General features: G+C 42.5%; 1 protein-coding gene across 9 annotated transcripts; it reads right to left on the bottom strand.

Moving 5' to 3' along the window:
• Positions 1-34,824: 34,824 nt before the first annotated feature.
• On the bottom strand, positions 34,825-40,202 carry LOC110605264 (two-component response regulator-like APRR2). Of its 9 annotated transcripts, none has more exons than XM_043952667.1 (12): positions 39,971-40,192; positions 39,019-39,218; positions 38,318-38,397; positions 38,078-38,144; positions 37,828-37,874; positions 37,326-37,403; positions 36,699-37,244; positions 36,488-36,628; positions 36,098-36,355; positions 35,928-35,996; positions 35,757-35,834; positions 34,825-35,399 (listed from the first exon to the last, which is right to left on the bottom strand). In XM_043952667.1, the coding sequence occupies exons 2-12, from the start codon at positions 39,146-39,148 to the stop codon at positions 35,214-35,216; spliced, it is 1,680 nt and encodes a 559-aa protein (XP_043808602.1). In that variant the 5' UTR covers positions 39,149-39,218; positions 39,971-40,192; the 3' UTR covers positions 34,825-35,213. The 9 variants fall into 9 exon arrangements, with proteins under 9 accessions (XP_043808602.1, XP_043808606.1, XP_043808607.1 ...); XM_043952671.1 differs by having other exon boundaries at positions 36,488-36,589; XM_043952672.1 differs by having other exon boundaries at positions 36,488-36,589; positions 36,705-37,244; positions 39,971-40,191.
• Positions 40,203-72,089: the final 31,887 nt, after the last annotated feature.

Below are 72,089 nucleotides of genomic sequence, written 5' to 3'. Positions count from 1 at the left end.
GTTTTATCACATGTTTTATATGTGCTACTCACTGGGCTAGTATAGCTCATCCCTCTCCCTAACCCCAGTTTTGCAGATTCAGAGTCCAGAGAGGTCAGCAGGGTACAGATAAAGAGAGGAGTTATGTAATAGCTAGTGTGGACATGTAATGTAAAAGATAGTTTATGTTGTATAGATGATGCTTGACCATATGAGTTGTAATCCTTTTTGTATATACCTGGTCTGTTATGAAAATGATTTTATTGTATATGTATGAAAAACCAGGCTTAACATTATATGAGTTGACCCGCCTAGAGCAAAGATGAGAGCTCTAGCAGGGGTTTTACAGTACAGAGATAGAGTATGCACAGGTGGAGCCTTGGTACAGGGAAAGTTTTAATTTTTACAGAAAATGTTTGATCATGTATGGGATTTCACAGGTACACAGACAGTATAGCAGGCTTACTAGGGGTCTCGGCGACCTTAAGTCGATCTGGATCCTAGTGCCGGTAGCAGTTCGAGTTCCGGGCTGTTACAGTTTTCATTGACAATATCTTGGTGTATTTCAGAATGCAAAAGAGCATGCCCATCATCTGAGGAGATTGTTGTTGACCTTGAAAGAACACGGTTTGTATGCCAAGTTCTCTAAATGTGAGTTCTGGTTGAGAAGTATCTCTTTCTTGGGGCATATAGTGTCAGAAAATGAAATTGAGGTGGACCCTAAGAAAGTAAAATTGTCTAAACCTACTACAGTAACAAAGATCAAAAGCTTTTTGGGTTTGGCAGGTTACTACAGGAGATTCATTTAGGATTTCTCCAAAATAGCTGCTCCTATGATCAGGTTGACCCAAAAAAATTAAAAAATTTTCAAGTCAAATCAGTGTGAGGAAAGTTTCTAAGAGTTGAAGAGAAGATTGACGTCAGCACCAGCGTTAGCTATGCCTACAAGTAATGAGGATTTCACGGCGTTTTGTGATGCATCCCGAGTGGGACTAGGTTGTGTGTTGATGCAAAATGATTGGGTAATTGCTTATACTTCTAGACAATTGAAGAAGCACGAGTTAAATTGTCCGACACACGATCTAGAGACGTCAGTTGTAATCTTTGCACTCAAGATGTAGAGGCATTACCTGTATGGGCTGAAGTGTGAGGTCTTTACATATCATAAGAGTTTGCAATATATCTTGAGTCAGAGAGAGTTAAACTTGAGGCAGAGGAGATGGGTAGAACTGCTTAGTAATTATGATTGCAAAATCCAGTACCATCAGGGTAAAGCAAATATGGTGACAGATGCTCTTAGCCGGAAATCACTTGGCAGTTTATCCCACATCTCAGTGGAAAGAAGACTAGTGGTAAGAGTTTTATAGGCTTGTTAACGAAGGCTTGCAGCTAGAGTTGTCTGGTATAGGTGCATTAGTAGCACAAATGAAAGTGACAACCGTGTTTCTAGTACAAGTGGCACAGAAACAACACGAGGATCTCAAGTTGGTAAAAATAGCAGGAGCTATTTAGAAAGGTAAGAATGGTGATTTTAGGTTTGAGAACAGAGGGATTCTCTATTATGGGAACAGATTGTGTGTACCAGATGACATAGGCTTGAAACGAGATATTATGAGAGAGACTTATAATGCCAGGTACAATGTTCACTCTAGGGCCACCAAGATGTATCGGGATCTGAAGAAAGTGTATTGGTGGCCATCTATGAAGAGGGAAGTGACTCATTTTGTGTCTGCTTGTGAGGTGTGTCAGAGGGTAAAGTTGGAACATCAAAAGTCAACTGGAATGCTCAACCCACTAGTGATTCTAGAATGGAAATGGAAAAGCATGGCAATAGATTTTGTAGTGGGATTACTAGCAACGTCCAACAGACATGACTCTATATCGCTAATAGTGGACAAATTGCCAAATCTGATCATTTTATTCTTGTCAGGAGCGGTTACTTTGTGGACAAGTTGGTGCAGATCTACGTGGAAGAAATCATTAGGCTGCATAGGGCTCCAATTTCTATAGTCTCAGATAGGGGACCCCAGTTTACCTCCAGATTTTGGTAAAGTCTGCAAAATGCTATAGGCATGAGGCTAGACTTTAGCACTGCTTTTCACCCACAGACTGATGGACAATCAGAAAGGACCATCTAAACTATAGAGGACACGTTAAGCATGTGTGTGCTAGACTTTGGTGGCTCTTGGAGGCAACATCAACCATTGGTGGAGTTTGCCTACAATAACAGTTAGCATGCAAGCATTGGGATGGCTCCTTATGAAGCTTTATATGGGAGGAAGTGCAGGACACCTGTCTATCGGGAAAAAGTAGGAGAAACGGTTTTAGTAGGGCTAGAATTGATAGACATCACCAGTAGTGTAACGATCCGGAAATCGGACCGCTACCGGCGCTAGGATCCAGATCGACTTAAGGTCGCCGGGACCCATAGCAAGCCTAACATACATCATGTCACACCTGATAAATCCCATACATGATCATACATTTACATAAAAATTTTAAACTTTTCATCTACCAAGCGTGACCTGTGCATGCACCATTACTATGAACATAAAACCCCATACTAGAACCCTCATCAAATGCTCTAGTGGGTCAACATATTATGCCTCAAGCTTGGTTCAACATAAAACATTATTAAAAACATTTATTAAAAAAGATCATGTACCAAAAGGGTTTAACCATACATTAGGGTCAAGCACAATACTAAACCTCAATATCATTCTTACATTACAATACATCATTATACATTTCATGTCCACTACTAACTATTACATATACCATGCCTTTACTCTTGCTGACCTCCTGGTCTATCCCGAGCCTGCAAACCTGGGGGTTAGGGGAAAAGGGTGAGCTACTAGAGCCCAGTGAGCAGAATAGTAAAACAATATATTAAAACATATGCTTTCATGGAATGCATCACATCACAAACAATTCACATCAAGGATGGACTTGTCACCAATAGCCCTCTACATAATCCAACAGTGCCAGGACGTAGAATGGGTCTCTGGTCTTTCTCTTAAGCATAACATATCATAACATTCCAATGTGCCAGGACGTAGAATGGGTCTCTGGACTTCCATACCGTATCGTCGTCATCATGCCATATCAAGGGCTAATGGGTCATCTAATATCCATCCACAACAACATCGTATTCTGTAATGCAACATATTCGTGAATTCTAATGCAAGCAACCTAATATATCTCATGGCATTCGTGATGCATGAATATGCTCAAAATTTAATTACTTTGAAACATAAAGATCCATTCTACTCACCTCAGGCTGACTCTGAAAAGATTATGAAGCAGCTATCTCACTGCAGGGTTCCTCGGTTCCTTGGGTCCGAACCTACACAGGTGGACTCAAATGAGGGACCAAACAAAATCTAACATAACTCTAAACATTTCCCCAAAAACCCCCTAAAACATCATAAAACATTCATTGGAGACATGCAAAGGAAGGCTGGACAGGGCACTTTCGGCGGCAGGTTCGGTGGTCGAAAGTCCCTCCAGAGCCGGAACTCAGGCACTTTCGGTGGCAGGTTCGGCGGCCGAAAGTGCTTCTAGAGCCGAAACTCACCAACCTTCGGGGGCAGGTTCGGCGGCCGAAACTCCCCTCCAAAGCCGAAAGTCCAAACTTTCGGGGGTAGGGTTCGGCAGCCAAAAGTCCAAACTTTCGGGGGTAGGGTTCGGCAGCCAAAACTACCTCCCCAGGCAGGTTCGGCGGCCGAACATGGCTTCGGCACCCGAACCTGAGTTCTTCCAGAATGGGAGAACTCAAGCCTCTCATGCACATTTTGCCTCCCAAACCCTCCAAACTCATTCACAACACTCCCAAGCATGCATAAACATGCATTCATGCATATAGGGGCTTAAAACTAGCCTATACCCTAACAACCGCCACATTTATCAACACATTTATCATGCATTTATCCTTAAACTACCACAAACCCTATCATCAAGGATCTACTCTATTCATGCATTAAACACACTTTACCCTTCTTAAAACTTACTTAACACATCAAAGAAGGTGAGGATCCGCGCTTACCTCTTGAAGATCGAGAGAAGGCGTGACCCAACTTGGAGATTTGAGGAAAATGAGTTCCGAAGGTCTCCAAGCTTCATAACTTCGATTATGAGCTTAAAAACTTCAAAACAAGATGAAAGCTTGTCAAAAGCTTGAAAGATTTGAAGGAAAACATCAAAACTAACCATGGAAGGGTATGGACTCACCTTGCCCGAAAATGGAGAAGAAAACTCGCCCATTTTCAGACATGGGGCCTTTTATAGGTGGCTGGCCAGACCATCTTCAGGGGCCAAAGGTGCTCCCTAAACTTCACCATGTTCGGCGGCTGAACCTGGATTTCCTTCCAAGATAGTTTTCTTTCAAAACTCAATTTCTTTCTTACTCAAAACCATAAAAACATGCTAAAATATTTATAAAAACGTCTTTTTACCCTTCTAGAGGGATCCGACATTCGAGATTCCACCGGAAAAATAGGAATACCGATGCCGAAGTCTAGCCGAGTATTATATTCTCCCCCCTTAAGAACATTCGTCCTCGAATGTTCAACAAACAACAAACATAGCATGGCATAACACACATAAACACATAGAAACACATAGATACTAACCTTAAAAGAGATAAGGGTATTGCTGGAGCATAGACTCCTGTGTATCCCAGGTACATTCTTCTATGTTGTGGTGATTCCAAATGACTTTCACCATCGGGATTTCCTTGTTCCTCAACTTTCTGATCTGCGTGTCTAGGATCCGCACCGGTTGCTCAACATATGTGAGATCTCCTAGGATCTCCACATCAAACTCATTTAGAACCTTGCCTGGATCTGACACGAACTTCCGTAATATGGAAACGTGGAAAACCGGATGGATTCTCTCCATTGAAGAAGGCAAATCCAGCTTAAAAATACATTCCCAATCTTCTGCATGATTTCAAAGGGTCCGATGTACCGTGGAGCTAGTTTATCTTTCTTTCCGAAACGGATCACCCCTTTCATAGGAGACACTTTAAGCAACACCATATCTCCCTCCTGAAACTCTATGTGCTTCCTGCGGACATCTGCATAACTCTTCTGCCGACTCACAGCAGTTCTGATCCTTTCTCTAATAATGGGCACTACTCTACTAGTAATCTCTACTAGCTCAGGCTCTGCCAAGGCCCTTTCCCCAACTTCTTCCCAACAGACAGGTGACCTGCACTTCCTTCCATACAAAGCTTCATAAGGAGCCATCCCTATGCTAGCATGATAGCTGTTATTGTAAGCAAACTCCAAAATCTAGCACACACATTCTGAGCATATCTTCAATTGTCTGGATGGTCCTCTCTGACTGTCCATCAGTCTGAGGATGGAAAGCAGTGCTAAAATCCAACCTGGTACCCATAGTATTCTGCAGACTCCGCCAAAACCTGGAGGTGAATTAGGATCCCCTATCAGACACTATTGAAACAGGAGCCCCATGCAGCCTAACCAGTTCATCAACAAACACTTGCACCAATTTATCCACAGAGTAGCCACTCTTGACCGGGATGAAGTGAGCAGATTTAGTCAGTCTGTCCACAATCACCCATATGGAGTCCAATCTGTTGGACATTGCCGGTAACCCACCACAAAATCCATAGCTATATTCTCCCATTTCCACTCTGGAATTGGCAATGGGTTAAGCATTCCAGCCGGCTTCTGATGTTCCAGCTTCACCCTTTGACATACTTGGCAGGCGGACACGAACTGTGCCACTTCTCTTTTCGTAGCTGGCCACCAATAAACTTTCTTCAGATCTTGATATATTTTGATGGCTCCAGGGTGAACACTGTATCTAGCATTATTAGCTTCCCTCATAATGTCTCGCTTCAGGGTCACGTCATATGGTACACATAATCTACTCCCATAGCGGAGGATCCCCTTATTGTCAAATCTGAACTCTTCATTCTTGCCTGACTGAACAGTCCTGGCAATCTTCACTAACTCTAGGTCCTCATACTGTTTTTGAGCCACCTGCTCCAGAAACACGGGTGTCACTCTCATCTGGGCTATCAAAGCACCTGTACCAGACAACTCCAACTGCAGCCCTTCATCAATGAGCTTATAGAATTCCCTCACCACCGGTCTCCTCTCTGCTGTAATATAGGATAGACTGCCGAGTGATTTCCGGCTTAGGGCATCTGCCACAACATTTGCCTTACCCGGATGGTACTGAATTTTACAATCATAGTCACTAAGCAGTTCTACCCATCTTCTCAGCCTCAGGTTCAACTCTCTCTGACTCAAGATGTACTGCAAGCTTTTATGATCTGTTAAGATCTCACATTTAACCCCATAAAGGTAATGCCTCCACATCTTGAGTGCAAAGATCACAGCTGCCATCTCTAGATCGTGTGTAGGATAATTCAACTCATGCTTCTTCAACTGCCTAGAAGCATAAGCAATTACCCTCTCATTTTGCATTAACACACAACCCAGTCCCACACGGGACGCATCACAAAACACTGTGAAGTCTTCATTACTGGTAGGCAGAGCTAACACCGGTGCTGACGTCAACTTTTTCTTCAGCTCTTCAAAGCTTTCCTCGCACTGATCAGACCACACAAACCTCTGGTTCTTCTTGGTCAATCTGGTCATAGGAGCAGCAATTTTTGAGAAGTCCTGAACGAACCTCCTGTAGTAACCTGCCAAACCCAAAATGCTTTTTATCTCTGTAACTGTAGTGGGTCTGGGCCAGTTAGCTACAGCTTCTATCTTCTTGGGGTCCACTTCAATCCCGTTTGCTGATACAACATGCCCCAAGAATGAGATGCTCCTCAACCAGAATTCACACTTGGAGAACTTAGCATACAAGCTGTGCTCCCTCAGGGTCTGCAAAACTGTCCTCAGATGATGGGCATGCTCCTCTGCATTTCTGGAATACACTAAGATATCGTCAATGAAAACGATAACAAAGTGATCCAAATACTGATTGAAAACTCTATTCATGAGATCCATGAATGCTGCAGGGGCATTGGTTATCCCAAATGGCATTACTAGGAACTCATAATGCCCATATCTGGTCCTGAACGCCGTCTTCGGCACATCTTCTTCTCTGATTCTCAACTGATGGTACCCGGATCTCAGATCTATCTTTGAGAAACAACCTGCTCCAGCTAGCTGGTCAAATAGATCATCGATCCTAGGTAACGGATACTTATTCTTGGTAGTGACTTCGTTCAACTGCCTGTAGTCGATACAAAGTCTCAAGGATCCATCCTTCTTCTTTACAAACAGCACTAGAGCACCCCAAGGTGAGGTACTCGGTCGGATGAAACCCTTGTCTACCAACTCTTGCAACTGCTCCTTCAGCTCCTTCAACTCTGCTAGTGTCATCCTATAGGGAGGGATAGAGATTGGTCTGGTTCCAGGCATGTAACGACCCGAAAATCGGACCGCTACCGGCGCTAGGATCCAGATCGGCTTAAGGCCGCCGGGACCCGTAGCAAGCCTGACATGTAATCCTGTAAACCTGTTTAATCCCATACATGATCAACAATATACATAGAAATTAAAACTTTTCTTACATACATTCTATCATTCACCAAACTCAACCTGTGCATGCACTGAACATAGTCATAATCATAACCTTGACCCTTCTATGGGATCTCATCAATGCCCCCAATGGGTGGCATAACATGTGTTGAGTTGGTTTACATCTACATCATAAAACATCTAAGATCATGTATTAAAAAGGATAACAACATCCATAGGGTCAAGCACAACTTCTAATCCTCAATATCATTATACATAACATGACTATTCAACTTTACATCATCTTACAATTTATCATGTCCACTTTCTATCTATTACAAACACATGACTTTACTCTTCTTGACTTCTCTGTCTAGCCCGTACCTGCAATCCTGGGGGATTAGGGAAAAGGGGTGAGCTACTAGAGCCCAGTGAGCAGAATAATGGAAAACAACATTTAAAATCTCATGCCATCATGTAATGCAACACATCACAACAAATCACATCTCGGATGGTATTGTCACCAAGAGTCCTCTACATTCCAAAGTGCCGGGACGTAGAATGGGTACAACCGGTCTTTCTCTTAACATAACATATCATAACATTCCAATGTGCCAGGGACGTAGAATGGGTACAACCTGGACTTTCTCTTACATAGTGCCAGGGACGTAGAATGGGTACAACCTGGACTTCCATACCATATCATGCCGTAACATCATCATACCATATGAGGACTAAAGGATCATTCAATAACCAATCCACATCAACATCATAAATGCAATGCAACATATTCGTGAATTCTAATGCAAACAACCTAATTCATCACATGGCATTCATGATGCATGAACATGCTAAAAACTTTATAATTTATTCGCTTTAAAATGTAAAGGTTTATTCTACTCACCTCTGGCTAGCTCTGACAATGACTGAAGTAGCTGACTCACTACTGGGGTCCTCGGTTCCTCAGGTCCGAACCTACACAGGTGGACTCAAATGAGGGACCAAACAACTAGAACATAACTCTAAAAATATCCCCCAAAAACCCCCTAAAACACCTCAAAACAATCATGCAAAAACATGCAAAGGAAGGCTGAACAGGGCACTTTCGGCGGCAGGTTCGGCGGTCGAAAGTCCCTCCAGAGCCGAAAGTCAGGCAGGTTCAGCGGCACCTTCGGCGGCCGAAACTCCCAGACAGAGGCGAAACTCATGCATGTTCTGCGGCACTTTCGGCGGCCGAAACTCCCAGACAGAGACGAAAGTCTCCTTTCGGGGGTAGGCTTCGGCAGCCGAAGGCTGCTTCCACAAGCATGTTTGGCGGCTGAAAGTTCCTTCGGCTGCCGAACCTGGTTTCTCCCTTAGTGGCAGAAACTCAGCTCTTCTATGCATATACGCCTCCCATTCATCCAAACATGCATAAACCCATTCTACAACACACATACACAAGCATACAAGCTCCTAGGGCTCCAAACTATCTAAAACCCCATCTACAACACATCAAACATGCATTTGCAAGCCACATTGCTCAAAAACACAACAAAAACTCAAAAACCTAACTATAAGCTAAACATGCATTCTACCCCATAGATCTTCATAAAACTTACTTAAAACATGCAATGAGCTTAAGATCGGCTCTTACCTCTTGAAGATCGAGAGAGAGACGACCTAAACTCGGAGGTGGGAGATTTACAACTTCCTTGGGTCTCCAAGCTCAAAACTTGAAAATCTTCAAAACAAGATGAAAACTTATGAAAATCGTGAAAGATTTGAAGGAAAAGAACTCAAGATCGGTGAGGGGCGGCGGAGAGCTCACCTTGGCCGAAAATGGGGAAAAAGCTCGCCCGTTTTCGGCTAAGGAACCCTTTTATAGTGGCTGGCCAGGCCACGTTCGGGGGCCGAACGTGCCTCCGCATGCATGCCATGTTCGGCGGCCAAACTTGAGGTTCGGCGGCCGAACCTGAGTTTTCCTCCAAGGTTGTTTTCATGCAAAAACTCATTTCCTTTTTAATTAAAATCATGAAATACATTAAAACATTTTATGAAAACATGTTTCTACCCTACTAGAGGCTTCCGACATCCGAGATTCCACCGGACGGTAGGGATTCCGATACCGGAGTCTAGCCGGGTATTACAAGGCATCACTTCGATTTCGAACTCTATTTCCCTAGCAGGTGGTAATCCTGAAAGCTCGTCTGGGAAGATATCAGGAAACTCTCTGACCACGGGCACTGAGGCGAGCTCCCTAACCTGACTATCCAGCTCTCTCACATGAGCTAGAAACCCCTAACAACCCCTCCTGAGCAACCTACGAGCCTGTAGGGCTGATATCAGCCCTCTAGGCATGCCCCTCTTGTCTCCTCTAAAGACAACCTTTGACCCATCCAGATCTCTGAACCTGACTACCTTGTCTCTGCAGTCCAAGGTAGCACCATGAGTAGATAGCCAATCCATCCCTAGAATGACATCGAAATCCGTCAAGTCTAGAACCACAAGGTCAGCTGGAAGGCATCTACCCTCAACAAAAACTGGACTGAACCGGCAGACTGACTCTGCCACTAACGGGTCACACTTGGGTCCACTGACTCAGAGGGGACACTCTAACCCAGAGACCATCAAACCCAACCTTTCCACGGCTCTCGGAGCAACAAAAGAATGAGATGCACCTGGGTCCATCAAAGCATACACATCTGAACAACCTATGATGAGATTACCTGACACCACGGTGTTGGATGCATTCGCCTCCTACTGTGTCATAGTGAAGATCCGAGCTAGAGCTGATGGACCTTCACCTCAGGAACCTGCCGAAGAAGAGGCTGTCCCTCTCCCTCGGCCTCTGCCACTGCCCTGTGTCATGGCTAGAGCTACTGGTTGAGCCACACTACTGGAGGCTGTCTGCTGGGACTGTGCCATAAAAGGTGCCCTAAGACACTCCCGTGCCATGTGTCCCTTTGTAACGCCCCGAAAATCGGACCGTTACCGGCGCTAGGATCCAGATCGGCATAAGGCCGCCGGGACCCGTAGCAAGCCTAACAAGTACCTGTAAACCTGCTTAATCCCATACATGATCAACATATAGATCAGAATTAAAACTTTTTCCTGCATACATACTATCAATCACCAACTCAACCTGTGCATACTCTGAACATACTCTGAACATACTCTGAACATATACATAAATAAAGTCCCTCTGTGGGATCTCATCAAAGCCTCAAAGGGCTATACAACATAAGGTGAGTTGGTTTACATAAACATCATAATATAAAGATCATGTAAAGATACGAATGGGATTAATAACATACTATGGTCAAGCACAACTCTATCCTCAATAACATTAATACATAAAGAGACTATTCAATTGTACATCATTTTACAAATTTGTCATGTCCACAAACTCTAACTAACTATTACATCATCCTGACTTTATTCTTCTTGCCTTCTCTATCTATCCCGTACCTGCAAGCCTGTGGGTTAGGGGAGGGGGGTGAGCTAGATGCCCAGTGAGTAGAACTAAAAAAAAAAGAATATTTAAAACATGCCGTAATGGAATGCATCATTACACAAACATTTCACATCATGGACGGACTGACTCAAAAATCCCTAAGCTCCATGCCCGGCCCTATTATGGGCACCACAGGACTTCGTATTGCCCGGCCCTATTATGGGCACCACAGGACTTCGTAAATCGGAGCTATTGCCCGGCCCTATTATGGGCACCACAGGACTTCGTACATAGGGCTAGTGAGTCGTGCAATGTCCATCCCCATCATCAACAAATAATAATAATGCAATGCAACATATTCGTGATTCTAATGCAGTCACCCTAATACATAACATGGTATTCATGATGCATGAACATGCTTTAAACATTTGTTTCCTTTATTTAAAAGGTTAAGTTTGGTTCCACTCACCTCTGGCTGACTCTGACAACTCTGGAGCAGCTGACTCACTGCTGGGGTCCTTGGTTCCTCGGGTCCGAACCTACACAGGTGGACTCCAATGAGGGACCAAACATATATAAACATAGCTCTAATATATCCCCCAAAAACCCCCTAAAACATCATGAAAACACCACAGAAAATATGCATGAAATGGCTGAACAGGGCACCTTCGGCGGCACCTTCGGCGGCCGAAAGTCCCAGACAGAGACGAAACTCAGCTAGGTTCGGCGGCACCTTCGGCGGCCGAAAGTGCCAGACAGAGACGAAAGTCTCTTTTCGGGGGCAACTTCGGCAGCCGAAAGGTCTGCCTCCCCAGCCATGTTCGGCGGCCGAAAGTACCTTCGGCTGCCGAACCTGGTTTCTGCCAAAGGGCAGAAACTTGGCTCCCTTTGCATATTTCGCCTCCCAACCTATCCAAACATGTATATAGTTCAACCAAAGCATGCATACTAGTTCCTAGGGGTCTCAAACAAGCATATACCCCATCTACAACACTCCAAACACAAACAATCAAGCTACATTGTTCATCAAAGCATCCAAAAACCCATAAGCTCAACATATACCCTAACATGCATTCTACCCCTTAAAACTTCATAAAACTTGTTTAAAACACATAATGAGGGTGGATCCGAGCTTACCTCTTGAAGAAACGAGAGGGAAGACGATCCTAGCTTGGGGATGAAGAGATTGAGATCCTTGAACCTCCAAGCACCCAAAACTTGCTCTTTGTTCACAAATCTTCAAAATAGAAGTTAAAACTCGTAAAAACCATGAAAGATCTAAAGAAAACACTCAAGATTGAGGGAGGAGCGGCGGAGACTCACCTTGGCCGATAATGGGAGAGAAAAGAGCTCGCCCGTGCGGACCAAGGGGACCCTTTTATAGTGGCTGGCCAGGCCACGTTCGGGGGCCGAATGTGCCTCCGCATCCATGCAATGTTCGGCGGCCGAACATGAGGTTCGGCGGCCGAACCTGCACTTCCCTCACTCATGCTTTCGGGGGCCTAACGTGCCTCCTAATCACATGCATGTTCGGCGGCCGAACTTAACTTTCGGCGGCCGAACCTGAGTTTTCCCCCAAAGACTTTTTCATGCAAAACTCATTTAATTTCATACTTAAAACATTAAAATGCATGAAAACATTTTGTAAAAACATGCTTTTACCCTTCTAGAGGCTTCCGACATCCGAGATTCCACCGGACGGTAGGAATTCCGATACCGGAGTCTAGCCGGGTATTACATTCTCCCCCCCTTAAGAACATTCGTCCCCGAATGTTCCTCAACTATTACATGCATATCACAACAAACATAACATACATATAAAACACATAAAGACTAACCTTTAAAAGAGGTGGGGATATTGCTGGAGCATGGACTCCCGTGTCTCCCAGGTGCATTCTTCCATATTGTGGTGGTTCCAAAGGACTTTCACCATCGGGATTTCCTTGTTCCTCAACTTTCTGATCTGAGTGTCTAGGATCCGTACTGGCTGTTCAACATAAGTGAGATCCTCCTGGATCTCCACATCAGGCTCACTAAGAACCTTGCCCGGATCTGACACGAATTTTCTCAACATAGAAACATGGAAAACCGGATGGATTCTCTCCATTGAAGCAGGTAAATCCAGCTTGTACGATACATTCCCAATCTTTTGCAAGACTTCAAAGGGTCCGATGTACCGCGGAGCCAGCTTACCTTTCTTCCCGAACCTAACCACTCCTTTCATTGGAGACACCTTAAGCAATACCAGATCCCCCTCCTGAAACTCCACTTGCCGTCTGCGGATGTCTGCATAACTCTTCTGTCTGCTTGCAGCTGTCTTGATTCTTTCTCTGATCATGGGCACCACCCTGCTGGTGATCTCTATTAGTTCAGGCCCTGCCAAGGCCTTTTCTCCAACTTCCTCCCAGCAAACAGGTGACCTGCACTTCCTTCCATATAAAGCTTCATATGGGGCCATCCCAATGCTAGCATGATGGCTGTTATTGTAGGCAAACTCCACCAAAGGTAGATGTTGCCTCCAAGAACCGCCAAAGTCCAGCACACACATTCTCAGCATATCTTCTATGGTCTGGATGGTCCTCTCTGACTGTCCGTCTGTCTGTGGATGGAAGGCAGTGCTGAAATCCAATCTAGTACCCATGGCATCCTGCAGACTCCGCCAAAACCTGGAGGTGAACTGGGGTCCTCTATCTGACACAATAGAAACAGGAACCCCATGCAGTCTGACTATCTCATCAATGTACACCTGCGCCAACTTGTCCACAGAATAGCCACTCCTGACAGGGATGAAGTGAGCAGATTTGGTGAGTCTGTCCACAATCACCCATATGGAGTCCAATCTGTTGGACGTCGCCGGTAACCCCACTACGAAGTCCATAGCTATATTCTCCCATTTCCACTCTGGAATAGGTAGCGGGTTAAGCATTCCAGCCGGCTTCTGATGTTCCAGCTTCACCCTCTGACAAACTTCGCAGGCTGACACAAACTGTGCCACTTCTCTCTTCATAGCTGGCCACCAATAAACTTTCTTCAGATCCTGATACATTTTGGTGGCTCCGGGGTGAATGCTGTATCTTGCATTATGAGCCTCTCTCATAATGTCTCCTTTTAGCCCTATGTCATCTGGTACACACAATCGACTCCCATAGCGGAGGATCCCCTTATTGTCGAATCTGAACTCACTGTCTTTGCCTGACTGAACAGTCCTGGCAATCTTCACTAACTCTGGGTCCTCATGCTGTTTCTGAGCCACCTGCTCCAGAAACACGGGTGTCACTTTCATCTGAGCAACCAAGGCACCTGTACCAGACAACTCCAACTGTAGACCTTCCTCAATGAGCTTGTAAAACTCCTTCACCACTGGTCTCCTATCTGCCGTGATGTGGGATAGACTGCCTAGTGACTTTCGGCTTAGGGCGTCTGCCACAACATTCGCCTTACCCGGATGATACTGAATCTTGCAATCATAGTCACTCAGCAACTCTACCCATCTCCTCTGTCTCAAGTTCAAATCTCTTTGACTCAAGATGTATTGCAGGCTTTTATGATCGCTGAAGATCTCGCATTTAACCCCATAGAGGTAGTGCCTCCACATCTTGAGTGCAAAGATTACTGCTGCCATCTCAAGGTCATGTGTGGGGTAATTCAACTCATGCTTCTTTAGCTGCCTAGAAGCATAAGCAATCACCCTCTCATTCTGCATAAGCACACAACCCAGTCCCACACGGGACGCATCACAAAAGACTGTAAAGTCCTCTCCACTAGATGGCAGAGCTAAAACTGGTGCTGAAGTCAACCTCTTCTTAAGCTCTTCGAAACTCTCTTCGCACTGGTCGGTCCACACAAACTTCTGATTCTTTCTGGTTAATCTGGTCAAAGGAGCTGCAATTTTGGAGAAGTCCTGAACGAACCTCCTGTAGTAACCAGCCAAACCCAAGAAACTTCTGATCTCTGTCACTGAGGTGGGTCTTGGCCAGTTAGTCACAGCTTCAACCTTCTTGGGGTCCACCTCTATCCCATTTTCTGACACTATATGCCCCAAGAACGAGATGCTCCTCAACCAGAACTCACACTTGGAGAATTTGGCATACAAGCCATGTTCCCTCAAGGTCTGTAATACAATCCTCAGATGATGGGCATGCTCCTCTGCATTCCTGGAATACACTAGGATATCATCTATGAAGACAATAACGAAGTGATCCAGGTACTGGCTAAACACTCTATTCATGAGGTCCATGAATGCTGCAGGGGCGTTAGTTAACCCGAACGGCATCACAAGGAACTCAAAATGCCCATATCTGGTCCTGAAGGCTGTCTTCGGCACATCTTCTTCTCTTATTCTCAACTGGTGGTACCCTGATCTCAGATCTATTTTGGATAAGCATCCAGCTCCTGCTAGCTGATCGAATAGATCGTCGCTCCTAGGCAACGGGTACTTGTTCTTAATGGTGGCTTTGTTCAACTGTCTGTAGTCGATACAAAGCCTAAGGGATCCATCCTTCTTTCTCACAAACAGCACTGGAGCACCCCAAGGTGAGGTACTCGGTCGGATGAAACCCTTGTCCACCAGTTCTTGCAACTGTTCCTTAAGCTCCTTCAACTCTGCTGGTGCCATCCTGTAGGGAGGGATAGAGATAGGCCTAGCTCCAGGCATCAGCTCTATTTCAAACTCTATCTCCCTTGCAGGTGGTAGTCCTGGAAGCTCGTCTGGGAAAACGTCTAGAAACTCTCTGACCACTGGCACTGAGGCGGGCTCTCTAACCTGACTGTCTAGCTCTCTCACATGAGCCAAATACCCCTGACATCCCCTCCTAAGCAACCTACGAGCCTGAAGAGCTGATATCAGACCTCTGGGTGTACCCCTTTGGTCTCCTCTGAAGACGACCTCTGACCCATCCTGACATCTGAACTTAACTACCTTGTCTCTGCAGTCCAAGGTAGCACCATGGGTAGATAGCCAATCCATCCCTAGAATGACATCAAAGTCTGTCAAATCTAGAACCACAAGGTCGGCGGATAAGTATCTTCCCTCTATAAAAACTGGACTACACTGGCAGACTGACTCTGCAACTGTCGGGTCACACTTGGGTCCACTGACCCATAGGGGACACTCTAACCCAGAGACCATCAACCCTAACCTCTGAACGGCTCTCGGTGCAATAAAAGAATGAGATGCACCAGGGTCCATCAATGCATACACATCTGAACACCCAATGATGAGATTACCTGACACCACGGTGTTGGATGTGTTAGCCTCCTGCTGTGTCATAGTGAAGATCCGTGCTGGTGCTGACGGACCCTCACCTCTGAACCCTGTTGAAGAAGAGGCTGACCCTCTCCCTCTGCCTCTGCCACTGGCCTGTGTCATGGCTGGAGCTGCTGGCTGTGCTACACTGCCTGAAGCTGTCTGCTGGGACTGAGCCATCGGGACTGCTCTTGGACAATCTCGAGCTATATGCCCCTCCTGACCACATCTAAAACAGGTTGTAGTCCCTAACCGACAAACTCCCTTGTGTGGTCTACCACACCTTGCACAAACTGCATTATCCGCACCAGAGCTTGAGCCACTCCCAAATCCCAGACTAGACTTGACTTTATTCCAGAACTTGTTCTTTTTACCCTTGGGCTTACTCCATCTCTTACTGCCTGAAGCTGCTGCGCTCAAGGTAGAGGGATCTAACCTTCCCCCACCCGGAGTTTTAGAACCAGAAGACTGTGCCACTGACTGCTTGACTGTCCCCTGAACAATGGCACTGGCCTCCATTCTTCTAGCCATGTCTACTATGGCATGAAAACTCTCTCTATCTGCTGACTGTACCAAGGAGGAATACCTGGGATGGAGCTTCATGATATACCTCCTCGACTACTTCTGGTCTGTGCTAAGGTCTTGCCCTGCAAATGGCAGCAACTCCATAAACCTGTCAGTATATTCGTCTACGCTCATGTCATCAGTTTGCCTCAACTGCTCGAATTCTATCATCTTCAATTCCCTTGAACTATCAGGGAAAGCCCATCCTGCAAATTCATTAGCAAACTCCTCCCAAGTCATGCTGTCCACTCTCGGGTTCACATAATTTTTGAACCAATCCCGTGCCTTCTTGCACTTGAGCGTGAACCCGGCCATTTGAATGGCTCTACTGTCATCAGCCCCAATCTCATCTGTAATTGCCTTGACCCGCTCCAAGTACACGAACGGATCATCACCGGTTTCGAACTGGGGAGCACCCAGCTTCATATAGTCTGTCATCTTGACCTTGCTCCCACTGGCTGAGCTAGATCTAGGAGGTTGAGCAACTGGGGCTACTGGTTCTGCAGGTGGTGGAGGTGGTGCAATATTTTCTGAGGTAGGATTTTCTGGATTTGGATAGTAGGGTGGAGGTGGATACATTGGGTACTGAGGGTATGGTGGGTAGTATGGTGGGTATGGCATCTGTGTGGGATAAGGGGTGAAACTAGGGTAATCCGATGTACCTCCCATCGAATACCCGGGATGTTGTGAGAAATGTGGGTGGTGAGGTGGCTGTACAAATCCCGAGGCCTGAGTGCCTCCTTGGGACTCTCCCATCCCTTCTTCTGACATATTGACTCCCAAACTGCCATCCCTCCTTTGTTCTACGTCCATATCATCCCCCATATCCTCTGACGCTCCTCCCTGAACTGTTCCTCTGACTGATCTGCTTCTACCCAGATCCAGAGACCTTCTAGGGTCTCTTGCTACTCTGTCCCTGTTGGACCTGCTAGACATTGCCCTAGGCAATGTTGGAGGACGGGCGCTCATGCCCTCCTCCTCAGGTGGTACTCCAGTCAATCGTGCAGATCGACGAGTTCCTCTCATCCTATTTTCTGAAAAACAGTACACATAGCACAAACATTAGCATCATATGGTTCATGTGGGCACACATGAACCCTCATCACATACATCACATAGCATATCATATCATTAATGCACATGCATAAAGTCATGGCATTTCACATCATCATGCAAGACAGGACTCAACATCCTATCCTAGTGGACATGACCTTCCTATTGTGCTTGACCTTCTATAACATCTATGAGCCCGACACTCTAGGTCCGACCATATGAACCTAGGGCTCTGATACCACTCTGTAACGCCCCGAAAATCGGACCGTTACCGGCGCTAGGATCCAGATCGGCATAAGGCCGCCGGGACCCGTAGCAAGCCTAACAAGTACCTGTAAACCTGCTTAATCCCATACATGATCAACATATAGATCAGAATTAAAACTTTTTCCTGCATACATACTATCAATCACCAACTCAACCTGTGCATACTCTGAACATACTCTGAACATACTCTGAACATATACATAAATAAAGTCCCTCTGTGGGATCTCATCAAAGCCTCAAAGGGCTATACAACATAAGGTGAGTTGGTTTACATAAACATCATAATATAAAGATCATGTAAAGATACGAATGGGATTAATAACATACTATGGTCAAGCACAACTCTATCCTCAATAACATTAATACATAAAGAGACTATTCAATTGTACATCATTTTACAAATTTGTCATGTCCACAAACTCTAACTAACTATTACATCATCCTGACTTTATTCTTCTTGCCTTCTCTATCTATCCCGTACCTGCAAGCCTGTGGGTTAGGGGAGGGGGGTGAGCTAGATGCCCAGTGAGTAGAACTCAAAAAAAAAGAATATTTAAAACATGCCGTAATGGAATGCATCATTACACAAACATTTCACATCATGGACGGACTGACCCAAAAATCCCTAAGCTCCATGCCCGGCCCTATTATGGGCACCACAGGACTTCGTATTGCCCGGCCCTATTATGGGCACCACAGGACTTCGTAAATCGGAGCTATTGCCCGGCCCTATTATGGGCACCACAGGACTTCGTACATAGGGCTAGTGAGTCGTGCAATGTCCATCCCCATCATCAACAAATAATAATAATGCAATGCAACATATTCGTGATTCTAATGCAGTCACCCTAATACATAACATGGTATTCATGATGCATGAACATGCTTTAAACATTTGTTTCCTTTATTTAAAAGGTTAAGTTTGGTTCCACTCACCTCTGGCTGACTCTGACAACTCTGGAGCAGCTGACTCACTGCTGGGGTCCTTGGTTCCTCGGGTCCGAACCTACACAGGTGGACTCCAATGAGGGACCAAACATATATAAACATAGCTCTAATATATCCCCCAAAAACCCCCTAAAACATCATGAAAACACCACAGAAAATATGCATGAAATGGCTGAACAGGGCACCTTCGGCGGCACCTTCGGCGGCCGAAAGTCCCAGACAGAGACGAAACTCAGCTAGGTTCGGCGGCACCTTCGGCGGCCGAAAGTGCCAGACAGAGACGAAAGTCTCTTTTCGGGGGCAACTTCGGCAGCCGAAAGGCCTGCCTCCCCAGCCATGTTCGGCGGCCGAAAGTACCTTCGGCTGCCGAACCTGGTTTCTGCCAAAGGGCAGAAACTTGGCTCCCTTTGCATATTTCGCCTCCCAACCTATCCAAACATGTATATAGTTCAACCAAAGCATGCATACTAGTTCCTAGGGGTCTCAAACAAGCATATACCCCATCTACAACACTCCAAACACAAACAATCAAGCTACATTGTTCATCAAAGCATCCAAAAACCCATAAGCTCAACATATACCCTAACATGCATTCTACCCCTTAAAACTTCATAAAACTTGTTTAAAACACATAATGAGGGTGGATCCGAGCTTACCTCTTGAAGAAACGAGAGGGAAGACGATCCTAGCTTGGGGATGAAGAGATTGAGATCCTTGAACCTCCAAGCACCCAAAACTTGCTCTTTGTTCACAAATCTTCAAAATAGAAGTTAAAACTCGTAAAAACCATGAAAGATCTAAAGAAAACACTCAAGATTGAGGGAGGAGCGGCGGAGACTCACCTTGGCCGACAATGGGAGAGAAAAGAGCTCGCCCGTGCGGACCAAGGGGACCCTTTTATAGTGGCTGGCCAGGCCACGTTCGGGGGCCGAATGTGCCTCCGTATCCATGCAATGTTCGGCGGCCGAACATGAGGTTCGGCAGCCGAACCTGCACTTCCCTCACTCATGCTTTCGGGGGCCTAACGTGCCTCCTAATCACATGCATGTTCGGCGGCCGAACTTAACTTTCGGCGGCCGAACCTGAGTTTTCCCCCAAAGACTTTTTCATGCAAAACTCATTTAATTTCATACTTAAAACATTAAAATGCATGAAAACATTTTGTAAAAACATGCTTTTACCCTTCTAGAGGCTTCCGACATCCGAGATTCCACCGGACGGTAGGAATTCCGATACCGGAGTCTAGCCGGGTATTACACCCTCGTGCCCACATCTGAAGCAGGCTGTAGTCCCAAACCGACACACTCCCTTGTGTAGCTTACCACATCGCAAACATTTTGCACCATCTGAACCCGAGCTTGAGCCACCACCTAGTCCCAGACCTAATTTTAAGCGATTCCAGAACTTATTCTTCTTTGGCTTTTTGGTGGTGTTACCCCACCTCTTATTGCCTGAAGCTGTTGCACTCTGAAAAGAGGGATCTAGCTTTCCCCTGCCTAGGATCTTGGAACTTAAAGACTGTGCCACTGACTGCTTAACCGTCCCCTCAATGATGGCACTAGCCTCCATCTTTCGTGCCGCATCCACAATAGTGTGGAAGCTCTCCCTCTCTGTTGCAAAAATTAGGGAGGAATACCTATGGTGGAGCCTCATGGTACACCTCATTGCTTTCTTCTAGTCTGTATCATAACTTTGCCCCACAAACGACAACAACTCCAAGAACTTATCTGTAAACTCATCAACACTCATCTCCTCAGTCTGCCTCAACTGCTCAAACTCAATTATCTTCAATTCCCTTGAGCTATCAGGGAAAGCCCATCCTGCAAATTCATTAGCAAACTCCTCCTAGGTTAAACTGTCCAGTCTTGGGTTCACATAGTTTTTAAACCACTCACGGGCCTTTTTGCATTTAAGAGTGAACCCTGCCATCTGAATCGCTCTACTGTCATCTGCCTCTAACTCATCTGTAATCATTTTTACTGTCTTCAGGTACTCAAACGGATCATCTCCCGTCTTGAACTTGGGAGCATCCAGCTTCAAGTAATTAGTCATCTTAACTCTGCTCCCTCTAGATGAGCTAGGTTTAGGTGCTTGGACTTCAGGAGCTAAAGGTTCAGGGGGTGGTGGAGGAGGTGCAACGTTCCCTGGATTAGGGTTTGCTACATTTGGGTAGAAAGGTGAGGGTGGATACATTAGGTATTGGGGGTATGGTGGGTAGAAAGGTGGGTAAGGCATGAAAGAGGGATAAGGGTTAAAGCTGGGGTAATCTGATGTACCTCCCATCGAATACCCGGGGCCCTGTGGAAAGGGTTGATATTGGGGTGGATGACCAAACCCCGAGGCCTGAGTGCCTCCTTGAGACTCTCCCATGCCCTCTTTAGACATGCTCACACCTAAACTTCCATCCCTTCTCTGGTCAACATCCATTTCATCCCCCTCAGCTGACACTCCTCCCTAAACTGCTCCCCTCCTGCTTGCATCAAAAGACCTTCTAGGGTCCCTTGACACTCTCTCCCTACTAGATCTACATGACATTGCCCTTGGCAATGCTGGGGGACGGGCATCCATGCCCTCATTCTCTGGTGGGACTCCAGTCAATTGTGTAGATCGACGAGTGCCTCGCATTCTGTTTACTGAAAAAACAACACATACACAAAGCATTAACATCATATGGTTCATGTGGAAACACATGAACCCACATCATACATACATCACATGTCATTGATGCACATGCATATTATCATGGCATTTCACATCATCATTCAAAACAAGACTCCACATCCTATCCTAGTGGACATGATTTTTCCTATTGTGCTTGCCCTTCTCTAACATCTATGAGTCCGACACTCTCTAGGTCCAACCATATGAACCTAGGGCTCTGATACCAATCTGTAACGATCCGAAAATCGGATAGCTATCGGCGCTAGGATCCAGATCGACTTAAGGTCGCCGGGACCCGTAGCAAGCCTAACATACATCCTGTCACACCTGATAAATCTCATACATGATCATACGTTTACATAAAAATTTTAAACTTTTCATCTACCAAGCGTGACCTGTGCATGCACCATTACTATGAACATAAAACCCCATACTAGAGCCCTCATCAAATGCTCTAGTGGGTCAACATATTATGCCTCAAGCTTGGTTCAACATAAAACATCATTAAAAATATTTATTAAAAAAGATCATGTACCAAAAGGGATTAACCATACATTAGGGCGAAGCACAATACTAAACCTCAATACCATTCTTACATTACAATACATCATTATACATTTCATGTCCACTACTAACTATTACAGATACTATGCCTTTACTCTTGCTGACCTCCTGGTCTATCCCGAGCCTACAAACATGGGGGTTAAGGGAAAAGGGTGAGCTACTAGAGCCCAGTGAGCAGAATAGTAAAATATTATATTAAAACATATGCTTTCATGGAATGCATCACATCACAAACAATTCACATCAAGGATGGACTTGTCACCAATAGCCCTCTACATAATCCAACAGCGCCAGGACGTAGAATGGGTCTCTGGTCTTTCCCTTAAGCATAACATATCATAACATTCCAATGTGCCAGGACGTAGAATGGGTCTTCTGGACTTTCTCTTACATCATGCCAGGACGTAGAATGGGTCTCTGGACTTCCATACCGTATCATCGTCATCATGCCATATCAAGGGCTAATGGGTCATCCAATATCCATCCACAACAACATCGTATTATGCAATGCAACATATTCGTGAATTCTAATACAAGCAACCTAATATATCTCATGGCATTCGTGATGCATGAATATGCTCAAAATTTAATTACTTTGAAACATAAAGATCCATTCTACTCACCTCAGGCTGACTCTGAAAAGACTCTAAAGCAGCTATCTCACTGCAGGGTTCCTCGGTTCCTCGGGTCCAAACCTACACAGGTGGACTCAAATGAGGGACCAAACAAACTCTAACATAACTCTAAACATTTCCCTAAAAACCCCCTAAAACATCATAAAACATGCATTGGAGACATGCAAAGGAAGGGTGGACAGGGCACTTTCGGCGGTAGGTTCGGCAGCCGAAAGTGCTTCTAGAGCTGAAACTCACCAACCTTCGAGGGCAGGTTCGGCTGCCGAAACTGCCCTCCAGAGCCGAAAGTCTAAACTTTCGGGGGTAGGGTTCGGCAGCCAAAACTAGCTCCCCAGGCAAGTTCGACGGCTAAACATGGCTTCGGCACCCGAACCTGAGTTCTTTCAGAATGGGAAAACTCAAGCCTCTCATGCACATTTTGCCTCCAAAACCCTCCAAACTCATTCACAACACTCCCAAGCATGCATAAACATGCATTCATGCATATAGGAGCTTAAAACTAGCCTATACCCTAACAACCGCCACATTTATCAACACATTTATCATGCGTTTATCCTTAAACTACCACAAACTCTATCATCAAGGATCTACTCTATTCATGCATTAAACACCCTTTACCCTTCTTGAAACTTACTTAACACATCAAAGAAGGTGAGGATCCGCGCTTACCTCTTGAAGATCGAGAGAAGGCGTGACCCAACTTGGAGATTTGAGGAAAATGAGTTCCGAAGGTCTCCAAGCTTCACAACTTGGATTATGAGCTTAAAAATTTTAAAACAAGATGAAAGCTTGTCAAAAGCTTGAAAGATTTGAAGGAAAACATCAAAACTAACCATGGAAGGGTATGGACTCACCTTTGCCCAAAAATGGAGAAGAAAACTCACCCATTTTCGGACATGGGGCCTTTTATAGGTGGCTGGCCAGACCACCTTCGGGGGCCAAAGGTGCTCCCTAAACTTCACCATGTTCGTCGGCCGAACCTGGATTTCCTTCCAAGATACTTTTCTTTCAAAACTTAATTTCTTTCTTACTTAAAACCATAAAAACATGCTAAAACATTTATAAAAACTTCTTTTTACCCTTCTAGAGGGCTCCGACATCCGAGATTCCACCGAAAAAATATGAATTCCGATGCCGGGGTCTAGCTGGGTATTACAAGTAGGGTAGTGCCCATCATTAGAGAAAGAATCAAAATAGCTGTGAGTAGGCAGAAGAGCTATGCAGACATCCGCAGAAAGCAAGTTGTCTTTCAGGAGGGAGATATGGTATTGCTTAAGTTGTCTCCTATGAAGGGGTGATTCATTTTGGAAAGAAAGATAAACTAGCTCCAAGGTACATCGGACCCTTTGAAATCTTACAAAAGATTGGGAATGTATCTTACAAGTTAAATTTACCTGCTTCTATGGAGAGAATCCATCCGGTTTTCCATGTTTCTATGTTATGAAAATTCGTGTTAGATCCGAGCAAGGTTCTTAGTGAACCTGATATGGAGATCCTAGGAGATCTCACCTATGTTGAGCAGCCAGTATGGATCGTAGAAACACATATTAGAAAGCTGAAAAATAAGGAAATCGCGATGGTGAAAGTTTTATGCAATCACCACAATATAGAAGAGTGCACCTGGGAGACCTGAGAGTCGATGCTTAAGCAGTATCCTCATCTCTTTTATAGTAAGCTGTTAAATGGTTTTATGTGTCTTCTTAATGTGTATGTTTTGCTTGCTTGCTTTGTTGAACATTCGAGAACGAATGTTCTTAAGGGTAGAAGAATGTAATACACTGCTAAACTCCAGCGTCGAAATTCCAACCTTTCGATGAAATCTCCATTAAAATCTGGAATCTCGAAACTAGAATCTTTAGAAGGGTAAAATAGAGTTTTTATAGAATGAATTTGAAACTTTTTCTTAACGTGTTTTTTTTTAAAAAAAAAAAAGATTTTTCAAGTCATCAAGGTTTTGCCACCAAACCTTTAAGTTCGGCCGCCGAAGGTGGCTTCTCCAGCCACCTACAAAAGAGGCTCTTCCTGAAATGGAGAGAACTTTCTCTCAATTTCGAGCAGAGGTGAGTTCCTTGCCTTTGTCCTTTCAAAACCTCCTTTAAAGCAGCTTTCTCATGGATTTTAATTATGATTTTGAAGAATCAAAGTCATCCTTTCAAGTTGTAGATCTCTGAAATCTTTGGAGCTCGTCCCCTCTTCTCCTCCAAATTTCTCTTCGTGGTCGCTGTGTTGGTGTTTCCAGCCAGAGGTAAGTGTGATCCTCACATCTCTTCTATTATTTGGAGTTTTTAAAAGAGGCATCAACTTTGCTGTGGCTTGATGCTGCATGCAAGCCCCTTTATGCTTTAAATATAAATTTTGATTTTTGGGTTAATGGATGATTTCTCTTGCATTATTGTTGATGCAAGTTGAGGTTTAAGTTAGTTTTAAGTGTCCTTTATGTGTGTTGAGTGTGTACGTTGTTCTTTGGGCTATCGCAAGTGGTTTTCATGGAGTTTTGGTGGCTGTAATTTGAGGAAGAATCGAGTTCTGTCTTGCTAGAGAATCCAGGTTCGACCGCCGAACTTGCCTGTGGAGGCAACCATTTGGCCGCCTAACCTACCTCTGAATGTTTTGACCTTCGGATCTGTAAAGGACTTTAGGCCGCCGAACCTACTGCCGAAACCCCTTTTTCAGCTTTTTCTACTTATTTCCTACGAGTGTTCTTGTGTATTCTTAGGGGGGTTATTTTAAGTGTTGTAAAAGTTATGTTTGGTCCCTTATTTAAGTCCATCTGTGTAGGATTGTACTTGGGAGACCGTAGAGACTTGCAGTGAGATAAATGCTTCAGTATTAGGCGTGCGTCAGCCAAAGGTGAGTATAACTAAACTGAATCATTATTTAAAGAAATCAAACTTTTTAAGCATGCTCATGCATCATGAATGCCATGTATATGAAATTAGATTGTTTTGCATTAGAGTTCACAAATATGATGTATTGCATAATTTATGTTGTTGTGGATAGATGTTGGATGACCCACTTGCCCTCAAGTATGTTATGATATGTTATGATGAATATGGAAGTTCATGTTGAGACCCGTTCTATTCTCCTGACAATATGTAAGAGAAAGTTCAGGTCGAGGCCCATTCTACGCTCCTAAAACTATGAATATGTTATGTTATATTTAAGAGGAAGTCTTGAGGAGCACCCATTATGGATCTGACACTATTAGAATTATGGAGGTTTATTGGTTACAAGTCCATCTTGATGTGAATTGTTTGTGTTATGATGCATTCATATGATCATATGCTTTATTAAACTATTTTATGATTATGTTTCTGCTCACTAGGCTCTAGTAGCTTATCTCTTTTCTCTAATCCCAAGTTTGCAGGATTAGAGTTAGCTCGAGAGATCAACAATATTCTTTGTTATAGCTCTGATGTAATAGTATAATTGTGGACATGTAATATATTGTGGTTTAAAATTGTGTTTTGCCCGAGTTTTCTTTTATATCCTCTTGTTATTGATCTTATTATGTAAAAGATTTAAGTTTAAGCTATGTTTGAACCAAACTGTGGTATGTTATTGAGGGCTCTAGTATGGATTTATATTTTCAGTTATATATATATGCACATGCCAAGTTTTGATTCATGAGATGACATGTTTATGTATATGATCAAGTTTAGGATTATATCTTATATGACAGAATGTATAGTAAGCTTGCTATGAGCTCCAGAGACCTTAAGTCGATTTAAACCCTAGCGCTGGTAGCGGTCCAGTTTTTGGGTCATTACAGGGTATACCTAATTTTCTTCAAATTATAATTTAATTAACGAATGTAAACTTTAAAAGTTAGATCAAATTTTCAACACGTTGAATGCACTTTGAAGTTTTGCACTCAGATCTTGTTTAACTTATCGTTTGCTTAAACTACTCTTTGCAGGTTCTCAAACTAACTTTTATTTATTCTATTTTTTTTTTGTACAGTTTTATTTTATTCATCCAAGTTTTGCATAAACTTCCATTGCGAGTTTTTAATTCAACAGTTATTCTTACACAAAGTACTTTTTCAATCTGTCCAAGTATACTAGCTCTTGAAACTCATTACCATCCAAGTCCATCAATCCTATTGTACGTTCGGGTATAATCTCCTTCACTAGGTAAAGGACCATTTAAGTTTAGCTTGAACTTTCCTCTAAGATAAAAAAGAATGCTTGTGCTTGCTTTAGAACCATGTCTCCTACCTTAATCGACCTGGACTTTATTTTCTTGTTAAAAGATCATGTTTATCTTTGTTTGATAAGCTTGCATATGGTGTAAGGCTCATTCATTTTTTTATCTAGAAGAATTATGATGTGGAACCCTAGATTAACGATGGTAACTTGATTTCTTATGATATGGAGCTTCACGGATTGAATATTTAATTACTATGATAGCTCCAAAGTCAAATTATTGAAAATTATTACCCTCCTTATGCACGTATCAACTGCTACCTCCTCAAGAAGATTCTTCATCTAATTAATAACCTTAATGGTGAGAAAAGGATCAATGTATACGTACTCATCTCCATATTAGTTGTTCTTTTTAACAATTACAGTGCCAACTTGGATTTCTTAGAATTGATCTACTAAAGTGCTTTCTATCATAATTTCTTCACTTTTCTCAATAGAAAAATCTTTAGATTCAGAATTACCTTATTGGATATATTCAAATTGATCTATGTCATCAGTGGTGGTTCTTCATCCTCTTTGTTGATGGCTCTTTTTAAGATTTTCATAAAGCTACCAAAATTTTCCAATTAATTTCAAAGGATTCATTGAGCTTCCTGCTATCTTCTCTAATTCTTTGCTTTGCATTCTAAAAAGAATTCAAAAATACAAACAAAAGAAAAAAAAATTGACCTTCACATGCTTCCTCACATGTTTGTCTTGAAAAGTTACTTACATTCGTGTTTCACTTGCAAGTTGGTTTTTAACCTCTTATGAACTTACCACTCAAGCTTTCTACCTCTCAATTGTTTAACTTTGAGTGTTGCACTTTAAAACCAACATAAGACATGAGACTAATAAAATTGCATCAATAGGAGTTAAACAATGACATCCTAAATAATAAAGGAATATAATAGCAAAAACTATAAGCAAATACGAACACAATAAAATATTAGCACATAATGGCAATTAGTATGCTAAATATGCAATTTAATGAGTAACATGTATCAACTATGTCACCCTATGTGTAAGGAAAACCAATAAACGAAATGAAACAAAGATGACAAAGGTTAAAAGAAAATGCTAATATGAAAATAAAAAGAATTTCACTCTCCCAATGGAAGCTGAGATTGAACCTAGACAAAACCCAATGTTTCAAAAGCTCTAAACTACTAGAAACCATTCAAAACAAAAAATTGAGGCATGTAATAATTTCAACAACTTAAACTAGCAATTTTAGCTAAGATTTATGTCAAACAGATTGCAAGTTGCACTTTTTCTTTCTTTCAGTCTCAATTGTGATAACACGAAATTGAGAAGCAAAGATAACAAATGAAGTAATAAAGAAGCTATTGAAACAAGAAAATGAATTATCGCAATAAAACGAATATAACAACAACTATAATAACGAAATTGAGATTGAAGAAGATAACAACAAAGATAGATAAATTAGAATTTATCTATGACCTATGCTCTAATACCAATTAATGTGGAACCCTAGATTAACGATAATAACTTGATTTCTTATGATTTTGGAGCTTTATGGATTGAATATTTAAATACTATAATAACTCTAATGCTTTTCAAATTATTGAAAATTATTGCCCCCTTGTGCATGTATAAAACCAGCTCCTCACACCTTTTTCTTGCCCATTCACACTTTGGGATCTTTGCCCCTCGTGCAACCCTCATGGAATCCATTTTCATCTCTATTGAAAATACTGCTTCTATTTCATATACGAATGGTGTTACCTCTACGGATGTTTTAATTATAGTCCCATAATCTTATAGTGTATACAGTAGCCAATCTAGTACGTCCTTATGATGCGAGCACGGGAATGGTAAGAATCTCAATAACAAGTTGTACATCAAAATCTTTGCACTCTTTAAAGTTTCAATATGGGAAGTTTCAAATCATGAGGAATCAAATAGAATTCGAGTTATTTATGTTGAATGCCAAATTTAGAAGAAAAGAAAAAGAAATGAGCTTATTTTCTTAAAATTCGTGAGTCCTGTTTCAACTATCATCAATTCACTTTTAGAAGCTCATATATGAGCCATTTTAGTGTGTTTTGATTTTTTTATTATTATCCTATATAGATTATGAGTCAAATTGATATAAATTTACTAATAAAATTCTCCTATATGAAGAAGGATTTTAGCTTGTTAAAAGGGTGGACGAATTTCATAATTCTAAATCAAGCAGAAAACTTTCAATATTCCCTTATCCTTTCAGAAGTGGCAATTATGGAAGGAAGTCGATTTTTATTTGTATTCTAGTTATGTAATGATTTATTATTATTATCCTTTTATTAGTGGGATTAGATTTAGTTTTCCTTATTCAAATAAGATTATCTTATGTTTTAATATTTTAACTAGAATTTGTTTTATTTTTCTATTTCAGTTAGGATTTATTTTTCTTTTTTCTATTTCAACTAGGATTAAGAGATATTTGACTATAAATAGATTTTATTTTGTACATAAGTTAGGAAGTTGAAAGTTGATATTTTCTCATAATGAGATTTTTTCTTGGTTAAATTTAGGTTCATTTTTTATCTCCTGCAAAGATTATTATTCTTTGTATTTCTTCATACTTAGTTAACTAATCAAGGATCTTTTCTTGTGACGTTCTCTAACTAGAATTATCACTTAATTATCTATATTTTTAATTATATTAGTTGGTTAGGGGTGCCGTAGAACATTACAGGTTGATCCTGAGTTCCACATCACCTTATAAGTCTCTACCATCTTCCTAAAGATCAACTTTACATTCTTAGCTACTTCAACTTTCCTATTAGTCTTGGTCTATAAGTTGAAGACTTATGATGTTAGATTCAATATTCCTTTATCAAATCCTGGAACTCTACTTTGAACTAGATTCTATTATCTAACACTATTTCATATTGTATTCTAAATCTACATATAATATTTTCCCTCATAAAGTTAGCCATCTATCATTAGAAGTGTATGTCCCAAAGCTATAAGTAATAATAATGATTTAACAAAATCTTACATTTTTAAGCAATAAAAATAGATAATTTAATTAGATTAAAGGATGTTTAACAAACTAAATATAATCTATTGCCTAATAGCTTTTTATAATCATTCCATTCTTAAAGAGTTGAGAATATGATGACAAAATCAATCTATACAAAATGCTATAAAAGTTCACAAGCATAGATACCTTATTAAGAATTACTTATCCAAAGTAGACTATCATATATGTCTATCTTTATTGATTAGTATAGAGATACTAATAATAATAGAGTGGTGAGTCTCATATCATAAGATATGAGATATCTAGGTAGATATATGGATGCTTATAATGATGAATAAACTGAACAAGTGGGACTTAGATGAAAAACACATAGAGTTTACCTTTGTCAATATTCATTTATCTAAATCATAATAGTGCATATAATCTTTAGACTTGAGATGAGACTCATATGCAAGTGGTTTAAGTTTGATACTGATTACATATTTATACTATGTATAGTTATATGGCGAGTGTTGACTTAAGTTAGTTGTATATAGAGATGAGTGGTCAGTCAAGATGGTATTTATTATTCCGAGTAAACAAGCATGGTCCTATAGCCGTGTTAATAGTTTTTGATAATAATCCTTAGTCGAGTTAGCCCGACTTAGTTAGAAAGAGAATTTTCTAGTATAAGTCTTCTTAATTAACAATGGAACTAAGCAAGGGTATATGGTCCAGAGTATGACTCTAACGAAAGAATTCTAATATATGATGATTTATGATCATGATTGAATTTTAAATGAAAAATATATTTATCATGAGTAGCCACGACACGTTATATTAGACATTGACTGTGATTTCTAGGATCTTAGAATGCATGGGATGTCATTCAAGATTTATAGAAAGATTCTTTACATTCACATTGTCAATTGACTATGAATTTGGAAAGTCAAACATATAAGAACTAGTCATAGTAAGTTTAATTTAATAAATAAATAAATTAATTAAAAATATTTAATTAATTATATTAATTAATGAATTTAGTTAACGACGTAAGTTGCAAGTTCCTAAAATAATTTAAACTAAATTCTAATACGATTAGCAAAATTAAAGTTATAGAAAATTATGAATTCATCTGCCTATCACATAGGCCTCAAGAGGAAAATAAAAAGTTTTATTGAGCCATATTTGATATGTACTTGATTTATTATAACATAAATTTTAATAGATGAATTTGAAAATTAAATTTTATTCTCTTGATGAGCAAAAGGCCGAATATTGATCTACCTCATATCAATTAATGGGATTAATTGATAAGAGAATGATTAATTAAATTAATGAGATTAATTAAATTAATTAAAATTTAATATTAAACATGTTTGGAGCATATAGAAAATATTCTTAAGACCATACAAAATATTCATTGGCTTAAACTCTCAATCCACAATGACTCAAATCACTTAATAATAAAAATTCTAATTAAGCTAAAGACCAAATGTTGATCGATTTTGAAAGTCCATGGATAGCTTAATTAATTAAATTAATAGAAATTAATTTAATTAATTATGATTAAGTGATTAATAACTAATTTAAATTAATTAAAATAAGAATTCTATGCATATAAACAATACATGTAAAATCCACTCGGGCAAAGGACAATAGACGGAGAATGAAAATTAAATGGACCCCACTTAAAATCTTTTAAGGAGGCTTAAGGGTAATTCCAGATTTAAGGGTTAAGAAATCTCCAATCCCTAAATAACTCCTAAGTAGCACCATATAAGAGGCATTTAGGGGTTAGAGAAAGATGGCTTATTTTATCTCTTAACCCCTAAATTGAGAGCACCTATTCCTCTCTTCTTCCCTTTATTTTCTTTGATGAATCCTCGTAAGAAAAATAATTTAATCTATTGTAATAATTTATGTGATAACTTAATTACTATCCCACCAGTCTTGTGAAATTTAAATTACATTCTCAAAAAGAAAATTTAGAGAATGTGAAGATTCAATCAAAGTGATGAAACTTGCCGATTGTTGATCATGTGGACAGAATAAAGGTTTATACTTGGAAGTCTCTTCCATCGAAATGAAGATTTGATCTACGCTATAAGTGGTACGATTTTAAACTTAATTAAAAATAGTTAATTTGAAATCTAATTTCTCCATACATGTTAATAGGTATAAATACTTTGATGATTAATGTTTATGCTTATAAATAATTGAATTTGATTCAAGAAATTTAGAGCATTGAGTATAAAATTATAGTTTTAGGAAAAAATTTACCGTAAAATCCAATAATCCTTGATTTACTTCCGTTCGGGCATTGGGTGACATTACCATCACTTTCATCTGCTTAGCCTTCATTTTCTTGAAGGATTTGGCCTCTGCCCACTTATGTAGGGGTGAGCATTTAGTCGGTTCAGTTGTGAATAAATCGAAAACCGAAATTTTAGTGTTTATGAAAATCGAATCAAATCGATTTTGGTCAGAAATCGAATTGAACCGAACCGGTCTGATTCGATCGATTCGATTCGGTTTGATCGATTTCGATTTTTAATAATTTTTTATTTTTTCACACTTTATTTTTAATATTTTAAAATTTAATTAAAATATTTTAATTTTAATATGATTTAATTTCTCTATATTATTGAAAAAATATATTATTATCACTAATCGATTCGGTTCGATTTTTTCGGTTTTTTCTGATTAAAACCGAACTGAATCGAAATAACTGAAATTTCTGAAATTAAAAATTAAACCAAACCGAACTGAAATGTATAAAAAACCAAACTAAATTTTTAAATCGATTCGATTCGGTCAATTTTTTCGATTTGAACCGAATACTGCTCACCCCTACTTAGTGGTAGTAGTTAATGGCAACCACTATAAATTTGTGCCCATTGGATGCAGTTAGAGACATCTTCCATATGATCTCATTACCTTCTACTGAGAAAGGCTAGGGAGAAACTATATTTTGCAATTCACTCCATGGTATATGATTTAAATTCCCACCGATTTTACTTTTATGATATTTCATGGTGTACTAAAAATACTCTAATCTAAAGATTTTTTCTATAAAGACTATCATTCAGGTGTAGAGCACAAAAATATAATAAAGCGCATTTTAGTCATTTTCTATAATTAATAGTAATTTTAATATTAACTCTAACGTAGCAGTAAACTGTAAATTTATTCAAATGTTAGGGACTTAATAGGTGGATTTAAAAGTAAAAAGACTAAAATGGAGATTTCACTAAAATATAGCCACTAAATGCAATTTACCCTTAAAAAAATATACAAGTGTAATTGCAGAAAAACAGTATAAAAATTATTAAATAAATTTCAATTTTAAGATTTGTATGATGTATGTCAGCTCCTTTTTAGTTTATATTTTTTATTAATATTATAAAATTGTCTTAATTATTTTTAATATGTCATCATGTTTTCTAATTTATTTTTTTGTTACAAACGAGATATAGAAATAAAAAAAAAAACAGCTAAATAAAATTAGAGATGATCATATTGAGGAGATGCAATTTTTTTAAATATTTCAATCAATAAAGTCACATATAACAATAGAGAAAAAAGAAAAAATTCTAACAATACAGAATAATTAATGATTAAATTTGTAAGTCCATTAACTATTTTATTAGTTTGATAACTTACTAAAACTGTGAAAGCAACTCTCGATAATGAGAGAGCAAATTGAAAAAAATACTGTCTAACTTATTCCACAGAAGACTGTAATAAATTTAAAACTCTTTCAGAAACAAGCTCAACATGTCGTTTTCGTATTCCATAATCCCAAGCCATACATAGACCTTTAACTTAGTCTGCATTGAGTTGCAAACACTCGCCTAACTATAAATCCAAACAACTAAATTAAAAACTCTTTTAGAATCAATCTCAGCCTGTCGTCTTCATATTCCATAATCCCAAATCATATATAGACCTTTAACTTAGCCTGTATTGAGTTGCAAAGACTCGTCTAATTATAAATTCAAGTAACTAAAACCATTTAGTATCCCTCAACACACCACCCTTACTACTATAGTATAGATTACCCCTTGAAACTCTACTAGTGTTTAATTTAACTCAATTCTCCTAAAGAGAACTCAAAAGTAAATAAACTTTCTACTTTTAGTATTAAACATATGAAATTTATTTTTCAGAAGATGATTAATCTTGTAAAAATTAATTCATTATACCATTTTTACATATGCCACAAAGTTAAAATGGTAGGAGATTATTTTTTAAAATTTAAGATATAATTGACCTAATATTGTTTTTTAAGTCTCATAAACAAAACCTAAGAGAAATTAAAATAATAATAATAATAATATGGAAGTGTACGGTGAGAGCCGTGAACCGCTATTAAACTTTCAAAGCTAAACATCAAAATCCAATTGAATTGGTTGGGCCCAAAACATTGGATATACCGAAATGCTTATGCTCTCATCTCAAGTCTACAGCATTACTATTAAGGATAGGATACATGTCAGCATCCATCTAGATTCTGTCACCTTTTTTCATAAACACCACCACCTACACCACCGCCACCGCAGCCCCCACCACTTCCTCTTTATTAGACATATAGGCTTCACCCAACTCGATCCATTCATCCATTAGAAAAATATATTTTAAACTGGTATATCAATTTAGAAATTATAATAATAAAATACATAAATTTTATTTCATAATATAAAATTTCTTCTGCTTCTCTTTGAATAATACAAAAATCTAAATAAAAATATCAAAAATAAAATTTATATTATTTAAATAAAAATTAAAAAAATTATGTTACAAAATGAAATTTATATATTTTATTGCTACAACTGGATTCACCATTGTGTAAATTACACGTACAAAGAGCTGACAAACACAAATATCCAGGAAAAGAAAGAAAAGCTCATAAAAACACCCGGAAAGGCCAATATTGAACAGCAATTTTTCCCTGTTAGGATGTATTTACAACCACAAATTTCACATGTCTACTTGGCCCTTCTCTAGCCGTTCTTGTTGCCCCTACTTGACGTCATCCTCCACTGCTTCTGCGTCTTCATTAATTTTCTGTCCCCGTCCCAGCAAGGGGTGGGTCCCATCCATTTTGGCTTATAGATCATGGGTTTTGATTGGTTGAATAAGCATGTATCAGCGTGATCTAGAGTAGTGAAGTGATGGTATGAATCTCACATGGAATTTGAGAAGTTGATGTGAGAAGGAAGTCTGGAAATGCCTTGCCTTGTAAGCTCTGCTAGGACACTATCAGTGGAAGGAGGCTTCAATCCTAAAGGCAACGGTAACCAAGGCTTGTTAATTGCCTCTTTTACTATATTGTCAACCAACTCCTCTGCCTGCACCAAGGACAACCACGTCTAAAATTTCTCTACATTATGATACATTTCATCAAATTTATGTCAAATTCAACTTAAAACGGTAACTATTTCACTTGTTGGATGCCAATAATAATCGGTAGATATTCAAACAATAAAAAAATTGATGTTTTAGTGTATTTTTTTAAAATCAAGAGACTAATTAATGAGTTTCTAAATACCACAGAGATTAAATAGTGAATTTCCCTTCAAAACCATAGCCCATAGCTAATATATTCTTTTAAGAATAGCAATTTAAATATCAGAAAATAAGAAAATGTTTTCCATCAAAGGGAGACATAAAAACAAATTTTAGGACAAAAGTGAGAACATATGTTGAGTTACAAGGATTTATGTTACCGGATGGAGGTCAAATGAATTTTGTGGACCATTGCACCCATTATCAACAATTCCATCACTGTGAAAAACTGTAGCATTCTGCATCATAAGAAGCATTTTAGTAACTCAGCATTAAATTTCTCACCTTCATCAGGTTAAACGTAACAGATCTCTTTTTAGGTAAATACTTACTTGAGGTGAGGAAGAATAAGGACTTTGAGGTGGCGGCATCACTGGGCAACCCCATGCTTCTGCATGCATCTGAAACATGAAAATTTGAAATGTATGAAAAAGTTGATGACAATGCTCATGCAGTTGACCTCGATTAATCGTTTCAGAGAAAAATAACAAGTTGAAATTACCCCTGGATAAGGTTTCCAATACCAACTTTCCGATGGCAGCCATGGGGAATAGCCAGGTGAGGAGCACCACATTTGGACACCAGGTGGTTGACCAGCAGCTGCTCCCCAGACAGGATACACAGGACTTAGTTGGAAAGTATGATTAGAGTGAGGTGGAGGATAGGCCATGATAGGTTTATGTTGATAATAACTCCTTTGTTGTGACCATCTCCTATCATCTTCCTTTGGCAGAATATGTCTCCGATGCATTCGATATTTCTGCTTGGAAATAATCAAAGCTCTTCAACTATAAACTTTTTTCTGTTTTTTATGGGAAAACAACACATCTTTACTATTGTAAATGAAATGATTTTTGTTGAATAGAAGGTAAATAACTAGTTTACTACTGACCTGGAGATGACTTGCTACATTATGCCTTGTCAAGCCTTCCACTTTCATCACCTCTAGTATTCTTGAAGGAATGGCTTGATCTACACCCAATTGCTCCACTGCCTGCACAAATTTTTTATGCAGCTCAGCTGTCCAGTCTACCTGAAGCCCAAAGCAAAGCCTCTGAGGATCAAACAAATTTTCAAAAGCAATCTATGCTTATGAAACAGACCTTTACCTTCATTTTCTTTCGAATAACTCTCGTCCCATACGAATTATGAAGACCAGAAGCTTTATCTGGGGTTTGAGCATTTCCATCAGGATTGTTGAGATTGCCTTTGTTTTGTGGACTGTTAGATACATTATTCTCACACTTGACACAATCAGCCAAGTCATCCTCCTCTTTGATCAGAGTCTCACTTAAGCTCTGAGGATGGTTTACCTGCAGAGTTACTTCAGTCATTGCACAAGTATTTTCGACAGATTTAGATTCTCCCTCACTCTCTTTTTCTGCTGAGCAATTAGTATGATCTTGGCAATCCCCATCATCCAATAACCGAGCTCCTTGTTTTAATTGTGGGGTTGAAGGAGCTGGGTACTTATCACTACCTGATGACTGCTCATGCTCATTTTCTTGAGCTGGAGATCCATTTTCTATTCTCTCCAAGCTCTCATTCTTTGCCTCTTCAGTTTCTACTTTGATCTGCAGCATTGAAGCTACATAATCTTTGACAGGTTTTAGTGATTCAGACTGGACATTTCCTCCTGCATTAAATGCCTGCTCAAAACGTCAAAAATACTTCTCCTAGCAAGAAGCATTAATAACACAATATAAGCAGAACCTACACACTAAACTAACCTTGCGAACCACATGCTGCCATATGTTCCTCAGCTTCTCTTCAGAGAGAGGTTTCCTAAGGAACTCAACCGCACCAAGCTGAAATAAATTGTCAAAATACATTAGAATCATGATCTGGACAGAATTTTTTTATGGGGAAAGAGTGAATTTTTCAAGGATTTTTTTTTTCCAAATCACTAAACTAGTAGGGGAAGGGTGAGAAGGCAAATAGTACCAAAGAATTTAAAATTTTTGAATGTTGACGCAAACTTAGTGTTAAGAGAACTGAACGGCAAAAGAGTATATGCATAGCCAATCCAAACTAGTTTCGGATTAGACCTTTCTTCTTCTTGTTGTTTTCAATCACTAAACTAGCAGGAAGTACAAGACTAGTTTCTGATTTGGGGAATAGAGAAAAGAATCAGGGAAAAATAATCAAATGGTTCCAAATCCTAAGTGATTAATTTTGGAAACAGAGCATATAGATGCTAGTGACCAGTAACTGATAGATTAAAAAGCTTACCGCTATGCACTTCATCATGATGCTCAGGCAATGAATGTTTGAAATCACTGAAAGAAAATATCAAATTTTGCACTGGATTAATATTGCAGAAAACCTCTGTGTTGTTCTTTAGTACATTATATTACATCATTATCAACATTAACGCAAATCTTTATCCAAAAAAAAAAAAATCAAACAAAGCAAGTAGTAGCAGTTTTGAGGACAAGGCAAAGAATGCTGAAAACTAATGAGATGTTGTAGTTGAACTTACTGATGGCAGGCAAGTCCTTGGCAGCTTCAAGAAACTCAAATCTCCCATTGCTATTGCTTGTACCCACCTGTGTCCAAATCAAACAATACAATGAATATGTATATGATTATATCCAAACTGAATCACGAATGCATACCATGAAAAGGGGAAAAGGAAACAGAGAGAATCATTTCGAGGTTCATGATACTCTCAAAAACTAGGAAAACCCACATCATATTGAAAATGCAATAGCGATATTACCTCAACAATAGCAACATGGAAACTTTCAGGTTCGTTTGAAATTGCTGACAGAGCTTCATTTTCATTGCAGAATATAGACACTGGAAAGAGAATTGTAAATGTTAGAACAACAGCAGGAAAAAAAACAAAAATAGAAAAATAAAAGTCTGTTGCAGAAGGGAGAAACAACTATAAAACTGCAAGACACAAGTAATAAATTAGACCTAGAAACAAGAGAATTAACACTTCAAAAGAAGGGGAAAAAGAAAAGAAAAAAATTGGTAGAAAATGTTGAGATGGGGACCAAGAGTTAGGCAAATTATAAAGGAATTTAACGCAAATCAAGAAGGAAGTACAACTTGTAGTTTATTTTCCACCCTTTAGGCCAAAAATAGTTTTGAAACACTGACAATAGAAAAATTTCCATTTCTGTTCAGCACATGGAAACATCCTATTTATATTAGAGAAGATTTGTTTATCTTCTTAAGGTACATTTGAGCATTCTATGACATTGAAACTAAGTCACAATCATTTCTAAGTTCTAAATAACAAATATTCCAAAACCAAATTAATATATATTGACAATTTAAAGAGATGCATAGCCAACAAAGTTAGGTGAAACTAACTTAATAATAATGCAATAAAGATGTCTAGTCCTGAACCCCAAACAAAAAATTGCATGAAAAAGGTGAAGAGAAATAGGGGAAATGAAGATCTCTAACCAATGTAATCCATTGCTTCGAGTTTAGATTTTAGTTCTGCAGCAGAATTGCTATCTTCCTCGAGGAGAAGGATCCTGAGGCCCTTTGGAAAATCCTCCCATGCTGATAAATCATTAGCAGTACAAACCATAGCTGGCTTGGCATCGTTTCTCAGGCAACCGACAAGTTTCCAGGATCACAGTTTCTCAACATCCAACACACTGCATGATCCATATGAACATGAATTTCACATCAATATTTTCTTCGTACTTGATCTAGTGACCCATATCTTTAAGCCAAATAAAGACAAAGAAAAAGAAAAAAGAAAATCTAAAAGCCCACTATACATTAAAAGACCATCTACCATTAAACAGCAGTTTGATTACTGAACCAAATCAAAATTTTCAAAGTGTTTTTTACATGTAATAGACTGATCTCTCAACACTGAGCAGTATCAAGAAACTTATTCTATGTACTCCACTGTATTACTTTTTTCGATTTCTCTTTCTATTTTACATCAAGTTTAATGAAAAAAGAAAGACACGGATAAAGAACTCATAAACAATCTCAGTCTCAAGTATACACCGATCAGTCTCAGCCACAGAAAAGAAGAAGACAAGATCTTGTTTAAAAGCCCGAAGATCTTAATTATTTGTTCTTCATAGTTTTGCAAGAAAAAAATACACAAAAACCCATGTAAGATCTTTATCATTTGAACAGGAAAAGACAAGAAAATGTCAAATATAGCTACTGAAAATGAAGGAACCAGAAAGGAGAAGAAAAGAAGGGAACCACCAAGTGCAGAAGCAAAGCTGGAAGGAAATTCTTCAAAACAAAACAAGAAAAAGGACATAAATGGTGAAGCCCACCACATGCATGCGCATACTAACAACAAAATCACCAGAAAATTTTCAAAAAAAAATAAAAAGACTAAATTCTCTTGAAAATAATCATCAAATTAAATGCAGAATACATTTTTAAGAAGCACCCTTCCTCTCCTTAAAATTCTTTTGTTTCTTTACTTGCAGCTTCAGCTATAGATATAAGACCCTCTCTGATACGAAGAGAGAGAAAGTGAGAGTGTGTTTAAGAGACAGAGAGATGAATCAGTACGATCTGTGGCAGAAGGTCTCTGTGATTTTGTGTAGTGTGGGTGTAGAGTTGCAATCGGTTGTTTGCAGACCACAGAATTTGAAGGTGAATAAAAAAAAGAAAAAAAAAAAATTAGAAACGAGACTCCAAAAGGGTCAAATCCTCCTTCTAACTGCTTTTTTAACTGAATATTCCTAAAATAATTTTTAATTCTCGTAATTGTGCTGTCGTAGTTGTACGTCATGCTTTTTCCTAGTTGTACCATTTCTTTTTAAATTTGGTCTGAAAAGATAAATTGTTGTTTATGTGATTTCCTAACGGATCCCGGTTAGAGTCGGTCACCTTTTAATTTCCCCTTCAATAAAATTTTATTATTTTAATCTAATACATTATTTTTACATTAATCACATAAAAATTATTATTTTTTATTATGAGAAGAATTATTTCTTTTATATTATTTTTTTTAAAAAAATTGTAACTGATTTTCTTAATAAATATCATTAAAAAACATATATATATTTTAATTATTTATTATTTTTTGTTATGTAATAAATTTATATTAAAAAATACTCAATATAAAAACCATTAAAAATATTTTAAAAAAATGATAAAAAAAGTCCATAGCTTAGAAAAATCACAGCCGTCAATCACCGGTTCATCGCCCATTAAAAGCCGATCAAATCTAAAGTGGAATGAAGAGACACTGTCTAGCATAGACTGCAACCACAGCAACCACCGAACAGATACCGTTCAAATTAGAACAATTGAAAAAAATAGCAAAGTAATTGACTTACATGCAGAAAGAAAAAAAAAAAAAAAAAAAAAAGGAAAAAACAGCACAACAAGAATTATTGACCACCAAATTCGAAATACTTCGACCCCGCAAACCAGCATCGATCATCACCTGTGCAAACTAGCACCGATCATCACTGAAAATTTCAATGGCCGCCGTCAATAGAGGCTAAAAAAATTCCATTTATAGAGCTCTCAGTCTCTTATAGTCATAGTACAGCCAACGAAACCACTCAAGTTTCGACATTGAATATATCATCGATTATCTTATCTAAATCAACAGCTAAAAGTATTAAAATTTAAATTCATTAAAATCAAACATAAATAAATAAAACACAAAAAATTAAAAAAATAAAATTATATAGAAAAGAAAGGTCAAATTCACTCTATTCATAGGAAGAAAGTTCGACGGTCGTCGTTCGCACGAATGCAACTCTCTCTCCCTCTGTAACGACCCGAAAATCTGACCGCTACCGGTGCTAGGATCCAGGTCGGCTTAAGGCCGCCGGGACCCGTAGCAAGCCTGACATGCAACCTGTAAACCTGTTTAATCCCATACATGATCAACAACATGCATAAAAATTAAAACTTTTCTTTCATTCATACACCAAACTCAACCTGTGCATGCACTGAACATAATCATAAACATGATCCCTCTGTGGGATCTCATCAATGCCCCAAAAGGGCGATACAACATATGTTGAGTTGGTTTACATAAACATCATAAAAAGATTTAGGATCATGCATTAAAAGGGATACCTTACACATAGGTCAAGCACAACCTCTAATCCTCAATATCATTACATTACATAACTATTCATAACTTTACAATTTCATCATGTCCACATTCTATCTATTACATACAAACGACTTCAATACTCTTGTGGACCTCCTGGTCTACCCTGTACCTGCAAACCTGGGGAAATTGGGAGAGGGGTGAGCTACTAGAGCCCAGTGAGCAGAATAATAAAGCATTTAAAACACATGCTATCATAAAATGCATCACATCACAACTAATCATATCAAGGATGAACTTGTCACCATTTAGCCCTCTACATAATCCAATCATGCCAGGGGCGTAGTGCAGGCCACACCTGGTCTTTCTCTTATACATAACATAACATACATAATCAATGGTGCCGGGGGCGTAGTGCAGGCCACACCCGGTCTTTCTCTTACATAGTGCCAGGGGCGTAGTGCAGGCCACACCTGGACTTCCATATCATATCATCATGCCATAACATATGAGGGCTAATGGATCATTCAACATTCATCCACATCAACAACATATTATGCAATGCAACATATTCGTGATTTCTAATGCAAACAACCTAAAATATTACATGGCATCCGTGATGCATGAACGTGCTCAAAACTGATTTATTTACTTGAAACATAAGGAGTTATTCTACTCACCTCTGGCTAGCTCTGACACTGACAGAAGCAGCTGACTCACTGCTGAGGTCCTCGGTTCCTCGGGTCCGAACCTACACAGGTGGACTTAAATGAGGGACCAACATACTATAACATGACTCTGAAAACATCCCCCAAAAACCCCCTAAAACACCTTAAAGCAATCATGCGAAACATGCAAAGGAAGGCTGAACAGGGCAGGTTCGGCGGCACCTTCGGCGGCCGAAAGTCCCAGACAGAGACGAAAGTCTCTTTTCGGGGGCAACTTCGGCAGCCGAAAGGCCTGCCTCCCTGGCAAGTTCGGCGGCCGAATGTCCTTCGGCTGCCGAACCTGGTTTCTGCCAAAGGGCAGAAACTTGGTTCCCTTTGCACAAAAACCTCTCCTTCCCATTCCAACATGCATATAACTCATTCAAATCATGCAAATATACATACATTGGCTCCTAGGGGCTTCAAACTATCTTAAACCCCAACTACAACACACAACAACAACACATTGCTCAAAAACACAACATAAGCTCATAAACCTAACCATAAGCTAAACATGCATTCTACCTCATAGATCTTACATAAAACTTACTTAAAACATGCAATGAGCTTAAGATCGGCTCTTACCTCTTGAAGATAGAGAGAGAGACGACTTAAACTCGGAGATGGGAGAGATTTGAGTTCTTGAACCTCAAAGCTCCAAAACTTGCTCAAAACTTGAAAATCTTCAAAACAAGATGAAAGCTTGTGAAAATCGTGAAAGATTTGAAGGAAAAGCTCAAAGATTGGTGAGGAACGGCGGAGAGCTCACCTTGGCTGTAACGACCCGAAAATCGGACCGCTACCGGCGCTAGGATCCGGGTCGACTTAAGGCCGCCGGGACCCGTAGCAAGCCAAACATACATCCTGGAAACCTGTTTAATCCCATACATGATCAAGAAAATACATAAAAATTTAAAACCTTTCTTTCATACATCCAACTCAACCTGAACATACATTACATAACCATAATCATGACCCCTCTGTGGGATCTCAACAATGCCCCAATGAGCACTATAACATGAGATGAGTTGGCTTACATCTGTATCATCAAATATCTAAGATCATGCATCAAAAAGGGATAACAATACTCATAGGGTCAAGCACATCTATAACCTCAATATACCTCATTACATACATACTGTAATCTCTTACATTACATCATAGTACAAATGTCATGTCCACAATCTAACTATTACATAAACATACTTCAAAACTCTGGCTAACCTCCTGGTCTACCCTGTACCTGCACATCTGGGGTTAGGGGAGAGGGGTGAGCTACAAAGCCCAGTGAGCAGAATAGTGAAATCATACATTAAAATTTCATACCATTATGTAATGCAACACATCACAACTAATCACATCTCGGATGGTATTGTCACCAATAGTCCTCTACATAGTCCAACTGTGCCGGGACGTAGAATGGGTACAACCGGTCTTTCCCTTATCATAACATATCATAACATACCAACGTGCCAGGGACGTAGAATGGGTACAACCTGGACTTTCTCTTACATCGTGCCAGGGACGTAGAATGGGTACAACCTGGACTTCCATACCATATCATGCCGTAACATCATCATGCCATATGAGGACTAAAGGATCATCCAATAACCAATCCACATCAACATTATAAATGCAATGCAACATATTCGTGAATACTAATGCAAACAACCTAATATTTCACATGGTATTCATGATGCATGGATCATGCTCAAAATTCATATTTCATTTATTTTAAAACTTAAGGTTTATTCCACTCACCTCTGGCTAGCTCTGATAAACTCTGTAGCAGCTGGCTCACTGCTGGGGTCCTCGGTTCCTCGGGTCCGAACCTACACAGGTGGACTCCAATGAGGGACCATACATACATAAACATAACTCTAATATACTCCCCAAAAACCCCCCAAAACATCATGAAACAATCATAGAAAAACATGCAAGAAATGGCTGAACAGGGCACTTTCGGCGGCACCTTCGGCGGCCGAAAGTCCCTCCAGAGCCGAAAGTCAGGCAGGTTCGGCGGCACCTTCGGCGGCCGAAACTCCCAGACAGAGGCGAAACTCATGCATGTTCGGCGGCACCTTCGGCGGCCGAAAGTGCCAGACAGAGACGAAAGTCTCCTTTCGGGGGCAACTTCGGCAGCCGAAAGGCCTGCCTCCCTAGCCATGTTCGGCGGCCGAAAGTGCCTTCGGCTGCCGAACCTGGTTTCTGCCAAAGGGCAGAAACTTGGCTCCTTTATGCACATTTGCCTCCTAACTCTTCCAACATGCATATAACTCAACCAAAAAGCAAAAATACATACAATGGTTCCTAGGGGCCTCAAACTAATTTAAACCCCAACTACAACACACAAGAACAACACAAATCAACATACATTGCTCAAAAACACATATAAACCCATAACCCTAACTCTGAGCTAAACATGCATTCTACCCCATAAAACAACTTAAAACTTCCTTAAAACATATATTGAGCTTAAGATCGGCTCTTACCTCTTGAAGATCGAGAGGGAGACGACCTAAACTCGGAGATCCAAGCAAAAGAGCTCCTGAGTTCCCAAAGCTCCAAAACTTGACTTAAATGCTCAAAACTTGCAATGAGAGGTGAAAACTCAAGAAAAATGGAGCAGATTTGAAGAAAGAACACAAGATCTGGGGAGAGGGAGGTCGGAAGCTAGCTATGGCCGAAAATGGGAGAAAGCTCGCCCATTTCGGCTAAGTGACCCTTTTATAGTGGTTGGCCAGGCCACGTTCGGGGGCCGAAAGTGCTTCCGCATGCATGCCATGTTCGGCGGCCGAACTTGACTTTCGGCGGCCGAACCTGGGTTTTCCTCCAAAGACTTTTCATGCAAAAACTCATTTAATTTTCATACTTAAATCATGAAATACCTTAAAACATTTTATGAAAACATGTTTCTACCCTACTAGAGGCTTCCGACATCCGAGATTCCACCGGACGGTAGGAATTCCGATACCGGAGTCTAGCCGGGTATTACATTCTCCCCCCCTTAAGAACATTCGTCCCCGAATGTACCTCAACTAGCACACATAGCATGGCATAAAACATAACATACATACATAGCACGTAAACACAAAGAGATCCAACCTTAAAAGAGATGAGGGTACTGCTGGAGCATAGACTCCCGTGTCTCCCAAGTGCATTCTTCCAAGTTGTGGTGGTTCCACAGGACTTTCACCATCGGGATTTCCTTGTTTCTTAATTTTCTGATCTGGGTGTCTACGATCCGTACTGGCTGTTCAACATAGGTGAGATCCTCTTGGACCTCCACATCAGGCTCACTAAGAACCTTGCTCGGATCTGACACAAACTTCCTCAACATGGAAACATGGAAAACCGGATGGATTCTTTCCATTGAAGCAGGTAAATCCAGCTTGTACGACACATTCCCAATCTTTTGCAAGATTTCAAAGGGTCCGATGTATCGTGGGGCTAGTTTACCTTTCTTCCCGAAGCGAACCACTCCCTTCATTGGAGACACCTTGAGCAATACCAGATCCCCCTCCTGAAACTCTAACTGTCTCCTGCGGACGTCTGCATAGCTCTTCTGTCTGCTGGCAGCAGTCTTGATTCTCTCTCTGATTATGGGTACCACCCTGCTGGTGATCTCTACTAGTTCAGGCCCCGCCAAGGCCTTTTCTCCAACTTCCTCCCAGCAAACAGGTGACCTGCACTTCCTCCCATATAAAGCTTCATAGGGAGCCATCCCGATGCTAGCATGATGGCTGTTATTGTAGGCAAACTCCACCAAAGGTAGATGCTGCCTCCAAGAACCGCCAAAATCCAGCACACACATTCTAAGCATATCCTCGATAGTCTGGATGGTCCTTTCTGACTGTCCATCAGTCTGGGGGTGGAAGGCAGTACTGAAATCCAACCTGGTACCCATGGCACTCTGCAGACTCCGCCAAAATCTGGAGGTAAACTGGGGCCCTCTATCTGACACTATCGAAACAGGAACCCCATGCAGTCTGACGATCTCATCCACATACACTTGCGTCAACTTGTCCACAGAATAGCCACTCCTGACAGGAATGAAGTGAGCAGACTTGGTGAGTCTGTCCACAATCACCCATATGGAGTCTAATCTGTTGGACATTGCCGGTAACCCCACTACGAAGTCCATAGCTATATTCTCCCATTTCCACTCTGGAATAGGTAGCGGGTTAAGCATTCCAGCCGGCTTCTGATGTTCCAGCTTCACCCTCTGACAAACTTCGCAGGCTGACACGAACTGTGCCACTTCTTTCTTCATAGCTGGCCACCAATAAACCTTCTTTAGATCTTGATACATCTTGGTGGCTCTGGGGTGAATGCTGTATCTTGCATTATGAGCCTCTCTCATAATGTCTCCTTTTAGCCCTATGTCATCTGGTACACATAGTCTGCTCCCATAGCGGAGGATCCCCTTGCTGTCGAATCTGAACTCACTACCATTGCCTGACTGAACAGTCCTGGCAATCTTCACTAACTCCGGGTCCTCATGCTGTTTCTGAGCCACCTGCTCCAGAAACACGGGTGCCACTCTCATCTGGGCCACCAAGGCACCTGTACCAGACAACTCCATCTGTAGACCTTCCTCAATAAGCTTGTAGAACTCCTTCACCACTGGCCTCCTCTCTGCCGATATGTGGGATAAACTGCCTAGTGACTTCCGGCTTAGGGCGTCTGCCACGACATTCGCCTTACCCGGATGATACTGAATCTTGCAATCGTAGTCACTCAGCAGCTCCACCCTTCTCCTCTGTCTCAAATTTAAATCTCTTTGACTCAGGATGTACTGCAGGCTTTTATGATCTGTGAAGATCTCACATTTAACCCCATAGAGGTAGTGCCTCCACATCTTGAGTGCAAAGATCACTGCTGCCATCTCAAGGTCATGCGTGGGGTAATTCAACTCATGCTTCTTCAGCTGCCTAGAAGCATAAGCAATCACCCTCTCGTTCTGCATCAGTACACAACCCAGTCCCACACGGGACGCATCACAAAAGACTGTAAAGTCCTCATCACTAGATGGCAGAGCTAAAACTGGTGCTGAAGTCAACCTCTTCTTAAGCTCTTCAAAACTCTCTTCGCACTGGTCGGTCCACACAAACTTCTGATTCTTCCTGGTTAACCTGGTCAGAGGAGCTGCTATCTTTGAGAAGTCCTGAACGAACCTCCTGTAGTAACCTGCCAAACCCAAGAAACTTCTAATCTCTGTCACTGAAGTGGGTCTAGGCCAGTTAGCCACAGTTTCTGTCTTCTTGGGGTCCACCTCAATCCCATTCTTTGACACTACATGCCCCAAGAACGAAATGCTCCTCAGCCAGAACTCACACTTAGAGAACTTGGCATACAAGCCATGTTCCCTTAAGGTCTGCAAGACCAACCGCAGATGATGGGCATGCTCCTCTGCATTCCTGGAATACACTAAGATATCATCTATGAAGACAATAACAAAGTGATCCAGGTATTGACTAAACACTCTGTTCATGAGATCCATGAATGCTGCAGGGGCGTTGGTCAACCCGAACGGCATTACAAGGAACTCAAAATGCCCATATCTGGTCCTGAAAGCTGTCTTCGGCACATCTTCATCCCTTATCCTCAGCTGATGGTACCCCGATCTCAGATCTATTTTGGAGAAACAACCCGCTCCTGCTAGCTGGTCGAATAGATCATCGATCCTTGGCAGAGGGTACCTATTCTTGGTAGTGACTTTGTTCAACTGCCTGTAGTCGATACAAAGTCTGAAGGATCCATCCTTCTTTCTCACGAACAAGACCGGAGCACCCCAAGGTGAGGTACTCTGTCGAATGAAACCCTTTTCTACCAGCTCTTGCAACTGCTCTTTCAAATCCTTCAACTCGGCTGGGGCCATCCTGTAGGGAGGGATAGAGATCGGTCTAGTTCCAGGCATCAACTCTATCTCGAACTCTATCTCCCTAGCAGGTGGTAAACCTGGAAGCTCATCAGGAAAGACATCCTGAAACTCTCTGACAACTGGCACTGAGGCTGGCTCCCTGACCTGACTGTCAAGCTCTCTCACATGAGCTAAGTACCCCTGACATCCCTTCCTAAGCAACCTACGAGCCTGAAGAGCTGATATCAGACCTCTAGGCGTGCCCCTCTTGTCTCCTCTAAAGACGACCTCTGACCCGTTCTGATCTCTGAACCTGACTACCTTGTCCCTGCAGTCCAAGGTAGCACCATGGGTAGATAGCCAATCCATCCCTAGAATGACGTCAAAGTCTGTCAAATCTAGAACCACAAGGTCGGCGGAGAGGCATCTTCCCTCAATAAAAACTGGACTGTACTGGCAGACTGACACTGCCACTGACGGGTCACACTTGGGTCCACTGACCCATAGGGGACACTCTAACCCAGAGACTATCAGACCCAACCTCTCAATGGCTCTCGGAGCAATAAATGAATGAGATGCACCCGGGTCCATTAATGCATACACATCAGAACACCCAATGATGAGATTACCTGACACCACGGTGTTGGATGTGTTAGCCTCCTGCTGAGTCATGGTGAAGATCCTGGCTGGAGCTGATAGACCTTCACCTCGGGAACCAGAAGAAGAGGCTGCCCCTCTCCCTCTACCTCTGCCACTGCCCTGAGTTGCGGCTGGAACTACTGGCTGTGCCACACTACCAGAAGCTGTCTGCTGGGGCTGGCCCATAAAAGGCGCTCTAGGACACTCCCGAGCTATGTGTCCCTCCTGTCCACATCTGAAACATGTATTAGTCCCAGCTCGACACACTCCCCTGTGCGGTCTTCCACATCTCTGACATTCTGTACCATCTGAGCCTGAGCTCGAGCCACCGCCAAATCCCAGACCGGATTTCAACTTGTTCCAAAACTTATTCTTCTTCGGCTTCCTGGTGGTGTTATCCCACCTCTTCTTACCTGAGCTCTGAGAAGAGAACCCTGGTCCTCCTCTGCCTGGGGTCTTAACCCCTGAAGGCTGGGTCACTGACTGCTTCACTGACCCCTCAACTATAGCACTTGCTTCCATTCTTCGAGCCATATCCACCACAGTGTGGAAACTTTCTCTCTCAGCTGACTGAACCAACGAGGAGTACCTGGAATGCAGCTTCATAACATATTTCTTGGCTTTCTTCGTATCTGTATCTAGAGCTTGCCCTGAAAAAGGCAATAGCTCCAAGAATTTATCCGTGAACTCCTCTACACCCATGTGCTCTGACTGCCTCAGTTGCTCAAACTCAATCATCTTCAGTTCTCTAGAACTGTCTGGAAAAGCCCATCCAGCGAACTCATTCGCAAATTCTTCCCATGTCATACCGTCTAGTCTCGGGTCCACATAACACTTGAACCATTCCCGTGCCTTCTTGCACTTTAAAGTGAACCCTGCCATCTGAATGGCCCTACTGTCACTTGCCCCTAGCTCATCAGTTATCGTCTTCACCACTCTCAGATACTCAAAGGGGTCATCCCCTGACTTGTATTTGGGAGCATCTAACTTGAGGTAATCTGTCATCTTTACCTTGCTCCCATCAGCTGAGCTAGGTCTAGGAGGTTGAGTAACTGGGGCTGCTGGTTCTGTAGGTGGCGGAGGTGGAGGTGCAGCATTCCCCGAGGTGGGGTTTGTCGGGTTTGGATAGAAAGGTGAGGGTGGATAAGCTGGGTACTGTGTGTAAGGGTGGATAGAAAGGTGGATAAGGCATGTAGGTAGGGTAGGGGTGAAAGCTGGAGTAATCCGATGTACCTCCCATCGGATACCCTGAACCCTGTGGGAAGGGTGGATAATGGGGTGGAAAACCATACCCCGAGGCCTGAACGCCTCCCTGTGACTCCCCTGTCCCTTCTTCCTGCATGCTCACATCCAGGTTCCCATCCCTCCTCCGATCCTCTTCCATAACCTCCCTCACATCTGAAGAACTTCCTCCTCTATCAGTCCCCCTTCTGCTAGCATCAAAAGACCTTCTAGGGTCCCTTGACACTCTTTCTCTGTTGGCTCTACAAGACATTGCCCTAGGCAATGTAGGAGGACGGGCGCTCGTGCCCTCATCCTCAGGTGGCACTCCAGTCAACCGTGCAGATCGACGAGTTCCTCTCATCCTGTTTTCTGAAAACAGTACACAACATACAAACATTAGCATCATATGGTTCATGTGAGCACACATGAACCCTCATCACATACATCACATAGTATATCATATCATTAATGCACATGCATAAAGTCATGGCATTTCACATCATCATGCAAGACAGGACTCAACATCCTATCCTAGTGGACATGACCTTCCTATTGTGCTTGACCTTCTATAACATCTATGAGCCCGACACTCTAGGTCCGACCATATGAACCTAGGGCTCTGATACCATTCTGTAACGACCCGAAAATCGGACCGCTACCGGCGCTAGGATCCGGGTCGACTTAAGGCCGCCGGGACCCGTAGCAAGCCTGACATGTAACCTATAAACCTGTTCAATCCCATACATGATCAACAATCATACATAAAAATTAAAACTTTTCCTCATACATACTGTCATCAACTAACTCAACCTGTGCATACCCTGAACATATACATAACATAGTCCCTCTGTGGGATCTCATCAAGCCTTAAAGGCAAACAGCCTGTGTTGAGTTAGTTTACATAAACATCATAACATAAGATCATGTATAGACAAAAGGGATTAACAATACATTATGGTCAAGCACAACTCTATCCTCAATAACCTCATTACATAACATTTTGAATATTTTTACATTTCATCAATTGTCATGTCCACAAACTAACTATTACATACATAAGACATACTTCAAAACTCTGGCTAACCTTCTGATCTACCCTGTACCTGCACATCTGGGGTTAGGGGAGAGGGGTGAGCTACAAAGCCCAGTGAGCAGAATAGTATAAAACATTATATTAAAATTTTATGCTTTCATGGAATGCAACACATCACAACAAATCACATCTCGGATGGTATTGTCACCTATAGTCCTCTACATAGGTCCAACTGTGCCGGGACGTAGAATGGGTCAACCGGTCTTTCCCTTATCATAACATATCATATGGACCAACTGTGCCAGGGACGTAGAATGGGTACAACCTGGACTTTCTCTTACATCGTGCCAGGGACGTAGAATGGGTACAACCTGGACTTCCATACCATAACATGCCATAACATCAATCATATCATAGGAGGACTAAAGGATCATCCAATAGCCAATCCACATCAACATTAACATCATAAATGCAATGCAACATATTCGTGAATACTAATGCAAGCAACCTATTATATCTCATGGCATTCATGATGCATGGATCATGCTCAAAATTCATATTTCATTTATTTAAAACTTAAGGTTTATTCCACTCACCTCTGGCTAGCTCTGACAAACTCTGTAGCAGCTGGCTCACTGCTGGGGTCCTCGGTTCCTCGGGTCCGAACCTACACAGGTGGACTCCAATGAGGGACCAAACATACATGAACATAACTCTAATATACTCCCCAAAAACCCCCTAAAACATCATGAAACAATCACATAACAACATGCAAGAAATGGCTGAACAGGGCACTTTCGGCGGCAGGTTCGGCGGCCGAAAGTCCCTCCAGAGCCGAAAGTCAGGCAGGTTCGGCGGCACCTTCGGCGGCCGAAACTCCCAGACAGAGACGAAACTCATGCATGTTCGGCGGCACCTTCGGCGGCCGAAAGTCCCAGACAGAGACGAAAGTCTCCCTTCGGGGGCAACTTCGGCAGCCGAAAGGCCTGCCTCACCAGCCATGTTCGGCGGCCGAAAGTGCCTTCGGCTGCCGAACCTGGTTTCTGCCGAAGGGCAGAAACTTGGCTCCCAAATGCATTTTCGCCTCCAAACTCACCAATCATGCATATACCTCCGTTAAAACATGCATACTAGTTCCTAGGGGCCTCAAAAACATCAAATACCCCAACTACAACACTTCAAACACACAAAAACAACATACATTGTCCAAGACATTAAGATTAACTCATAACTCCACATATAACCTAACATGCATTTCTACCCATCGATCTAGCATAAAACTTATTGAAAACACATAAGGAGCTTAAGATCGGCTCTTACCTCTTGAAGATCGAGAGGGAGACGACCTAAACTTGGAGATCCAAGAAGATGAGCTCCTGAGTTCCCAAAGCTCCAAAACTTGTTTCAAAAGTTCAAAACCTTCAATGCAAGCTTAAAACTCAAGAAAAATGGTGGGGATTTGGAGGAAGAACACTAGGTTTGCAAAGGGAAAGTCGGAAGCTTGCTGTGGCCGAAAATGGGAGAAAGCTCGCCCCTTTCGGCTAAGTGCCCCTTTTATAGTGGCTGGCCAGGCCACGTTCGGGGGCCGAATGTGCCTCCGCATCCATGCAAATGTTCGGCGGCCGAACTTGACTTTCGGCGGCCGAACCTGAACTTCCCTAACTCATGCTTTCGGGGGCCTAACGTGCCTCCAAAACGCATGCATGTTCGGCGGCCGAACTTGACTTTCGGCGGCCGAACCTGGGTTTTCTTCCAATGCTATTTTCATGCAAAAACTCATTTAGTTTCATACTTTAAAACATTAAAATACATGAAAACATTTTATAAAACATGCCTCTACCCTTCTAGAGGTCTCCGACATCCGAGATTCCACCGGACGGTAGGAATTCCGATACCGGAGTCTAGCCGGGTATTACACATAGGGTCAAGCACATCTATAACCTCAATATACCTCATTACATAACATACTGTAATCTCTTACATTACATTAGTACAATTGTCATGTCCACAATCTAACTATTACATCAACATACTTCGAAACTCTGGCTAACCTCCTGGTCTACCCTGTACCTGCACATCTGGGGTTAGGGGAGAGGGGTGAGCTACAAAGCCCAGTGAGCAGAATAGTGAAATCATATATTAAAATTTCATGCCATTATGTAATGCAACACATCACAACTAATCACATCTCGGATGGTATTGTCACCAATAGTCCTCTACATAGTCCAACTGTGCCGGGACGTAGAATGGGTACAACCGGTCTTTCCCTTATCATAACATATCATAACATACCAATGTGCCAGGGACGTAGAATGGGTACAACCTGGACTTTCTCTTACATCGTGCCAGGGACGTAGAATGGGTACAACCTGGACTTCCATACCATATCATGCCGTAACATCATCATGCCATATGAGGACTAAAGGATCATCCAATAACCAATCCACATCAACATCATAAATGCAATGCAACATATTCGTGAATACTAATGCAAACAACCTACTATATCTCATGGCATTCATGATGCATGGATCATGCTCAAAATTCATATTTTAAAACTTAAGGTTTATTCCACTCACCTCTGGCTAGCTCTGATAAACTCTGTAGCAGCTGGCTCACTGCTGGGGTCCTCGGTTCCTCGGGTCCGAACCTACACAGGTGGACTCCAATGAGGGACCAAACATACATAAACATAACTCTAATATACTCCCCAAAACCCCCCTAAAACATCATAAAACAACTACATAAAAACATGCAAGAAATGGCTGAACAGGGCACTTTCGGTGGCAGGTTCGGCGGCCGAAAGTCCCTCCAGAGCCGAAAGTCAGGCAGGTTCGGCGGCACCTTCGGCGGCCGAAACTCCCAGACAGAGGCGAAACTCATGCATGTTCGCGGCACCTTCGGCGGCCGAAAGTCCCAGACAGAGACGAAAGTCTCTTTTCGGGGGCAACTTCGGCAGCCGAAAGGCCTGCCTCTCCAGCCATGTTCGGCGGCCGAAAGTGCCTTCGGCTGCCGAACCTGGTTTCTGCCAAAGGGCAGAAACTTGGCTCCTTTATGCACATTTGCCTCCTAACTCTTCCAACATGCATACAAGCTCCTAGGGGTCTCAAACTACCTTAAACCCCAACTACAACACACATACACAAGCATTTGAAAGCCACATTTGCATAAACTTAAAAATCATCCATAACTCACTAAAAACCTACACATGCATTTCTACCCCATAGATCTTGCATAAAACTTATTTAAAACATATAATGAGCTTAAGATCGGCTCTTACCTCTTGAAGATTGAGAGAGAGACGACCTAAACTCGGAGATCTAAGCAAATAAGCTCCTGAGTTCCCAAAGCTCCAAAACTTGTCTTAAATGCTCAAAACTTGCAATGAGGGGTGAAAACTCAAGAAAAATGGAGGAGATTTGAAGAAAGAACACAAGATCTGGGGAGAGGGAGGTCGGAAGCTAGCTATGGCCGAAAATGGGAGAAAGCTCGCCCATTTCGGCCAAGTGACCCTTTTGTAGCGGCTGGCCAGGCCACGTTCGGGGGCCGAAAGTGCTTCCGCATGCATACCATGTTCGGCGGCCGAACTTGACTTTCGGCGGCCGAACCTGGACTTCCCTCACTCATGCTTTCGGGGGCCTAACGTGCCTCCAAAATGCATGCATGTTCGGCGGCCGAACTTGACTTTCGGCGGTCGAACCTGGGTTTTCCTCCAAAGACTTTTCATGCAAAAACTCATTAAATCTTCATACTTAAAACCATGAAATACCTTAAAACATTTTATGAAAACATGTTTCTACCCTACTAGAGGCTTCCGACATCCGAGATTCCACCGGACGGTAGGAATTCCGATACCGGAGTCTAGCCGGGTATTACATTCTCCCCCCTTAAGAACATTCGTCCCCGAATGTACCTCAACAAGCACACATAGCATGGCATAAAACATAACATACGTACATAGCACAAAAACACATAGAGATCTAACCTTAAAAGAGATGAGGGTACTGCTGGAGCATAGACTCCCGTGTCTCCCAAGTGCATTCTTCCAAGTTGTGGTGGTTCCACAGGACTTTCACCATCGGGATTTCCTTGTTTCTTAACTTTCTGATCTGGGTGTCAAGGATCCGTACTGGCTGTTCAACATAAGTGAGATCCTCTTGGACCTCCATATCAGGCTCACTAAGAACCTTGCTCGGATCTGACACAAACTTCCTCAACATTGAAACATGGAAAACCGGATGGATTCTTTCCATTGAAGCAGGTAAATCCAGCTTGTACGACACATTCCCAATCTTTTGTAAGATTTCAAAGGGTCCGATGAATCGTGGGGCTAGTTTACCTTTCTTCCTGAAGCGAACCACTCCCTTCATTGGAGACACCTTGAGCAATACCAGATCCCCCTCCTGAAACTCTAACTGTCTTCTGCGGACGTCTGCATAGCTCTTCTGTCTGCTCTGAGCAGTCTTGATTCTTTCTCTGATTATGGGTACCACCTTGCTGGTGATCTCTACTAGCTCAAGCCCTGCCAAGGCCTTTTCTCCAACTTCCTCCCAGCAAACAGGTGATCTGCACTTCCTTCCATACAAAGCTTCATATGGAGCCATCCCGATGCTAGCATGATGGCTGTTATTGTAGGCAAACTCCACCAAAGGTAGATGCTGCCTCCAAGAACCGCCGAAGTCCAGCACACACATTCTAAGCATATCCTCTATGGTCTGGATGGTCCTTTCGGACTGTCCGTCCGTCTGGGGGTGGAAGGCAGTGCTGAAATCCAACCTAGTACCCATGGCATTCTGCAGACTCCGCCAAAACCTGGAGGTGAACTGGGGCCCTCTATCTGACACTATCGAAATAGGAACCCCATGCAGCCTGACGATCTCATCCACATACAACTGCGCCAACTTGTCCACAGAATAGCCACTCCTGACAGGGATGAAGTGAGCAGATTTGGTGAGTCTGTCCACAATCACCCATATGGAGTGCACTCTGTTGGACGCTGCCGGTAACCCCACTACGAAGTCCATAGCTATGTTTTCCCATTTCCACTCTGGAATAGGTAGCGGGTTAAGCATTCCAGCCGGCTTCTGATGTTCCAGCTTCACCCTCTGACACACTTCGCAGGCTGACACGAACTGTGCCACTTCTTTCTTCATAGCTGGCCACCAATAAACCTTCTTTAGATCTTGATACATCTTGGTGGCTCCGGGGTGAATGCTGTATCTTGCATTATGAGCTTCTCTCATAATGTCTCCTTTTAGCCCAATGTCATCTGGTACACATAGTCTGCTCCCATAGCGGAGGATCCCCTTGCTGTCGAATCTGAACTCACTATCATTGCTTGACTGAACAGTCCTGACAATCTTCACTAACTCCGGGTCCTCATGCTGTTTCTGAGCCACCTGCTCCAGAAACACGGGTGCCACTCTCATCTGGGTCACCAAGGCACCTGTACCAGACAACTCCATCTGTAGACCTTCCTCAATAAGCTTGTAGAACTCCTTCACCACTGGCCTCCTCTCTGCCGATATGTGGGATAAACTGCCTAGTGACTTCCGGCTTAGGGCGTCTGCCACGACATTCGCCTTACCCGGATAATACTGAATCTTGCAATCATAGTCACTCAGCAGCTCCACCCATCTCCTCTGTCTCAAGTTCAAATCTCTTTGACTCAGGATGTACTGCAGGCTTTTATGATCTGTAAAGATCTCACATTTTACCCCGTAGAGGTAGTGCCTCCACATCTTGAGTGCAAAGATTACTGCTGCCATCTCCAGGTCATGTGTGGGGTAATTCAACTCATGCTTCTTCAGCTGTCTAGAAGCATAACGATCACCCTCTCATTCTGCATTAGTACACAACCCAGTCCCACACGGGATGCATCACAAAAGACTGTAAAGTCCTCATCACTAGATGGAAGAGCTAAAACTGGTGCTGAAGTCAACCTCTTCTTAAGCTCTTCAAAACTCTCTTCGCACTGGTCGGTCCACAGAAAATTCTGATTCTTCCTGGTTAACCTGGTCAGAGGAGCTGCTATCTTTGAGAAGTCCTGAACGAACCTCCTGTAGTAACCTGCCAAACCCAAGAAACTTCTAATCTCTGTCACTGAAGTGGGTCTAGGCCAGTTAGCCACAGTTTCTGTTTTCTTGGGGTCCACCTCAATCCCATTCTCTGACACTACATGCCCCAAGAACGAAATGCTCCTCAGCCAGAACTCACATTTAGAGAACTTGGCATACAAGCCATGTTCCCTCAAAGTCTGCAGAACCAACATCAGATGATGGGCATGCTCCTCTGCATTCCTGGAATACACTAAGATATCATCTATGAAGACAATAACAAAGTGATCCAGGTATTGGCTAAATACTCGGTTCATGAGGTCCATGAATGCTGCAGGGGCGTTGGTTAACCCGAACGTCATTACAAGGAACTCAAAATGCCCATATCTGGTCCTGAAAGCTGTCTTCGGCACATCTTCATCCCTTATCCTTAGCTGATGGTACCCCGATCTTAGATCTATTTTGGAGAAACAACCCGCTCCTGCTAACTGGTCGAATAGATCATCGATCCTTGGCAAAGGGTACCTATTCTTGGTAGTGACTTTGTTCAACTGCCTGTAGTCGATACAAAGTCTAAGGGATCCATCCTTCTTCCTCACAAACAAGACCGGAGCACCCCAAGGTGAGGTACTCTGTCGGATGAAACCCTTTTCTACCAGCTCTTGCAACTGCTCTTTCAACTCCTTTAACTCGACTGGAGCCATCCTGTAGGGAGGGATAGAGATCGGTCTAGTTCCAGGCACCAACTCTATCTCGAACTCTATCTCCCTAGCAGGTGGTAAACCTGGAAGCTCATTCCAGAAAAACATCCTGGAACTCTCTGACAACTGGCACCGAGGCCAGCTCCCTGACCTGACTGTCTAGCTCTCTCACATGAGCTAAGTACCCCTGACATCCCTTCCTAAGCAACCTACGAGCCTGAAGAGCTGATATCAGACCTCTAGGTGTGCCCCTCTTGTCTCCTCTGAAGACGACCTCTGACCCGTTCTGAACTCTGAACCTGACTACCTTGTCCCTGCAGTCCAAGGTAGCACCATGGGTAGATAGCCAATCCATCCCTAGAATGAAGTCAAAGTCTGTCAAATCTAGAACCACAAGGTCGGCGGAGAGGCATCTTCCCTCAACGAAAACTGGACTGTACTGGCAGACTGACACTGCCACCGACGGGTCACACTTGGGTCCACTGACCCATAGGGGACACTCTAACCCAGAGACTATCAGACCCAACCTCTCAATGGCTCTCGGAGCAATAAATGAATGAGATGCACCCGAGTCCATTAATGCATACACATCAGAACACCCAATGACGAGATTACCTGACACAACGGTGTTGGATGTGTTAGCCTCCTGCTGTGTCATGGTGAAGATCCTGGCTGGAGCTGATGGACCTTCACCTCGGGAACCAGAAGAAGAGGCTGCCCCTCTCCCTCTACCTCTGCCACTGCCCTGAGTTGTGGCTGGAACTGCTGGCTGTGCCACACTACCAGAAGCTGTCTGCTGGGCTGGCCCATAAAAGGCGCTCTAGGACACTCCCGAGCTATGTGTCCCTCCTGTCCACATCTGAAACATGTATTAGTCCCAGCTCGACACACTCCCCTGTGCGGTCTTCCACATCTCTGGCATTCTGTACCATCTGAGCCTGAGCTCGAGCCACCGCCAAATCCCAGACCGGATTTCAACTTGTTCCAAAACTTATTCTTCTTCGGCTTCCTGGTGGTGTTATCCCACCTCTTCTTACCTGAGCTCTGAGAAGAGAACCTGGTCCTCCTCTGCCTGGGGTCTTAACCCCTGAAGACTGGGTCACTGACTGCTTCACTGACCCCTCAACTATAGCACTTGCTTCCATTCTTCGAGCCATATCCACCACAGTGTGGAAACTTTCTCTCTCAGCTGACTGAACCAACGAGGAGTACCTGGAATGCAGCTTCATAACATACTTCTTGGCTTTCTTCGTATCTGTATCTAGAGCTTGCCCTGAAAAAGGCAATAGCTCCAAGAATTTATCCGTGAACTCCTCTACACCCATGTGCTCTGACTGCCTCAGTTGCTCAAACTCAATCATCTTCAGTTCTCTAGAACTGTCTGGAAAAGCCCATCCAGCGAACTCATTCGCAAATTCTTCCCATGTCATACCGTCTAGTCTCGGGTCCACATAACACTTGAACCATTCCCGTGCCTTCTTGCACTTTAAAGTGAACCCTGCCATCTGAATGGCCCTGCTGTCACTTGCCCCTAGCTCATCAGTTATTGTCTTCACCACTCTCAGATACTCAAAGGGGTCATCCCCTGACTTGTATTTGGGAGCATCTAGCTTGAGGTAATCTGTCATCTTTACCTTGCTCCCATTAGCTGAGCTAGGTCTAGGAGGTTGAGTAACTGGGGCTGCTGGTTCTGTAGGTGGTGGAGGTGGAGGTGCAGCATTCCCCGAGGTGGGGTTTGTCGGGTTTGGATAGAAAGGTGAGGGTGGATAAGCTGGGTACTGTGTGTAAGGCGGATAGAAAGGTGGATAGGGCATGTAGGTAGGGTAGGGGTTAAAGCTGGAGTAATCCGATGTACCTCCCATCGGATACCCTGAACCCTGTGGGAAGGGTGGATAATGGGGTGGAAAACCATACCCCGAGGCCTGAACGCCTCCCTGAGACTCCCCTGTCCCTTCTTCCTCCATGCTCACATCCAGGTTCCCATCCCTCCTCTGATCCTCTTCCATAACCTCCCTCACATCTGAAGAACTTCCTCCTCTATCAGTCCCCCTTCTGCTAGCATCAAAAGACCTTCTAGGGTCCCTTGATGCTCTTTCTCTGTTGGCTCTACAAGACATTGCCCTAGGCAATGTGGGAGGACGGGCGCTCGTGCCCTCATCCTCAGGTGGCACTCCAGTCAATCTTGCCGATCGACGAGTTCCCCTCATCCTATTTTCTGAAAAACAGTACACATCAAGCAAGCATTAGCATCATATGGTTCATGTGGGCACACATGAACCCTCATCACATAGCATAGCATATCATTAATGCACATGCACAAAGTCATGGCAATACACATCATCATACAAGACAGGACTCCACATCCTATCCTAGTGGACATGATCTCCCTATTGTGCTTGACCTTCTAGAACATCTATGAGCCCGACACTCTAGGTCCGATCCTATGAACCTAGGGCTCTGATACCATTCTGTAACGACCCGAAAATCGGACCGCTACCGGCGCTAGGATCCGGGTCGACTTAAGGCCGCCGGGACCCGTAGCAAGCCAAACATACATCCTGGAAACCTGTTTAATCCCATACATGATCAAGAAAATACATAAAAATTTAAAACCTTTCTTTCATACATCCAACTCAACCTGAACATACATTACATAACCATAATCATGACCCCTCTGTGGGATCTCAACAATGCCCCAATGAGCACTATAACATGAGATGAGTTGGCTTACATCTGTATCATCAAATATCTAAGATCATGCATCAAAAGGGATAACAATACTCATAGGGTCAAGCACATCTATAACCTCAATATACCTCATTACATACATACTGTAATCTCTTACATTACATCATAGTACAAATGTCATGTCCACAATCTAACTATTACATAAACATACTTCAAAACTCTGGCTAACCTCCTGGTCTACCCTGTACCTGCACATCTGGGGTTAGGGGAGAGGGGTGAGCTACAAAGCCCAGTGAGCAGAATAGTGAAATCATACATTAAAATTTCATGCCATTATGTAATGCAACACATCACAACTAATCACATCTCGGATGGTATTGTCACCAATAGTCCTCTACATAGTCCAACTGTGCCGGGACGTAGAATGGGTACAACCGGTCTTTCCCTTATCATAACATATCATAACATACCAACGTGCCAGGGACGTAGAATGGGTACAACCTGGACTTTCTCTTACATCGTGCCAGGGACGTAGAATGGGTACAACCTGGACTTCCATACCATATCATGCCGTAACATCATCATGCCATATGAGGACTAAAGGATCATCCAATAACCAATCCACATCAACATTATAAATGCAATGCAACATATTCGTGAATACTAATGCAAACAACCTAATATTTCACATGGTATTCATGATGCATGGATCATGCTCAAAATTCATATTTCATTTATTTTAAAACTTAAGGTTTATTCCACTCACCTCTGGCTAGCTCTGATAAACTCTGTAGCAGCTGGCTCACTGCTGGGGTCCTCGGTTCCTCGGGTCCGAACCTACACAGGTGGACTCCAATGAGGGACCATACATACATAAACATAACTCTAATATACTCCCCAAAAACCCCCAAAACATCATGAAACAATCATAGAAAAACATGCAAGAAATGGCTGAACAGGGCACTTTCGGCGGCACCTTCGGCGGCCGAAAGTCCCTCCAGAGCCGAAAGTCAGGCAGGTTCGGCGGCACCTTCGGCGGCCGAAACTCCCAGACAGAGGCGAAACTCATGCATGTTCGGCGGCACCTTCGGCGGCCGAAAGTGCCAGACAGAGACGAAAGTCTCCTTTCGGGGGCAACTTCGGCAGCCGAAAGGCCTGCCTCCCCAGCCATGTTCGGCGGCCGAAAGTGTCTTCGGCTGCCGAACCTGGTTTCTGCCAAAGGGCAGAAACTTGGCTCCTTTATGCACATTTGCCTCCTAACTCTTCCAACATGCATATAACTCAACCAAAAAGCAAAAATACATACAATGGTTCCTAGGGGCCTCAAACTAATTTAAACCCCAACTACAACACACAAGAACAACACAAATCAACATACATTGCTCAAAAACACATATAAACCCATAACCCTAACTCTGAGCTAAACATGCATTCTACCCCATAAAACAACTTAAAACTTCCTTAAAACATATATTGAGCTTAAGATCGGCTCTTACCTCTTGAAGATCGAGAGGGAGACGACCTAAACTCGGAGATCCAAGCAAAAGAGCTCCTGAGTTCCCAAAGCTCCAAAACTTGACTTAAATGCTCAAAACTTGCAATGAGAGGTGAAAACTCAAGAAAAATGGAGGAGATTTGAAGAAAGAACACAAGATCTGGGGAGAGGGAGGTCGGAAGCTAGCTATGGCCGAAAATGGGAGAAAGCTCGCCCATTTCGGCTAAGTGACCCTTTTATAGTGGTTGGCCAGGCCACGTTCGGGGGCCGAAAGTGCTTCCGCATGCATGCCATGTTCGGCGGCCGAACTTGACTTTCGGCGGCCGAACCTGAACTTCCCTCACTCATGCTTTCAGGGGCCTAACGTGCCTCCAAAACGCATGCATGTTCGGCGGCCGAACTTGACTTTCGGTGGCCGAACCTGGGTTTTCCTCCAAAGACTTTTCATGCAAAAACTCATTTAATTTTCATACTTAAATCATGAAATACCTTAAAACATTTTATGAAAACATGTTTCTACCCTACTAGAGGCTTCCGACATCCGAGATTCCACCGGACGGTAGGAATTCCGATACCGGAGTCTAGCCGGGTATTACATTGGCCGACAATGGGGAGAAAAGCTCGCCCGTTTTCGGCTAAGGGACGCTTTTATAGTGGCTGGCCAGGCCACGTTCGGGGGCCGAACGTGCCTCCGCATGCATGCCATGTTCGGCGGCCAAACTTAAGGTTCGGCGGACGAACCTGGACTTCCCTCACTTATGCCTTCGGGGGCCTAAGGCACACCCGAAATGCCTGCATGTTCGGCGGCCGAACTTGAGTTTCGGCGGCCGAACTTGAGTTTCGGCGGCCGAACCTGTGTTTTCCTCCAAGGTTGCTTTCATTCAAAAACTCATTTCCATCTTGCTTAAAACCATAAAACACATTAAAACATTTTATGAAAACATGGTTTTACCCTTCTAGAGGTCTCCGACATCCGAGATTCCATCGGACGGTAGGAATTCCGATACCGGAGTCTAGCCGGGTATTACACCCTCCCTCTCTTTCTCTTTTTCTTTCGCTTACTCTTTCTAATTAAATTATGATTTTCAGTTATTCATTATTGTTCCGCTTACTCTTTTTAACTAAATTATCATTTTCGGTTATTTATTGTAACAGCCCGAAAATCGATACCCCTCTATAACGGCCCGAACCGCTACCGGCGCTAGGATCCAAATCGGCTTAAGACCGCCGGGATCCATAGCAAGCCAAACATACCTCCTATCACCTGGTCAAATCCCGTACATGATCAAAACTTTAACTTAAAAACTTAAACATCTTATGCAAACACCGAGCTTGACTTGTATGCGACATAACTGAAAACATAAAGAACCCTCTACTAGAGCCCTCATCAAAACTCTAGTTGGGTCAACATAACATACATCAAGCTGGGATCACATCCAAAGAACTAGAACCTAACCTGTGCATGCATCAAACCACAAACATAAGACCTCCACTAGGGTCCTCATCAAATACTCTAGCGTGATAAACAACACATGCCACAAGTTCAGTTCAAACACAACTCAACATTTAAAACATTACATACATCATGTACTAAAAAGGGACTAACCAAGTCTTAGGGCCAAGCACAGTACTAATACATAACACAACTCTACTATACTTTCATTACATTACATTTCATTATCTAACAATCCATTATATCAATTTATATTACATGTCCACACTAAAAGTACTAATCTATTACATTAACAAGACTTTTACCCTTGACGTCTTCCTGGCCTATCTCTGACCTGCAAAACTGGGGTTAGGGGAGAGGGGTGAGCTAAAAAGCCCAGTGAGTAGAAACAATGCACAATAATAATCATATGCTATCATGGAATGCGTCACAGCACAAACATTTCACATCATGGATGGACATGACCACCAAAACTCCCTCTATCTGTAACATATCATAGTGCCCAGCCCTTCGAGCTCCTCAGGACTTCATTATGCCCGGCCCTTCGGGCTCCTCAGGACTTCATTAACATATCATAGTTAGGGCTATTGGGGTCGCCTTGGTCCATCCACATCAACAATAAAATTATGCAATGCAACATATTCGTGATTTCTAATGCAAGCAACCTACTACATATACATGGTATTCATGATGCGTGAAACATGCTAAAAACGTTTGAGTTAGTTCTACTCACCTCTGGCAGACGCTGGACTGACTCTGCAACAGCTAACACTGCTGGCCTCCTCGGTCCCTCGGGTCTGATCCTACACAGGTGGACTCGAATGAGGTGCCAAACACACTCTAAACAACTCAGAGACAACAGCCCAAAAACCCCCCTAAAATATCACCAAAGCATGCATAGGAAACAACCATGAAAGGGCTGGACAGGGCACTTTCGGCGGCACTTTCGGCGGCCGAATGTCCCTTCCAGAGCCGAAAACCATGCAGGTTCGGCCGCCAAAGCCTCTCTCCAGATCCAAAAGTCAGGCACTTTCGGCGGCCGAACATTACCTTCGGCGGCCGAAAGTCTGCTCCAGATCCGAAACACAACTTTCGGGGGCAAGGTTAGGCGGCCAATCCATGCATCCACAGGCAGGTTCGGCGGCCGAAACTACCTTCGGCGGCCGAACTTGAGTTTGTCCAGAACTCAGCCTCTCATGCATACAAGCCTCCCAAACCTTCCAAACACCCCAAACAAGCACCCAACCTCTTAAGAACATGCATAAACCCTTAACCATGCACAAAGGAGCTTAAACAAGCTTAAACTCCAACAAGGAACATCATAAAGCATACATAAATAGCTTATGATCCACATAAGCCAAAACTATCAAAACTACTCAAAACCTCACTTTCTCTTTCCCAATCATGCATACACTCTCCCACATGCATAAAGGAGCATAAACTAATATAAACTCCTAACACACCCATCACATAAACATACATTGGGCATAAAAACCCACAAAAGCCTAACATGCATATCTACCCATACTCAACCATCAAAACATCTTTAAACTTACTTAGAACTCCATTAAAACACAAGGAAAGCAAGGATCTACACTTACCTCTTGAAGATCGAGGGGTGGTGCGATCCCTAACTCGGAGGTGTGGAGGATCCAAGCTCCAAAAGTCTCCAAGCTCCCAAAACTCCTATTTAAGCTTCAAAACTTCAAAACAAGGGTAGAACTCATGAAAACTTGAGGGATGGGTAGAGAAAGCATGAAAACTACCAAAGGAGTACAAAAACTCACCTGAGCTGGAGAATGGGGAGAAAACTCGCCCATTTCCGATCTGAGGGCTCTTTATAGGTGGCCTGGTCAAAGACCTTCAGCAGCCTAACGTGCCCCCTAAACTCATGCATGTTCGGCGGCCGAACTTGAGGTTCGGCGGCCGAACCTTGGTTCGTTTAAACAAAGCTTTCGGAGGCCAAAAGCGCTCCCGAAACCTTCCCACGTTCGGCGGCCGAAGTTCACTTTCGGCGGCCGAACCTGGCAATTGCCTCCTTGGTCTTTTCTTTTCAAAACTCAATTCTTTTCCATTAAAACCATGAAATCAGTAAAAACATTTTAGAAAACACATCTTACCCCCCTAGAAGCCTCTAACATCTTCAGAATTCCCGATTCCAACGGAGATTCCACCGAAAAATAGGGATTCCGATGTCGGAATCTAGTCGGGTATTACATTCTTCCCCCCTTTAAGAACATTCGTCCCCGAATGTTCCACAAACAAACAGGCATTCTTAAAAAACATAGCATCAAGCATACATAAACAAGCAAGCAAAACCTAAAAACCTCTCTCCTAAAAGAGAGACACGGGTACTGCTGGAGTAAGAACTCCCGGGTATTCCCAACACACCTTTCCATACTGTGGTGATTCCAAAGGACTTACACCATCAGGATTCCTTATTCCTCAACTTCCTGACTTACGTGTCCATGATCCGCACTAACTGTTCAACATAGGTGAGATCCCTTGAGATCTCCACCTCTGGTTCTTTAAGAACCCTACTTGGATTTGACACGAGCTTCCATAACACAGGAACATGGAAACCCGAATGGATTCTCTCCATAGGGAAATCACCCTTACCAAAAGAAACACCTTAGCAATACCCAACCTTCTCCTGAAACTCAACACGCTTCCAAAGCGCTACTCTGATCCTTACTCTTTTCTCTTCATCTTTACTAACTGGCTTCTTCTTACTGCTAACCCAAAACTAACTCTAACTCTCACAGGTAATACCCGGATTTCAGATCTATCTTGGAAAACAACCAGCTCCTACTAGCTGTTCCAATAGATCATCAATCCTGCATGGGAATACCTGCCCTTGGTAGTGACCTTGGTCAACTACTTACAGTTGTTACAAAGTCTCAAGGATCCATCCTTCGTTTCCCACAACAACACTAGAACAATCCAGGGTGAGGTACTAGGTCGGATAAAACCCCTTGTCTACCAAGTCTCGCCACCATTCCTACAACTCTCACAACTCTGCAGGTGCCATACTGTAGGGAAAGATAGAAATGGTTCTGGTACCAAGTACCACTTCCATTCCAAACTCTATCGCCCTAACTGATGGTAAACCTGACAGCCCGCCTGGGAAAAAATCTAAACACTCTCTTGCAATAGACACTGAGGCTGGTTCCCTGACCTGACTGCTAAACTCTCAACAAGAACTCGAACCCTCTGACAACCCCTCCTATGCACCCTACGAACCTGATAGGCTGATATCAAACCTCTAGGCATCCCTACTATGTCCCCTCAACAGACTACTTCTGACCCATCCTGTCCTCTGAACTTGACTACCTTGTCTCAGCAGACCAAGATAGCACCACGAGTAGAAAACCAATCCATCCCTCGATTGACGTCCAGACAGTCAAGCCTAGGACCTCAAATTCGGGTGGAAGGCATCTACCCTCAACTGTCATAGAACTGAACCGGCAGACTGGCTCTGCCACAGATGGATCACACTCGGGTCTACTGACACAAAGAGGACACTCTATGCCCAGAAGCTATCAAACCCAACCTCTCGACGGCTCCTAGAGCAACTAAAGAAAGAGAAAAACATCAGGGTTCACAAAAGCATACACATCAGAACATTCAAAGTGAGCATACCTGACACCACCGTGTTCAATGTGTCAGCCTCCTGCTGAGCTTGGGTGAAGATCCGAGCTGGAGCTGACGGACCTTCTCCACGGGAACCTTCAGAAAGAAAGGCTGACCCTCTCCCTCTGCCTCGGCCACAGACCTGCAACATGGCTGAAGCTGCTGGCTGAGCCACTCTACCTGAAGTTGCTTGCTGGGACTGAGCCATCCAGGGCGCAGTGGGACACTCACGTGCTATGTGCCCCTCCCGTCCGCACCTGAAACATGCTGTTGTCCCCGCCAGACAGACTCCCTTATGCGGCCTACCGCACCTCAAGCATCTCGAGTTGCCTGAGCCAGAGCTCGAGCCACCAAAACCCAGACTAGCCTTCAAATTCTTCCAAAACTTCTTCCTCTTCCCCCTCAGGGTCCTCCCCCACTTCTTACTTCTTGTGGCGGCTGTACTCAGAGTGGAGGGATCAATCCCTCCCGAACCTGAAATTCTGGAATCCTGAGTCTGAGCATCCTCCTGAGAATCTCCCATGCCTCCCTCTGGCACTCTGATTCCCAAACTGATATCCCTTCTCTGAACACCCATTCCTACTTCTCTCGCACTAGCTGACATTCTTCTTGGAGCCATTCCTTCTCTGCTCACATCAAAAGACCTTCCAGGGTCCCTTAATGTTCCCCATCTGCTGACTCCCCACGACTGCACTCTTGGCAGAGCAGGGGGAAAGGTATCCATACCTGCCCTCTCGGATGGAACTCCAGTCAATTCCACAGATCGACAAGCACTTCGCATCCTAGCTCCTCTGAAGAACAACACACAAGCATGCAAACAATCATTAGCATCATACAGTTCAGGTGGAAACACATGAACCTGCATACATATCATATCATACATAACATAACATTAATGCACATGCATAGAATCATAGCATTTCACATCATCATTCATACAAGACAGGACTCTACATCCTCTCCTAGTGGACATGATTTCTGCCTATTGTGCTTGCCCTTCTATGACCTCTAAACTAACCTCTTTCCGATGTGGGATATCTCTAATCCTTGAGCATCCTTGCTCAACACACCGTACTGATGAGGCCCTATGCTCTGATACCACTCTGTAACAGCCCGAAAACCGATACCCCTCTGTAACGGCCTGAACCGCTACCGGCGCTAGGATCCAGATCGGCTTAAGGCCGCCGGGACCCGTAGCAAGCCAAACATACCTCCTATCACCTGGTCAAATCCTGTACATGATCAAAACTTTAACTTAAAAACTTAAACATCTTATGCAAACACCGAGCTTGACCTGTATGCGACATAACTGAAAACATAAAGAACCCCCTACTAGAGCCCTCATCAAAACTCTAGCTGGGTCAACATAACATACATCAAGCTGGGATCACATCCAAAGAACTAGAACCTAACCTGTGCATGCATCAAACCATAAACATAAGACCTACACTAGGGTCCTCATCAAATACTCTAGCGTGGTAAACAACACATGCTACAAGTTCAGTTCAAACACAACTCAACATTTAAAACATTACATACATCATGTACTAAAAAGGGACTAACCAAGTCTTAGGGCCAAACACAGTACTAATACATAACACAACTCTACTATACTTTCATTACATTACATTTCATTATCTAACAATCCATTATATCAATTTATATTACCTGTCCACACTAAAAGTACTAATCTATTACATTAACAAGACTTTTACCCTTGACGTCTTCCTGGCCTACCTCTGACCTGCAAAACTGGGGTTAGGGGAGAGGGGTGAGCTAAAAAGCCCAGTGAGTAGAAACAATGCACAATAATAATCATATGCTATCATGGAATGCGTCACAGCACAAACATTTCACATCACGGATGGACATGACCACCAAAACTCTCTCTATCTGTAACATATCATAGTGCCTGGCCCTTCGGGCTCCTCAAGACTTCATTATGCCCGGCCCTTCGGGCTCCTCAGGACTTCATTAACATATCATAGTTAGGGTGATAGAGCATAAATTAGCCCATATTATCATGATATTCTTGATGTCTATTTACATCTTTTCTATCTAATTTTGTAGTTTTAGTCATGTTTTGCAGATATTAGGTGAAAAGGGACATTCAAGAGAAAATGCTCTTAAAAATGCTCAAAAGTGCAAAATCTGGAAAAGCCACCTTCGGTAGCACTTTCGGGCCGGAAGCCCAGTCCAGAGACGAAAGTCGGCCTCCTTCGGCCGCCGAACCTTCAGAACATAGCCTAAAGTCCAGCCTCCAAAACTCAACTTAGGCAGCCGAAAATGCGCTCTATTACACTCTTTCCTTATTCAAGAAGCCATATCCCAAGTTACCATATTTGAGGAGCCAAATAAGGGAAGTATCTTGAGATCCAAATCTTCAATATTCACATTAAATTATTGGATTTCAAGATCCCCCTTATTAAGGAAAGAAAATCCAAAGATCACATGTTTCCCACTTAGTATCATGCACATTCAAAATTCAATAGGAGTCTCCACCTTCCTCATTAGTGCATGGGCAATCTCTTGGACTTAATGTACAACATCTTGAGGATCTTGGACAGCTACTTGCCTTCTATCACATGTGACTCGTTTTTGCCTTCACTCATGCACAAACAAGGCACATGCAACACCAAGGACACTTTGGACAGCCTCTAAAAGTCTCCTGGACTTCCATGAAACCCTAGGCAGCCTCTCAAGACATATTTAAAGGCTTCAAGAAGACAAGAAGACAGATTTTCATCCACAAAACTCTTCCAAGGTTCGGCAGCCACACTCCAAGGCTTCCCCACCACTTTTGTTCTTCTTCTTTCTTCTTTTCTTTAATTTTCTGTTTTGGTTCAGCCATGAGTGGCTGAAACCTTCTTTCTAGTTGAAGTTTGGTTGAAACTAAGGTTGTTTAATGGGTTGTGAGATCTGAACAAAAACTTTTGTCTTTGATTTTATTCAATATTCATGCAATTGTGCTTAATTCTAAGATTGCTTTGTTGTTTTGATCAAATTGGTCATTTGATTCTTGATTGCAAAGTTAATTGATTGTTGGATTAGGATATTTGTTAGTCCGTAATTGCTGGAAATATTCTGTCCATTGAACACTTGGTGTAAAAATCCAAGGAATTGCATGATCTAACATCATCTCATGCGTTTGAGTAGTTAGGGTTTGGATCTTTCTTGTTCTTCATGCAATTGGCAATTGTTTTGATGCCTAAGGCCCAAGGACGTTCCTTGGCAATTTGTTGATTAGTAATTGGTTAGAGGACGTTCCCTAATCAATTTGTTCATAAGGAAAGACATGGTGGTGAGAAGCATCTTCCACCCCCATAACCAACCTATTGAATCAACCAAGATAACCATGTTTCAATGATCAACCCAAACAACCAAAGTGGATCCATATCTTCAACTAGACTTCTCTCATATTGATTTCCCTCTCTTATTTTAGATTACTTGCTGTTTTAATTGCTTTCCATAGTTGTTAGTCAAATCATCTCAAAACCCCCCTTTTTACTTTCCTTGCACTTTACTTTTGTTCTGTCTGCAATTACTTGCTTTCTATTGTGTTTTCAATTGGTTTTATTGGTCTTGACTGAGATAAATAAATAGGTAATCAATTCTCTGTGGATACGATCCTTCACCACTATCTGCAGTTATAAATTGTAGGTAACCAAGAAGGTTATTTTTGACCGGCTTCGACAACTGCTCCTGTCATAGGGCTATTGGGGTCGCCTTGGTCCATCCACATCAACAATAAAATTATGCAATGCAACATATTTGTGATTTCTAATGCAAGCAACCTACTACATATACATGGTATTCATGATGCGTGAAACATGCTAAAAACGTTTGAGTTAGTTCTACTCACCTCTGGCAGACGCTGGACTGACTCTGCAACAGCTAACACTGCTGGCCTCCTCGGTCCCTCGGGTCCGATCCTACAGGTGGACTCGAATGAGGTGCCAAACACACTCTAAACAACTCAGAGACAACAGCCCAAAAACCCCTTAAAACATCACCAAAGCATGCATAGGAAACAACCATGAAAGGGCTGGACAGGGCACTTTCGGCGGCACTTTCGGCGGCCGAATGTCCCTTCCAGAGCCGAAAGCCATGCAGGTTCGGCGGCCGAAGCCTCTCTCCAGATCTGAAAGTCAGGCACTTTCGGCGGCCGAACATTACCTTCGGCGGCCGAAAGTCTGCTCCAGATCCGAAACACAACTTTCGGGGGCAAGGTTAGGCGGCCAATCCATGCATCCACAGGTAGGTTCGGCGACCGAAACTACCTTCGGCGGCCGAACCTGAGTTCGTCCAGAACTCAGCCTCTCATGCATACAAGCCTCCCAAACCTTCCAAACACCCCAAACAAGCACCCAACCTCTTAAGAATATGCATAAACCCTTAACCATGCATAAAGGAGCTTAAACAAGCTTAAACTCCAACAAGGAACATCATAAAGCATACATAAATAGCTTATGATCCACATAAGCCAAAACTATCAAAACTACTCAAAACCTCACTTTCTCTTTCCCAATCATGCATACACTCTCCCACATGCATAAAGGAGCATAAACTAACATAAACTCCTAACACACCCATCACATAAACATACATTGGGCATAAAAACCCACAAAAGCCTAACATGCATATCTACCCATACTCAACCATCAAAACATCTTTAAACTTACTTAGAACTCCATTAAAACGCAAGGAAAGCAAGGATCTACACTTACCTCTTGAAGATCGAGGGGTGGTGCGATCCCTAACTCGGAGGTGTGGAGGATCCAAGCTCCAAAAGCCTTCAAGCTCCCAAAACTCCTATTTAAGCTTCAAAACTTCAAAACAAGGGTAGAACTCATGAAAACTTGAGGGATGGGTAGAGAAAGCATGAAAACGACCAAAGGAGTACAAAAACTCACCTGAGCTCGAGAATGGGGAGAAAACTCGCCCATTTCCGATCTGAGGGCTCTTTATAGGTGGCTTGGT

This window comes from Manihot esculenta, chromosome 17, assembly GCF_001659605.2.
Source record: "Manihot esculenta cultivar AM560-2 chromosome 17, M.esculenta_v8, whole genome shotgun sequence".
In the NCBI taxonomy this organism is placed as follows: Eukaryota; Viridiplantae; Streptophyta; class Magnoliopsida; order Malpighiales; family Euphorbiaceae; genus Manihot; species Manihot esculenta.
Note: the sequence above shows the minus strand (reverse complement) of the source record. Positions and strands in the feature narration are given on the sequence as shown.

Excerpts from the sequence above, each read along its gene's own strand:
- LOC110605264 (XM_043952667.1), bottom strand. The coding sequence starts at position 39,148 with ATGGTTTGTACTGCTAATGATTTATCAGCATGGGAGGATTTTCCAAAG. Across the intron at positions 38,398-39,018 it reads CGAAGCAATGGATTACATTG|TGTCTATATTCTGCAATGAA; the intron begins GTTAGAGATCTT and ends TTCTCTTTCCAG. Across the intron at positions 37,404-37,827 it reads TCATGATGAAGTGCATAGCG|CTTGGTGCGGTTGAGTTCCT; the intron begins GTAAGCTTTTTA and ends AATTTATTTCAG.